Source organism: the organism of the source record quoted next, unplaced genomic scaffold (genome assembly GCF_019419815.1).
Source record: "Pyrus x bretschneideri cultivar Hongxiangsu unplaced genomic scaffold, Pyrus_bretschneideri_v1 Contig10, whole genome shotgun sequence".
In the NCBI taxonomy this organism is placed as follows: Eukaryota; Viridiplantae; Streptophyta; class Magnoliopsida; order Rosales; family Rosaceae; genus Pyrus; species Pyrus x bretschneideri.
Window position 1 is genome coordinate 8,903,528 of NW_025999391.1, and position 72,089 is coordinate 8,975,616.

The window sequence follows — 72,089 nt, forward strand, 5'->3', positions numbered from 1 at the left end:
GACACCAATGAATGGTGTTATAAAGGTTAAAGCCACCAATGATTGGTGTTACAAAAGTTTAAGACACTAAATTTTAACTATGGTGACAGTTCAATTTACAAAGCTACTGATGAAGAAGGGTGTCCTCAAAACGATGTCCTATAGCACATTGTCTAGTAGTGTAATTCTCATTGATTGAAAGCCCTTGACTAATATGGACACCCGGAGTAATACGGCAACAAAAAAACATATTACACTTGAGAAGAAAAAAAAATGGCTCAACAAGCACCCGAGATGGGCTCAGGTTGTTCTGCGGGACGAGTGAAAATTACGGATAGTTTGGTATTGTCGTACTTAGAAAAAAAAATGCTTCTGTTGTGTGTTGTAAAAATAAAAAGCTGTAAAATAATGCAATTGAGTGTTTGATAAACATCTATATAAAACTAAAGTGACTATGTCAAATGACTAAAAATAATGTGATTTTAGATGTAATATAGTAATTTATTGTGCGTTTTATTTGTGGTTTATTTTTTTATTTAATCTCTCTCTAGAACACTTCTCTCCCTCATCAATTAGATGCAAATGGATATAATTTATTCAATACTCAACGAAATTGGGTGATTCAAAAAGGAAAGTTGCAGTACTCAACGAGAAGAAGAGATTGATACCTTGCATGTTGGCCAACTCGCCGTGGTTTGGCCGAAAATTGCCTCGAAAAGGACGATGCTCGCTCGAAAATTTGGAAAAGCTACTCCGAGCTATTTTCTGCGATTCACACGTATACACCAATTAAAATAAGCTTCAATCTAATCCTAAAGCACAGCCCAAGGGTTTCTAGAAGCTTCCCAACGTTGGAAAAATACGAAACACGTCGGAGAAGACAATGAACAGTGATAACTTCACTGTGGGGCTTCCCATGCACGGCTTGGGGTTTTTGGGGCTCTTCCATCTAGGTGTGCAGGTGGTGGTGCATGTGTGTGATCACAGAGAGGAGGAAGGTGGGTTTGTAGAGTGGTGAAAGCTCAGAGAGAGGGAGTCCGAGAGTGAAGAGAGGGAGAGAAATGAAAGCACGGCATGAAAGGGAGAGAGAGAAGAAGAGGGAGGAGGATTCTCTACCCTCCTAATCTCTTTACCCTTCCATCTTTTCCTATTTGAACGGTCATGGTGATGCCACGTCAACATCTTATATTGATTGTTTTTATAGAGATAATAAGACAAAAAACAATGTGTGAAAGGAGGGGATGGAAGGGAATGAGAATAGGAGGGTAGAGAATCCTCCTTCTCCGAAGAGGGCTAGGGAACTGCCACGTGGCAGTCTAGAAAATGGGGCTGGGGATAGCCAAAATAGGGGTGGGCCCCTGGGCACACCATTTAACACCAAAAATCATTTTTTTTAAAAGAAAAATATCCACAAACTTAGTGAAAATACAAAATACCCTTTTTGCTCTGTAAACCCTCGGGACGAGTTGTTACAAAATTTTTATGTTCCAAAAAACTTAATCATTTGTGTCACATCCCGGCCCGGACGGCACCACTTCCTGGGCCCGCTCCACCACCGTAGCACGATATTGTCCGCTTTGGGCCCCGACCACGCCCTCACGGTTTTGTTTTTGGGAACTCACACGAGAACTTCCCGGTGAGTCACCCATCATGGGATTGCTCAAGCCCCCTTCTCGCTTAACTTCGGAGTTCCTACAGAACCCGAAGCCAGTGAGCTCCCAAAAGGCCTCGTGCTAGGTAGGGATGAGAATATACATATAAGGATCACACCCCTGGGCGATGTGGGATTTCACAATCCACCCCCCTTAGGGGCCCGACGTCCTCGTCGGCACACACGCTACCAGGGTTACGCTCTGATACCAAATAAATATTTGTCACATCTCAGCCCGGGGGAGACCACTTCCCGGGTCCGCTCCACCACCACAGCACGATATTATCCGCTTTAAGCTTACCATTCCCTCACGGTTTTGTTTTTGGGAACTCACGAGCAATTTCCCAATGGGTCACCCATCATGGGATTGCTCAAGCCCCCTTCTCGCTTAACTTCGGAGTTTCTACAGAACCCGAAGCCAGTGAACTCCCAAAAGGCCTCGTGCTAGGTAGGGATGGGAATATACATACAAGGATCACACCCCTGGGCGATGTGGGATGTCACAATCCACCCCCCTTAGGGGCCCGACGTCCTCGTCGGCACACATGCTACCAGGATTAGGCTCTGATACCAATCTGTCACATCCCGGCCCGGGGTGGATCACTTCCCGGGCCCGCTCCACCACCATAGCACGATATTGTCCGCTTTGGGCTTACCATTCCCTCACGGTTTTGTTTTTGGGAACTCACGAGCAACTTCCCAATGGGTCACCCATCATGGGATTGCTCAAGCCCCCTTCTCGCTTAACTTCGGAGTTCCTACAGAACCCGAAGCCAGTGAGCTCCCAAAAGGCCTCGTGCTAGGTAGGAATGGGAATATACATATAAGGATCACACCCCTAGGCGATGTGGGATGTCACAATTTGAATGTATTCAAACGTGTGAGATGCATGGATGCTTAGAACAATTAAAACTCTTGAGTCTTAAAATGTTGGACATTTGTTATTGATATATTGGAATAGGTTTAAATGTTCAAATGAGGTATTAGTCAAAACTGAACCGTTGAATGCTAGTTGGTTTAATATTTTATTTGTTTAACCGCATCATTGGATGAGAAATAAATAAAATGGGGAGATTTTTTTCAAATGGAAAATGATAAACTCACACCATTTTGCTTCACCTATTGTAGGTTAATACATCACTAATCATTTGATTGGACTAACTCCACTACTTCGTTTTATTATTTGAATAGTTCATTTTTCTAATCATCATTTGAATATTACTCTTGCAAATATTGGCTTAATTTTCATTCTTAAAAAAAAGAAAAAATGGTGTTCGTCTATTTGTTTGGTTATGGTTAGATAATTCAATATTATCAGATTTGGCTAATTTTTTCGTAAGACTGATCTTTGAATAATGATCTAAAAATTGTGCAATTTAAAACATGAGATTGTTGTAAATAGTGTGCTTATTTAGGAATGTGATTATGTAATTTTAAAGTAGAAAACCAACAGAATTTAGGATCAATCATCATAGGTTTTGTATTACTTGTAAGGTATGAAGGCCCATCACAATTAGTATAAATAAGGGTGCATTTGGTACGTGGGACAGGATGGAACGGAATGGGACGAGGCGTTCTGTCCCATTTGGTGTGCCTAAAACGGGTAGAACACGCTATTCCACGAGACAAGTTTTGGGTGATTTTCCATTCCACCTCCCCCTCTGAAACGACTTGTTCCACCTTTGTGGAACACAAATTTATAACATTTTAAGACAAAAATACCCCTTGTCTTTTTCAATATTTACACCATCTAAATCATACAACAAACCCTAAAACTAACATCTTCTCTTCTCTGCCGTTGTGAACTTCTTCACCTCTGCATCTCCCCTTCGCAACCTTCCTCCTCATCCTCTTCCATGTAGCCTCTCTGTGAACTTCAACTTTGCATCTCCGTTCCAGGTTCGATTTGATTGTGATTGTGTAGCCTCTTGGTCTCTCTTTCTTTGTAAAATAAAAAAATTGCTTCCAAGAGGTCCTTTAATTAATTTTTATGTAAATTGGAAGTGGCATTATTATTCTTTTCTGATTTGCTTGTTTCAAATTCATTTACACCCAGTTCCTAATTCTACTGAATTTCTTTGTATTTTGTAGTGCTTTGATTTCTTTGTATTCTTTTCCGATTTGCTTGTTTCGATTTCTTTCTATTTTGTAGTGCTTCGATCTGCCCAATACTGCATCTGCAACCAAAGATCAGCCTCTATTTATTTGCTTCCACTCCCCCTATTAAGCAGTACTACATTCAGAGGTATCTCTATCTGGATTCATTTTTTCAATGTTCAAGTTTCGATTTTTATGTGTTGAAATCAATAAATCTGATGTCTTGAGGTTTTGTTGGATTGGATTGGGTTACATGTTTTGGATTTTCCTCTGTTGGATTGTGTTCTATGTTATTTTAAAAAAAAACAAATTAAATTGCTTTTATGTTCAAGAACCACTCCTAGCATCCTTTTTATTTCCTCTTCCACTCCCAGCAATTCATTGCTTCTCTAGTCAAGAAATACCCAGATGTAAATTGTTCTCTGGAGATTGAACAGTTGTATGAAGAAACATCCAAATGGTTTCTATCAAATCGACCCAAAAATAACCAATTCTGAAATAGAGATAACCAGAAATATCATATTCTTTTCTAATTTACATGGCAGAAGAAAGCTCTTTCAAGCATGAATATCCTCATGGTTTATTTGTTTGCTAATTTGCTTTATATTTAGTTGTGTTACTCTTGCGTTTCAAATGAACTGGATTTCTAAAGTTCCTGTTGAGGAACAAGGAATCTCACCCTCCATGTGTTTCTTGGAAATTTCTTATAAGTCGTAAAGTATAGTTTTGAACTTCATTGCTACTTAAAATATAGTCATTTTATATCTAGTTTTCTATACATTGACCTTCTAAATGCTAAACAAAAAACACGGAGACACACAGAATCTTAGTGCTCCCCTCACCAATATATATGATTGTTGAGGATAATTGCTTGGCTTAGAAGTTTTTGATTTCTAGGAAGGGAGAAAAGGCTAGAGTTTCATGGGGTTGTTTGACGTTGGAAGTTTTTTTAAACATTTGGTTTGTCTGTAGAATAAGAATTTTGAGGATTATAAGGGAGTGAGAGTAGATGAACTATAGGGTAGAGTTAGATACTGGGCATCAGTTTCGAATGAGTTCAGGGATTATTCTCTTTCTTGTCTTAGAAATTTCATAGTTACACATTTATTATCATCTTAAATGTCTTCTTTGTCTTCTTATTCTATACAGTATTTAGTATATATGGTATGCTAGCTATAATACATGGATTTCCCGGGAAGGAAATGCCTCTCCCTTGCTCTATTTCATATCAGCATTTCAAATAATAATAATTTGACACTTTGAAATTAGAAGTTACTTATTTTAGAATTTTCAAGCACATAAATAATTTGACCGAGTCCCATTATTTGGTGTTTCAATATACAATATATAATTTTTCTTGTAAAAGGAACCGAGCACCATATCTTGAATATGGACACAGACAAATGCATCTTTCGAAATTTCACCTTTTCATTGCAACATCTCTTTGTTTGCATTAATTTTTAATGACCTTGGTTTTTGCAAGACTGAAGTGCATTTAGGTCATATAACATTAGTCGAATCCTCAGATGGTATCACTCTCAGATTTTCAGTGCATGCCAAAGTTGATGCTTCACTTTAAGAATTGCAATAAGGATATGATGCTCCACTTTGTTTTATCATTTAATCATACGCTTGTAATTGAATCATGTGTATGTTGATGCTTCATTCATTCATGTGTTGTTTTTTTTGCATGTGAAGGTATGGATGAATATGAGACTCAATTCTTTGTTCTTTTGAACGTTTGGATTATAATGGCACAATTCTTTACTATAAATGCACAATTGTTAAGGTATAGACAACAACAAAGGAGACAATGGGAAATAGCTAGCTTAGAGCAGAGGACATTTGTTAGACTTCATGTTAGGAGAAAGGAAATAAATCGTATCACGCGATTGAGTGATACTAACTGTTTGTGGGAGCTGCGAATGGATAGGAATGCATTTGCAATTTTATGTGATTTACTACAAACTCATGGTGGATTGGTAGATGATGGTCATGTTACAATAGAGGAGCAAGTAGCTAATTTTGTTAACATATTAGCCCACCACAATAAAAGTATGTTTATGACCTATCATTCCTACACTGTCTAACGTAACCTTGATGTGTGACAAATAGGAAAGGAAGCGTAATAAGATGAATCAAATAATGGGATGCAATGCACACCTTATGGTGCAAGACTTCTCTCAAACACCCTATGATTGATGCAGCATTGTAAGTGTAGTTGTATTGTTTCTCTATAGGGATCTTGATACGTAGATTTACATTAAGTTTCCTTAGAATAAGATGGATTGGTTCAAATAATTATAGACCACAAAATATTGTCTCAATTGAATGAGACATTCACTTTGCGAATTCAATCAATGTTGGTGAATGTGCCAATGTGGTATACCCGTCTAAGTGATTACTTGATCAATCATGGATATTTGAGTATAATATGCCATTTGCTTGTTCATTAAGAAGTATTCCGAACTTGCTAGAGTTTTAATCTATGTTGATGATATGAATCTTACTAAGATTTTAAAAGAGCATGAGCAAACTACCTCACATATGAAGTCGGAAATTTGAGATTAAGAATCTTAGGAAAACTTGTTCATATCTTGACCTGAAGTTCAAGCATTGTTCTGACGATATTCTGGTTTTTCTGTCAAACCACACCCAAAAAGTATTACTTTTGAGTACACCCATGATCATCCATTTGCTAGATGCAGATGAGACCCTTTAAGAGGTTGTGTAACTCGAAGTTCCATATCTAAGTTCAACTTGTACTTTATTGTACTTAACTAATTGTATTAGGAGGATATCACCTTTGTTGCTGATATGTTGACAACATACAACACCACAATTGCATGCTACCACTAAATTGGCATTAAAAATGTTTTTCCACTACCCTAGAGGTACTATGAATTTGGGCTTATCTTTTCGCATCTCAAGCATATCCAACTAAGGGTGGGCAAACGGGTAGAGGAACAACGGCTTGGGGCAGGTAGTCTAAGTTCGAGGCGGGTACGGGCCGGTTCCAAATATTTTAGAGAATAAACGGGGTAGGGCGGGGTGGGCTAATGTCATTTACGGGGTGGGCCAAGTCCATATACTTAGAAAAATGGGGTCTCAGACTGACCCATTTCTAATTATAATGAACGGTCGAGATTGAATGATAACCTATCATCCAATCTCAACCGTTAGCTTCTACCCTAGTCATCCCAAGTCCAAGTTTCCATAATCAGTCCCTCCACCATCCGTCCCTCCCTCGACTTCCTCGTCTCCAACTCTCAATCGTCTTCTTCTCCTCGACGATAGTGCTCACCAGCCTCACCTCACATAAATCAGCCAACCCATCACCTCCGTCATGACCAACACAACAGCACCACCTATCCAGCTATCCTCCTCGATGACATTCTAGAGAACCTAAGTTCCAAAACCACGACGGCTTGATTCTCCCCTCTTCGACAACACCACTGCCGTCGCAACTACCATCACCGTCGTCGAGGACACTGCTACCAACCATCATCCCTTTCAAATTTAGATAATTTTGAATTAGAGTTTTGTTATTAATGTGAATTTCTGGTATAGGGATTTTAGGGTTTTTAAATTAAAATTTGTATATTGATGATTGATCTATTACCACCGTTTAGGGTTTTTTTAAAATTTGAATTGCATTTCTGACTTATTGCAATATTCCTAGATATATATAGGTGTTATTGCAGTATTGCTATATTGGAACGTCAAAAGGTTGGATTGAGGGTTTTGAGATTGGGGGAGAATCCCCAATCTTTGTGTAGGGTTGAAAGGGTTAAATGGGAACAAGATACTTGAAGAAGAAGAGAATTAGAAGGCTTGCATTCTTGTTTCCATGATTCAACATCTCCTCGAACAATCGAGATTCAAGAGAGTTAAAGAAGAAGAGAATAAAAACAAAAAAAATGACCCTTGGACCCGGCACGTTTCAAACGGGCCGGGTTAGGTTCAGTTCATGTATTAGAATTTGTTGTACCCGCCCCAGCCCGGCCTGTTTCTTTTAAACCCGGGTCTAGTCTGGTCCCTTCAAAATTGGGCCCAGCCCTAGATCCAATTCCCTGATCCTCAAAATTATGTTTGCCTTATTAGTTTTGATGACGCTGGTTGCTTATCAAACTTGCACAAGGTGTTCCCAAATGGTTATGTCTTTACTATTATGAAGTACCGCAATATCTTCTAGGTCCACATAATTGAGCTTAGTTGCGACATTTTCAAATCATGTCAAGCTCCCATCAACTCACTATGCCACACATTAGTAGACATGCGTGGGAGCTCTTGTTGGGCAATTCGAAGCTCTATGTGACTTTAATAGATCAGATGATCCAAGAAGTCACCACCAAGAATATTGTGCCCCCGAATTTTTCTTCGCTCATCAACAAAATATTAGACGATTGAAGTCAAGCTGAGTCGATCCTAAGACATTCTCATTGATCTTCTAAGTCTGGAGAATCCTAAAGAATGTGACATCCCGTCCCGAAATTATCGAAATCGTACGTGTGAAATGACCACTTTGCCCCTAGTTCATTTTCGTTACATTATTGGTTGTTTTGTGTGGTGTGGCATGTGCTGGGCCACACACACACACTGTCACTCTCCTCTATCCCCTGTCCATTTCCCTATCTCTCTCTTCCGAGCTCCATTCCTTCCCTTCTCTTTGGAAACGTACGGACACACACACAACTACACCAAACCCTTACAGATCGAGGAAACCAAGTACACCTTCAAGCTCGTGAGGTTGAGAGGAGCACGATCGTACCATTTTCAGGTGAGAACTCTAACGTTTTCACGTCGTTTCAAGGTGGTCTGATTTGAGTACTATTCATGCGAACGTAAATACTAACGTTTTAGGAAATTTGAAGCTCATAGGTAGCTTGGTGGTGTCCCAAGGAGCCTCGGAGTGCTTCGTTTGAAGAGTTTTGACGTCGGGATCACCGTGGTCGGAGTTGGCCGATTTTGGATAGTTTGAACAGGTAAGTTCTGGTGGTTTTTGACCCTTAAAACTTGTATATCGTTGTTCTACTAGTTCTAGGCGTCGTTTTGGTGCAAGAATCATGAAAATTGGTTGAGAAACGAGTGAGAAAACACGGTTTTAAAATTTCCCAGTTTTCCGGCACCGGCGACGGCGCCGGAGGTTTATCGGAGAAGGAGACAAAATATTCCGTCAAATTCGACAGAATATTCCTGACGCCGTTGACGGAATCCGTTAGAACTAACGGAATATTCCTCACGGCGTCAGTTGACGCCGTCAGCGTGCCAGGCACGTGCCTGCGCGTGGCCGGCGCGTGGGGGCGCGTGCGGCGGAGAAAATTTTTTCTAAAAATATGGGTGTGATCCTGAGGTCGTGTAGAGCACGTTGGTATATTCATTTGTCCAATTTGAGCAATGTATGAGAAGTTATTACGAGAAGTTGGTTATGTGCTTTAAAATTGACGTTTTTATAGTTGTTTCGCATATAGGTGATATGTATCCCGAGGACGAGCGTGGTCACTCGAGGTTGGGGGGCTACGACCCTTCCACATACCAGTGAGTGGGCTTTTGGTTTTCCGTATATACCTATATACATTTATTTTCCCAGAAATTGTTTGAAAAGGGTTAATTGTTTTATGCCATGCACCATATTATTATCGTTTATGCATCATTGCATACATTAGTAGTGGTATACATATACATATGCATATTGGGTGCTGTGGACGCACAGGTAAGTGCCAGGTAAGTGTTATTCATATTTACATTCGGTAGTAGTTTGAGATGCTTAGAGAGCTCATAACCTGCACCCCCGGTGTTAGTGCTCCCGCCCAGAGTAGGGCATAGTCCTTCACGTGATGTTCACCTCCCGCACCACACGCTCAGCTTGGATCCAAGTTAGGTGCACAGTCCTGTCGTACAGACCACTTTAGGTGGTTCCGACTCGTAGGTGACCCGCGATTATTCGCACAGCCTTCACGTGATCGTAGCACTAGAGCGTATATATGTATTACTCCCAGGCCTGTCGTACAGACCACTTTAGGTGGTTCCGACTCGTGGGCAGGTTCAGTTATTGAGTATGAGATTTGAGCTCTATATGCAGCCGTACAGGTCACGTTAGGTGACTCCGGCTGCCAGATTATATGTTATGATTACGATCTATACCTGAGCACTTGCATTTCATTATGAGGTTCCGACATGGCATATTCTTGAGCATGATTGGCATACCCTTGAGCATGATTGGCATATCTATACATACGTATATATGTTATTTTCTGGGAAGTATACAGGTTTTACGGCGAGGGGTTAGAATGTATTTTACTAAATGGTTTTCGAAAAGCTTTGTTTTTGCCCACTCACGCTTTTGTTTTGCGCCCCTCCAGGTTCTAGTTGCTTAGCAGTTTCGGTGGTTTCCCAAAGGGCTTTTCTGGCATTTCTGACAGACACTCACCAACGTAGGGTCACCTTCGGGTGTACTGTTGTCGCATCTTTTCTTTTGGACTGCTGTAGACTTGCTCTGAATTTGTGTTTCACTTACGCTAGCACTTGTTTTAGTACTTTGTATGCTAGTTTTTAATTATTCGTACTTTTTATATTACTACTTTATTAGCTTTCGCACGTGCACATGGTTACGTCACCTTCGTGTGACGGCCAGCACGCCCTGATCTCGGTCGGGGTGTGTCAAAGAATATCGAGAAGTAGATGTCACGTCCTCTTAGGAGTGTGATTACTTGCAGCACATGCTAATTTCTACATTGTAGGAACCCTAAGATATGTAGAGGATCTAGCTTATTCCATGTTGGATCAGATCTTTTTATCTTGCGGAACAAGTATGGTCATTATTGACGAAGTCACTCTGACTTTGCCTATTGCCACGGAATGGAATGATGGTGGCACCACTACTCCGTCTGATCCAGCTCCACTCGAAACTGATGAGTCATGACCGAACTTCTAAGGTAACTGTATTCTGATTCACTTACCCCGATCTCGAAAAATCATTGTCCCACAATGTCTACTTGCCAGAAGCTTACCAAGGTATTGGATCGCACGACCAATCTCATTTACACCATTGTAAAATGTGGGTTTATTTGGGAATGTGATTGTGTACTAATTAACTGGAGCATTCCGTTCACAAAAAAGGAAACAAGGAAGTTTACCAAAAAAAAAAAAGGGAAACAAGGAAAAGCAAGAAAGTTGACGAGTTTATGATAGTTGGGTTAGACTCAATTTGCTGTGAGGAACCCGACCCGTACACAAAATGGATTGTGGCAGGCGAAGGACATGGACCCAGCTTGGACTCGTTCAACGTTTAGGTCAAGTAGCAGAGCAGAGTAGATTAGATACGTAATTGCACAGAGGCTTATTTGTTTTTATTTTTGTGTTTTTTTGTTGGTAAACGAGAGTTTGACTCCTAGGACCTGTTTTTGGAGAAGTGTTTTTGTGTAGGCCTGTAGGTTCTGTGGAGGGGTTAAAACTCAGATCTGAAAACAAAGGACACAGATTCACACAACAGCCTTCCCTCACTCCTCAGTCAGTCGCTCTCACCCTGCAAAATCTACACAATTTCAATGCTTTTCTCCTGACCAAAACCTGCAAAACCAACCCGCCCCCCGCCCCCCCCCCCAAAAAAAAAAAAAAAAAAAAAAAAAAAAAAAGCCTTCCTGCGACCAAAGCCCAAAAAAAAAAAATGAAAATGATGACCCCTTATTTTCACAAGCTGATTGTGTCCTCTACTCTCCAAGCCAAGCAGCTGGTACAATCTCTTACTCTCTTTATATTTAGCCTTTTAATTGTGGTTTTTTGTTCTTAATTCTGTGCTGAACTGCTGATTAGTGATTAATGTTTGGGTTATTTTAATCTTGCTTTGTTTGGTGTGCTGAGAAAACTGGGGGTGTGGAATCCAGATGCAAAATTGGGTTTTATTTCTTCTGTTTCTGGAGGATTTTGCAGACCCATTTAAGACAGGAAAAAACCCTTCAAATTCCCAGTTTGTGTGTGTTTTTTTTGGTGGGTGGGTAAAAACATAAAGGTTGAAACTTTGGTTTGGTTGTATGGTAATTCCAGGTTGTTTAGATATTTTCTTCAATTTTTCGTCAAAGGGTGTTCTAATAGAAATCCGATAGACTTGTTTGGTTACATTGTCAATGGTTAATAAGATTTTTCAAAACGAAATTTGACTTCTCTGATTTTTTATTTATTATTATTTTTTTTTAATTTTAAATTTCGTTCATGAGATTCCTAATGTTAGGAAGATAATCAAAAGCCAGCTCAGTATGGATGCTAACTTTATTTCTTACTGGAATGAAAACATGAGATTTGATATCGGTTTGGCTCCGTTTAGGGAGATGGAATGTTATTCTAAGTTTGAAAATCTTCTGGCACCAATGGATGATATATGATAGATTGTTTATTCCTGGTAGGAATTTTCGTCGAGGTAGAGGGAGTCTTGCACCGTTGCACGTATAATTGTTTAACTAGATAAAAGTTATTTGGACTATACTTTAGGTAGGACCAAAAATCGCTTGAGATTTCCACTATTTTTCTTAATCTCTGCTATTCGTTGAAGAAACAAAATTAGAGTTGTAGTGCTCTACTATCGGTAAAAGTTGCAACGGTGCATTAGCAACTTTGAATTTATGAATTCTCAGCAAATAAAGAAGTTTTTATCGGATTTTACAATTATAATTCATTTCCCGAATGGTGGTAATAGCGTTGTTCTTACTCCATTTCTAGTCTCTCCAGTCTGATTGTTTAGGCTCATATCAAAAATTGATATGCTTCTTAATAGTTGCCTCTGCTTTTATTTTCTGGTCACTTTTGTCTCCGAAAAAATTTGTGGTTTACTTGCTTCATTCCTTTGGGAGGCCTCTGAAACAACATGAGATTTGTTTCATACAAATAACGTAAGTTTTGTTCATATAATTATCTGATTGGTTTAAGAATCACCTTCATGGACCTGAAACTTTGCATGGTGGGTGTTTTATTCTAGCTAAAACCCTTGCTTGATTTTGTAATTGTAGAGGATCCCGGAAAGTTTTGTCCAGAAATTCAGAAATGAGCTATCTACCACTGCTAAGCTCACTGTTCCTGATGGTCGTGTTTGGCATGTGGGAGTAAAGAAGGTTGATAACAAGTTTTGGTTTCACGGTGGTTGGCAGGAGTTCATTGAACATTATTCAATCCGTGTTGGATACTTTTTAACATTCAGATATGAAGGGTGTTCGTCTTTCACTGTCCATATATTTAATTTGAAAACTGCTGAGATTAACTATCAACCTACTGCTCTCAGTAGTACTGGAGGTTCTGTTTACCGGTATCAAGTTTTTGAAGAAATGGAAGATGATGACTCGGTTGAAATCTTGGGTTCCTCCCCTACATCCATTGTTACCGATTCTTTGAGAGACAAGCGCTTTGGTGACTCTGCAAATCAACTGATGCCTGGGAAAAATTGTACTCCATCGCTGCAGAATTTGTTTAATGGTTCCAAACCTAAGAATTGCATGAGCAGGAGTGATGCTGGGAACCTGCATCTGTCGAAGGGTGATGATCTACAAGCAGGTAATGAATCTACTCGAGATAATGGTCTTCAATTTAATGTAACAGAGCTTAAAAAGACAGTGGATGAAGTCAAATTGCGTAGTCCAGGTGAAGATACACGAAGCATAAAGAAGACTATGAGAAAAAAGCGGAAGGTTAATCCTGGTAAGATCTCTGAACTCATACTGTTTGTCATATCGTTAATGGGAATTGCGAACCTCGTTTTTAATTCTATGAGAGTGCAGATGTGCAGGAGTCTTCTTCTAAACAAGAAAAAGAAGTGGAAATCCGCTTTCGGTTTTATGAAAGTGCATCTGCAAGGAAGAGAACCATGACAGCTGAAGAAAGAGAAAGGGCTATCAATGCAGCCAAAACATTTGAGCCAGATAATCCTTTCTGCAGGGTCGTCCTTCGACCATCCTACCTATATAGAGGTTGTATAATGGTGAGTCTTCAATAATGATGTGATACATTGGTTCTGCTTGTTGATTTCAGATTGTTACGTCTTGGCTTAACATTACTTTTTGCTCATGCAGTATTTGCCATCCTGCTTTGCCGAAAAGAATTTAAATGGGGTTTCAGGATTCATCAAACTTCAGTCCGCTGATGGTAGACAATGGTCAGTCCGATGCCTTTATAGAGGAGGTAGAGCAAAATTAAGCCAGGGATGGTATGAGTTTACGATGGATAACAATCTGGGAGAGGGGGATGTTTGTGTCTTTGAATTTCTCAAGATGAAGGACATTGTGCTGAAAGTTACTGTATTTCGCGTTCTTGAAGATGCAGGATTTGTGAACCAGCCTCAAAAGCGACATCTCACCCCCAGCTAAACCGATTAGAAATTACTGGGTACCTTTCTGGTAAATTTGAATGTCGAAACTGCATCAAAGAATCTCTGTTCTCTTTGTGTAGTGATCTGATTTGTTCATGTGGAAGTATTTAGATCTATTTAGTACCCAACTTTCAGGATGACTACGAACTTTTTTTTGTTGTTTAGGAGTTTTAATACAAATTTTCGAGTCTTGGCTAGCACTGTAAATAGATTGTTCAATGCTATGTTGTCAACTGCCGTTATTGCTTCATATTTCTATGCACTTATTAGTCATTGGTACTTCATCTGGCATTACGTTCTATGTACTTACGTCTTACGGGTAAAATGCATTGAATTCGGTTTCTGGCCAACTGGCTTAACTAACCTACGAGAAATTCTCTCCTGCAACCAATGCATAATTCCGATAATGTCTTCCATCTGCCAGATTTGTTTACTATTCCTATTGAATTATTTTACGAGGTTGATGTGCAAGTGCTCATGGCGTTGCCTTTATCCTCATTGAATTTTATATAACAATATTCTATTTGAACACCATCTTTTTGTCTATCATTTTAATTTTTTAATGGAAGCCAAGCCACATTGGGCTGGATTAGGCTGTATTTGTGTATCACTTTACAGTCTCACTATTCTCTGAGCGACCCAAAGACTTGAATGAAATAAGAAAAAGTAAAAAGAAGCCTCATTAAAAACCTCAACGTATTATTGCTTTCGGCGCAGTTTTATTTGGTGGCAACTTTTTCCAATGTCTCAGTAGAGGAATGAGGATCCTTTTCGGATTCTCTTTGTGAGAATTCTAAAGATACTTATATTCTAATTGTTTATCGAATATTGTATGGTCAGTTTTTATTAGGTACTATTTGTGTTTAATTTTAAATAAAAATTTCAAAATGATTTCTGATTGCACAATATATGATGAATGAATAAGATGTGACGATCTTTAGAATCCCTACAATTTGAATCTGGATGGGATCCAAATCCTCATTAGAGATCAAGGGAAGTAGTTGATGACTTTCCAAATTCATGGAATTTGGTAGTATTTGGGAAGTTGGGGACAATTGAAAATGATTTAAAAGAAAAAAGATGCACACCATCTTTGCCATTAAATGTGATTTTTTTTCTCAAGATGATCATTTTTTCTTTATACTAGCAAGGAAAATGCCAGGGAGATCCTATTTTTGTACTATTTTTATGCATATTGTGATAGTCATGTGTGCATGTCATGTTATGTCAATTATAGACTAAACTAGTTTAGTCTATGTGGAGTGATCCGACTCTGGTGCAAAGCGAAAATACGCTATATTGACTAATTGACCTAACACATATTTGTAGATGATATTTTAGACCAAATTGGTTTATCACATTTGGAAGTTTAAATGTTCTTTCACATTAACTATTTGAGTTGTGCAAGCAACTACTACCCACCAACGCAAAGTGGACGGCAAAACTACAAGATTTTTTGTTCAAGTAGGAAATTTTTTGTTTTTCTTGTGTTTGATAAGAATAGGGATTTGAAACAATACAAATTCGTCAGCATACTTTTTCATATCCAAACTTCTTTATTCTTTTTGCGTGGATGAACAAATATGTGGCAGAAACCAGAATTTTAGTAGTAGGATGCATCTTATGTGAATTTTGAGTAGGTGAAATCATTCAAAATTTATACGTTGATGGGCTGGGAGACCTGCTTCCGTCAATGGCTGACAATAGTAATTCTCTAATTATTCTTATAATCAATTGTTATTTAGCCAACTAAAAAATATAATCCTCTGACAACTCTAAAAATATAATATTGGGAGAGGGAAGGGAAACACATAAGACGTACGTATACAAATTGTTTCATACAGGCCGAAGGATAGATCCAATTCTCCACCCAAATATATCGTGTCCTGAACCACGACAATTTATTCGGTAGAAAAGTGCAAACAACAGCTTTCTAAAGAATAAACAAGAGATCTTCGGTTCGATATTTTGTAAGCTGTGAATCTGTTTGATTGTGGCAACTGATAAAGTGAAATTCTTAAATAGCCTTCTTCAAACCCGAACTAGCTGAATAACTATAACTTGCTACTAATTGTCTTCTCTTAATAAATAAAAAAAAAAAAATATCATGTCATGTGGTTGTTTATCTTTTAGTTAAATTCATTTTATATTTTTGCGTATTTTACTATTTATATCAAGGGCGGTCCACATTTCAGAACGGACTGGCGGAGTAAAAAACAAAATTGGGACAACTTGTTTGGATGGTGGGAAATATAGTTTTACAAAAACTTGAACGAATTATTCTTTCAATCTAACAATCTATCAATATAATACATCATGCAATCGAATAAGTGGAAATGCAAGATTATGGTCGTTTACTATAGTATAAATTAGGTCAATTTTATTAACATTTTTACATTCTTTACTTGAATAGGGCATACAACATTCCGCTTTGGAAAGTTGAGAAATAGAAAACTTCTAGTGTTGACCACGTCCTCACGGTTTTGTTTCTGGGAACTCACACAAGAACTTCTCAGTGGATCTTCCATCCTAGGATTATTCTCGCGCGAACTCGCTGAACTTCGAAGTTCTGATAAAACCCGAAGCCAGTGAGCTCCCAAAAGGCCTTGTACTAGGTAGAGATGAGAATATACATATAAGGCTTACAGGATCCTCACCCCTTGGTGATATGGGATCTTACAATCCACCCCCCTTAGGGGTCCGACGTCCTCGTCAGCACACATTCGGCCTTGGTGATATGGTGAGATCTTACAATCCACCCCTCTTAGGGGCCCGACGTTCTCATCAGCACACATCCGGCCAGAGAGTGGCTCTGATACCAAATTGTCACATCCCGGCCCGGGCCCCCACCACATCTCGGGTTCGACTCCACCGTAGCACGATATTGTCCACTTTGGGCCCCGACCACGCCTTCACGGTTTTGTTTTTGGGAACTCACACGAAAACTTCCAAGTGGGTCACCCATCCTGAGATTGCTCTTGCATGAACTTGCTTAACTTCGGAGTTCTGATGAAACCCAAAGCTAGTGAGCTCCCGAAATGCCTCATGCAAGGTAGAGATGGGCATATACATATAGGACTTACAGGATCCTCACCCTTGGACGATGTGGGATCTTACATCAAGCCTAGACATAAGATATTTCACATGCAGCCCTTTTTTAAACAAGCGACGTTGTTTTAAAAATGGGTGTGGTTTCATTCTACTAGTGTTCTTAGATGTTAAATTTGGTTTCTACAATTTGTACATTTTTCATTATCAATCTTTTTTTTCTCTCCAAATTTCATTATCAATCTCGTTCATTCATTTTTTTTTTTTATTTCTTTCAATGATACATAGTATTAAAGAAATTTCCTTCAAAAAGTGGTATTCATTCCAAGAAAAACTTTGGAAGGTGATATTTAGGATTTAGGGTTTAGGGCAAGAGGTGATCTAGATTTGAAGTGAATATTTTTGTGTGTTTTAAACTGATAGTAATTGAGGATACATACATAGACATATTAATTGTTCTGCAAGTTAATTACAATATGTCAAGTTGTTGAAATTTATCAACCTATAAACCAATCTTTAAAAGAATTTTGTTTTTTAAAAAAAAAAAAAATTGACAGTAGTTAAGGCCTATAGGGGCTGGTAGCGGAGCCACATTGGGGTCATTGAGTTCACATGATCCCGAACCCAATGTTTTTATTTTGTCTTGACCCTTACTATTTTGGAAAATAAATGGTTTGTAGGTGTTTTAGCTTTTTTTATTGGGAGTTTTAACGAAAAATCCACGGTACTGTTCAATTTTCATTAGTTTGGGAAATAAGTAATTGAGTAGGTATTTGGAGAAAATGCATATTTAGACAAGGTTGGTAAGAGTTTCAATCTGCTATTACCTTCTTAATAACATAAATAAACTTTCAAAACTCAAGTTTCAATTGGTTGTATTCTGATTTTCGCCGCCTGCCAAAAATTGCAAGAAACCTTTGTTAGGAAATCTTCCAGCAGCCAATATTTCTCGAAGATTGTGCGAATTCTACCTTTTGCTCTTTAAAAATAAGTAACTGGTAAAGTTCCATGCACTTCTTCGGGGGATTCATTAGATTTTTATGATTGGTTTGCTGAGAAATATAAAAGGAGAAAAACAGGAAAGCCATAGAGTTACAAAAAACTCCATTATGTTGTAATGTAATACGTAGATGGACCACATGAATAGTTCGTCACTAATCTCCATTATGTTGGAATATAATTATTCATACAAAGAAAGTTAGTAAAGCAAATAATGTTGCTACAGTGATTTTTTGACTAGAGAATGAGAGCATACGGAGGAAGGAAAAAAAAGAGAAAAAGAAAAGAAGACAGAGGAGAGGAAGAAGAGAAAGAAGAGAGATACAAAAGAAAATATCAGTGAGCTGGGATAGAGAAAAGAGAGAAAATAGTAAGAGTTATTTTTGTACTCCTATTATTTCACATAATGAAAGAAAGTACTACTGTTGCCCCGATGAAGTAGACACACTTACCGAACCTCATAATATTGTGTCTTATTTACTTTATGTTCCACTGCACACATACCGTCAATTTTACAACATGTTATCAGCACGAAAAGCTCTTGCCTAAGTGGAAAACGCTACATAGAATCCAGACCCAAAACAATGGTTCAAGATGACATCGTTCTTAGGTATGTCCATTTTTTTCATCTATTTTTCGTCTCTCCCACCGCCCCAAAAGCACCCCACCAAATTCCGATAAGAATTGAAATTTACAACGACCTGTAGTCGTCATGAGATAACTCATACCTGAAAATTGGTTTCTAGAGATCCAGAAGAATCTTATCGGATTTGGAAACCCATATCGCATCGTTCTTGACGGATCTTGAGGACCCACAGTAATTTTAGCTTTAAGTTTTATGCTGCTCAGCCTGGCGCCTAAGGCCACCGTCTTTTGATGGCATTGCAGCCCTCTGGTAGATGCCAACATCTTCGTCGTCCCCAAATTTGTGATTTCCCGTCTAATATACAACGTGGGAAGCGTTATCACCTCTTTTTTTTTTTTTTTTTTTTTTGTGTGAAGAGATCGACGAGGACAAAGATTTTTTCTAGTTTTGCTCTGCTGGAAAATTCCTGTATCCCACTAGCGACCCCCAATTTTGGGATTACCTTTTTTGACCAAAGGGCTTAAAGCCCATTATCATACCTAAATAAATAAATCTATTATATATAAAGCCAGCAGTGGGATGAACAGTAATTTGGTGTCATTGGCTTCGACAAAATTTTTAGACACAAATGCCCTCAAAACAAAAAAAAAAATCAAAAGAAGTTCAAAATAATACATCAAATAATCCAGGGACATTTTCATCATGTAAACAATATTTTTTAAATAATTATAATTTCAAGTTAATATCTGTTAAGGTCATTGGAATACCCTCGAGCTCAATTGGGTTACCCTCCTTTTCTTCGGCTTCATTTCCTTTGCTCTATTTGTATCAGCTTCCTCTGCCTCTGTTTCTTCTGGCTCTGCTGCGGATGTTGCTTCTTCTTCCTCTACTGTGTGCAAAATGCGAGCCAGTGGGAGAGAGGTGGTTCTAGTTGTGCACAGAAAAAGAAAGAAAAAAGTGAATGATCGATCATTCATGTGTGAAAGAATAAAAAAGGGGAAATGGGGCCAGACTTTTGGAATGGTGTGTTGCACCCAAGAAGAAAAACCAAAAGATGGAGACTTAATTATTGCCTTTTCTATTTTGACATATTTATGTGAATAGTGTTGGTTTAAAGTCAAATCACAACTTTTATTTATTTAAAGCAATTTATTTACAGTGGGTGGAGTTATTATCCTTTGCTTTAAGCTTTGATATTTATGTGAATTGTGACAACCCGCCCCAAATTTTATTATTTTAGAAATCTTAAGATGTGAAATTTATGAGAATACCCTAGAGGTGAGGGTATTGATTTCCGTTGATCGTTAGTTCATGACGCGTATGAACTATTATTACCTTACCGTATTCCAAAAGTGCGTTGGTAAGAATTATTATTTATTATCTTATTCATTTCTTATTATTATTATTTTTATGTAAAACGGTTGTGGGAGATTAATAAAAAAGAAAAAGAAGAAGAAAGAAAGGGAGGATGGTTGCCTGATACCAGCGAAAGAGAGGGAGAGGAAGGAGATGGGCACTACCTAATCAGAAATGAGGAGAGAGGGAGAGTGATGAATGGGAGAGAAGAACCAGGAGGGAAAGGAGAGAAGAACCAGGAGGGAACCCAAAATGGGTCTTCCTTAACCTGTGTGACCTAGCCAGCGGAAACCATAGAAACCAACGGATTCCCGGCCAAATTCCGGTGAATTAAGCCAAACCATCACCTAGAAAAATCTCCCTAGCCTTCTTTCTAACATTCCTACCCCTAAATTCATACAATTTGGCATTAGATTCAGGAGAAATGCATCGGTGGTGAGTGTGGGTGTTCAGCGGCAATCCACAAATCATGAAGCTAACTCAGCCAATTGTCACTACCAATAGGCTCCCCTCAACTTCAGGAAGAAAGCCCAAGTGATTGTAGGGGCGTCAGAGCATCCATGGAGTCGAATCGAATATACCCAAAAACTAGGGTTCAAGTGGGTTTTCGTGAAATTGGAGCCTTTCCAAGCCAAATTGGCCTTAGCCGCAGGCACCAATCGTTCGGACGCCTCGATGTGCATGCTAGAGAATCATAGCGTGGACTCCAGGTGAGTGGGTCTTTTCCCTTTTTATCATATGTATATAATTGATTGTTCCACAAACGCTTCTAAATTGATTTATGCATGTTACCTACAAATAATTATTGTGAACTACAATTGGTTTGATCCCCGTTTAGGGTATGTAGGAAGTCTAACGAGACGTTAGATGCAACCATATAATAAAGCAGATTAAATAATCAAGACAAAAGCCTTGTTTGGGGAATTAAGCAACGTGAAGGAAGTTGATGGAAAATGTGAGATTTAACCTTATTTATTGGTGGTTAAATGTTGGTTATAAATTAATGTGTGAAGAATTGTAATATTGAAGTGAAAAATAGTTAGGAATGATAGTTAATTTAACTAGTGTTTAGTTGGGCTTATCACCGATAATTATTTTCCGAAGGTAAATAGTTTGGGAGTGGGGTGGGGTGTTACAGCTTACGCATATTATGCCATTTGTATATATGTTTATATATTTGGAAATATGATGATATGGTTGAATTTTAGATTTACATTTTGGTATATCCATATGTATGTTACTTGCACATAATTAAAGGTGAACGCTCTGCAGTGTAAAGGTGAACGCAGGATGCACAGGTAAGTTCAGGTGAGTTTATGGTATTAGTTGAAATGATGGAGTTATGGCATGACTACATGTAAGTTTTAGGCAACTCCGACATTGTCGTACTGGTTGCCCATGAGTTGTACATGTTATATTAAGATGCATTGAGAGCTCATAAACCTGCACCTCGGTGTTAGTGATCCTGCCTGTGGCCAGGGCACAGTCCTTCACGTGATGTTCACTTCCCGCACCTTACGCTCACCTTGGATCTAAGGTAGGTGCACAGTCCTATCGTACAAACCACTATAGGTGGTTCCGACTCGTAGGTGACCCGTGATTATTCGCACAGTCTTCACGTGATCGTAGCACTTGAGCGTATTTATTTACACCCAGTCTTGTCATACATACTACTAGAGGTGGTTCCGACTCGTGTGCAGACATGTTTAATGAGCTATGGATAAGTCGTACAGGTCACTATAGGTGACTCCGACTTATATGCTAGCATTGATTGATGAGATATATGATGAGATATTGATTAAGTCGTACAGGTCATTATAGGTGACTTCAACTTATATGCTAGCATTGATTGATGAGATATGTGATGAGATATTGATTAAGTCATATAGGTCGTTATAGGTGACTCCGACTTATATGCTAACATTGATGGATGAGATATGTGATGAAATATTGATTATGTCGTACAGGTCACTATAGGTGACTCCGACTTATGTGCTAGCATTGATTAATGAGATATGGATAAGTTGTACAGGTCACGTGAGGTGACTCTAGCTAGTATGTTGATGAGCTATTAATTCAGCCGTACAGGCCACAATAGGTGGATTCGGCTGATATACTATTTCATATTGATTTATCTCATCTGGGTTACTTATTCTTGTTGAGATATATATGTTTATTGAGATCTATGGCATGATATTCATGTGGACTTTGTTATGCTGTGTTTGGGATTGAGATAGATATGTATTCTATTTTCTAAGAAATATACAGGTGTTACGGCGAGGGGCTACTGCCTTTTGTGATTGAAATTGGTTTGAAAAGTTTTGTTTCACTCACTCACACTTTCTATTTTTGCACCCCTCCAGGTTCTAGTAGCAGAGTTCCGTATCGATGAGGATTCGTGGCACTTTTCAATACATATGTCTTCTTATGATGGTATAATCATTATCTTACCTTACTGTACTATACCTATGCTCTATATCACGCGTGAAATGGGTCAGACCCACTCATCGTGCACTTGTGTACTTAGGCAATTTTAGATTTTTATTTATTCACATTTTATACATTATCACACTTTATGGCTTCGTCACCTTCCTGGTGTCGGCCAGCACGGCTCGATTCGGGGTCTTAGTGGACATTCTGGGTCGAGGTGTGTCAATTGGTATCAGAGCATATGTTGGGCAGTATTGTGTTCTTCACATGTGTGATGTGAGCATTCTTGGTTTTGTGTCTAATGTTCGAAAATCATTTTGGCGTTTGTCCTTAGAATTAAAACAAAGTTATTCCTTGTGGAAGAAATGTGTAGATTTGAGGCAAGTTGATGGCCTAAGTTAATGTATTGATAACTGTGTATCACCGGAGAGTTTACCAACCAAATTCCATCACCATTCTTCCACCGTTAGTGTTGATCCTTTTGAGATTGGAAGTCCCAGCTAGTTTTGATTCCTTGATAGTATTTGTTAGAATATCACTTATTTGAATTCTTGCGAAGTCTACTTTTGTTTAGACTCTAGAAATGTCTCATGTGGTAATGTGGTGTTAAAGTGGTAGCACTCGACAGAAGAACATGTTGGGAAATTACTTTTGGTCCTTGGTAGTTTTAATATCTTGTGTTGTTACTTTTCGATCATCAAGAATTCTTGTTAGCTCATTCTTAAATTCTACTTTTCTATTTTTGACTTGGGACAAATTGTCCAGGAGGACCACTTAAACATGGAAATTGTACATTTAGTCCAGATATCTTGTACTTTAGATTTCATGAACTTGTTTTGACCTTCAAATTCTCGAGTATTCTTTTAACCTTCTTGACATGGTTTCTCGCTCAGTTAGTGAGGAATTCATGATAGATCGACTTGGTAGGCGCTTGCGCCATTTTCATATTGACGCTAGCAAGAAGCCATTGAAATATAATCTTTTTGCGAGTTTACCAGACTTACCAAAAAGAATTCTAAACAACTTTGAGTTGTGGGAATGTGAACGCCGAAACACTTTTAGCAACCGAATTGGTGCACCTTGGGATAGTACGGTATCGTGATCGAGTTACGAATCAGACAATTTAGGCATATTCGCTCAAGAGGAACAAAATGATGTTTTGGTATCCTCAGGAACTTCTCACTAGTTGTTGAGATGACGATAAGTTATCGATGTTACGGGCTGCAGATTTAAATTTCAATGGTCTAATTGTTAGGTTCACTAACAAGTGGGCAAGACCGCTCATTTTTGGCAACAGTTACTAATTAGCTATGGTTCGGACTCATTAGCGGAATTTGTGACACGACGAATGTTTGGCGAGGTACATTTTCATTTTAGGCTTTGATTTGGTTTGTGCAAATATTTTTCTGACTACCTTCTTTAATTTATATGATGTGGTTATGGATGAACATGAATGAAAATATGGAATGAGATCTTGAGTTCACTTAATATAAACATTTTCCAATGAGTTTTTGCACTTAAAAAGGAGAATGGACGAGAAATTTTTTTTTAATTATAAAATTAATTGGTTTGGTTTGCCATCAATGAATTATGGCGTGAAATTCTAGTATTTTGTTAGCCACGATAGTTATGGCTTGAAATTTGATAATTGATTGTGCCAATATCGTTATGGCCATAATTTATGGTATTCATGTTGCCTAAAGTAATGGGAAGCAGGATTACCAATAACTACGATGTAAATTTTCCAAATAGCAGGAATAGAATTTTGTATGAAAATTCATCGAGTGAGAATGGAAATCATGAAATGAGGTTATGATTTGGTTATTATAATTTAAAATGGTGGGAAAACCATGAAGTTTTCTTCATTTATTTATTGGTGGATATGAGTAAAATTATGGAATGAAATTTTGAGTTTGTTTAATATGACAAATTTTCAGTTGTGTGAGAAGTGAAATTTTATGATTTATGGGAAGAAAAAAAAATTGATGGAGAAAGGGTATAATTATAAATGTGTTGTTTTGGTTGTCATGGGTCATAGGTGGTCATTGTTAGAAATTGATATTACGAACAAAACTGATGACGAGCATATTTTCTCTTGGCTATGTGATTAGTAAGGATTAATTCTGTTGACCGTTAGGGTTGTAAAATGTGAATTTCTCTTCCTTGGCTGGCGAAATGTCAATAGTACTCTGGAAGTGCAGCTCACTAATTTATCCAAGCCGGGATGACACATTATACCACTATATTATCGAGGAAGGAAGATAGTATGAGCTAGGGGGCATGAAAGAGGAATAATTACATTCTAACCGCGACGGAGTGTCATTTTTTCTTTAGCACAAATGTTCTGACTTGATTTTTGCTTTACATATATATATATATATATATATTATACTCCTATCTTCGAGTGCTATATAACAATGATTTTAAATTTTGGGGACGAAAATTTTTTAAGGTGGGTAGATTGTGACAACCTGTCCCAAATTTTATTATTTTAGAAATCTTAAAATGTGAAATTTACGAGAATACCCCAGAGGCGAGGGTATTGATTTTTGTTGATCGTTAGTTCATGACGTGTATGAACTATTACCGTACCGTATTCCAAAAGTGTGTTGATAAGAATTATTATTTATTATCTTATTCATTTCTTATTATTATTATTTTTAATGTAAAATGGTTGTGGGAGATTAATAAAAAGAAAAAGAAGAAGAAAGAAATGGAGGATGGCTGCCTGATGGCAATGAAAGAAAGGTAGAGGAAGGAGATGGGCACTGCCCAATAAGAAATGAGGAGAGAGGGAGAGTGATGAATGGGAGAGAAGAACCAGGAGGGAAATGAGAGAATAAGAAAATGAGGGAACCGAAAACGGGTCTTCCTTGACCTGTGTGACCCGGCCAGCGAAAACCATAGAAACCAATGGTTTCCCGGCCACATTCCAGTGAATTAAGCCAAACCATCACTTGGAAACACCTCCCTAGCATTCTCTCTACCATTCCTATCCCTAAATTCATACAATTTGGCCTTAGATTCGGGAGAAATGCACCTGTGGTGCGTGTGGGCGTTCGGCGGCAATTCACAAATTGTGAAGCTAACTCAGCCAATTCTCACTATCAATAAGCTCCCCTCAACCTCAGGAAGAAAGCCCAAGTAATGGTAGGGGCGTCGGAGCATCCATGGAGTCGAATCGAATATACCCAAAAACTAGGATTCCTGTGGGTTTTTGTGAAATTGAAGCCTTGCCAAGCCAAATTGGCCTTATCCGTAGGCACCAATCATTTGGACGCCTTGATATGCGTGCTAGAGAATCATAGCGTGGACTCTAGGTGAGTGGGTCTTTTCCCTTTTTATCATATGTATATAATTGATTGTTCCACAAACGCTTCTAAATTGATTTATGCATGTTACCTACAAATAATTATTGTGAACTACGGCTTGATCCATGTTTAGGGTATGTGGGTAGTCTAATGAGACGTTAGATGCAGCCATATAATAAAGCAGATTAAATAATCAAGACAAAAGCCTTGTTTGGGGAATTGAGCAATGTGAAGGAAGTTGATGGAAAATGTGAGATTTAACCTTATTTATTGGTGGTTAAATGTTGGTTATAAATTAATGTGTGAAGAATCATAATATTAAAGTGAAAAATAGTTAGGAATGATAGTTAATTTAACTAGTGTTTAGTTGGGCTTATCACCGATAATTATTTTCCGAAGGTAAATAGTTTGGGAGTGGGGTGTTATAGTTTACGCATATTATGCCATTTGTATATATGTTTATATATTTGGAAATATGATGATATGGTTGAATTTCAGGTTTACATTCTGGTATATCCATATGTATGTTACTTGCACATGATTAAAGGTGAACGCTCTGAAATGCAAACATGAACGCATGATGCACAGGTAAGTTCAGGTGAGTTTATGGTCTTAGTTGAAATGATGGAGTTATGGCATGACTATATGTAAGTTTTAGGCAACTCCGACACTGTCGTACTGGTTACCCATGAGTTGTACATGTTATATTGAGATGCATTGAAAGCTCATAAACCTACACCCCGGTGTTAGTGCTCCCGCCCGTGGCCAGGGCATATTTATTTTCTCATAGGTGACCCGCGATTATTCGCACAGTCTTCACGTGATCGTAGCACTTGGGCGTATTTATTTACACCCAGTCTTGTCGTACAGACCACTAGGGGTGGTTCCGACTCGTGTGCAGGCATGTTTGATGAGTTATGAATAAGTCGTACAAGTCACTATAGGTGACTTCGACTTATATGCTAGCATTGATTGATGAGATATGTGATGAGATATTGATTAAGTCGTACAGGTCACTATAGGTGACTTCGACTTATATGCTAGCATTGATTGATGAGATATGTGATGGGATATTGATTAAGTTTTACAGGTCACTATAGGTGACTCCGATTTATGTGCTAGCATTGATTACTGAGATATGGATAAGTCGTACAAGTCGCGTGAGGTGACTCCAACTAGTATGTTGATGAGCTATTGATTCAACCGTACTGGCCATAATAGGTGGATCCGGCTGATATACTATTTCATATTGATTTATTTCATCTGGGTTACTTATTCTTGTTGAGATATATATGTTTATTAAGATCTATGGCATGATATTCATGTGGACCTTGTTATGCCGTGTTTGGGATTGAGATAGATATGTATTCTATTTTTTGAGAAATACATAGGTGTTACAGCAAGAGGCTACTGCCTTTGGTGATTGAAATTGGTTTAAAAAGTTTTTTTTCACTCACTCACACTTTCTATTTCTGCACCCCTCTAGGTTCTAGTAGTAGAGTTCCGTATCGACGAGGATTCGTGGCACTTTTCAGTACAGATGTCTTTTTATGATGGTATAATCATTATCTTACCTTACTGTACTATACTATGCTCTATATCACGCGTGAAATGGGTCCAGACCCGCTCATTGCGCACTCGTGTACTTAGGCAATTTCATATTTTAATTTATTCACATTTATACATTATCAAACTTTATGGCTTCATCACCTTCCTGGTTTCGGCCAGCACAGCTTGATTTGGGGTCCTAGTGGACATTCCGAGTCGGGGTGTGTGTTGAATGGTCATGAATCAAAGCCTTTGTCACAAACTTTATTTACTTAACAGCAACTTATTTATCATGGCTGAAATTACCACTTATTGCTTTAATTTACTTATTGTGCTACATTTTGTTATGATGAGTATAATAATGACCCGAAGTTCCTTGATCAAAATTAAAACCTGAAGGTTTTGAATCAACTGAGAAAGTAGCAGTTCCTTAACTAAATTAAAATTACGGCCGTAAGCGTCTCATTTCGCAAACTATTAAATGGGGGCAAAAAGTTCCTTGATTCATGTAAATGAGGACTATAAGTTTTTTTTTTTTTAATCCATGTACAGATTCAATATGGGCATGAATTCCAAAAATATTAACTTAAAGGTTCTAACGATGTCGATATTGAGAATAAATTTCGAGTACATATGAATAAGGTTTTGACCTGAAGTTCAAAATATGAATAATGTTAAGAAAATGGTGAACTTAGCAAAACTCGATTTTGTGACCATTGACATCTTACACAAGAGATAGTTTCATGAATTCATAATGCCAGTACCCTAGATCACGTGAAACCTCAATACTTGACAATACCCTAGAAGGGGGAAGCACTAGAGATTAATCATGTGACACCCCAGTACTTGGCAAAACACCAAAAAGGCAAGGCACCAGTTGCCTTCAAAATCTAACCACGAATATTTGGTGATCACTTTGAATCCGACTTTCGAATTCCTACAGTTGGTCAAGCTTTTTTTTCATGCTTGTCGAGTAAATATTTGCAAGTTTGTGCAACTATTTATTCTCGTACTTGAGCCTTCTGATCTCTTGTCTAAGACTTACCATCTCATCCATTAATGTTTCGACTTGGCAAGTTCGAGCTAGTAGGCATTGGCCCATGTTGGATACAGAACCAGCACATTGAACACTGAAAGCCAAAGAGTCCTGAACAGCCAATTCATCAAACCTCTTTGAAAGTATTCTTTCATCTCTAGGAGTGAGAAGGTTCTTAGCTACTACTGTAACTATTATATCATTCTTCATCACAGAGTCTCCAACTGTAAAAAGGCCATTAGAAGATAAGAATGATGGGAGCCATATATTATCCTGAAGCAGGACGTGTGCATCTCCCTCAAGACTCAAATCTAAACAAAGTTTAGATGGGCAAGCCATTTTCAAAAATGATGAAAGAAAAGGATTAGATATAGTGAAATCTCAAAAATACAACAGAGACAATTTTCACAAGTGGGCAATCTTCAAAGTGTGCATTTTGGATACAATTGATACCTCTATAAAAGGAGAGGCAACACGGCCACTTGTTCAAAAATAAAAAAGACATTGTTCTCTAAATTTCAAAAGCTGAATTTTCCTGCATAAAGTTCATCAACATTTTCTCAGACGCAATCTCAGCTTTCTAGATATCAAGGACAACTTTATCAAAATGTCTCTGGCAAAGTTAAAATGCGTAAAGTTCACTATTCCAACTACACCACTATTGCCGACAAGCGTGGGTGACAAGGTCACAACCGCACCACTACCTGCTATTGGGAAATCCTTATATATGTCGACCTTCGTCCTCCATGGCAAAGCACAGCTCCAAAACGCCTAACTCATCTTTCTTGCCGAGAATGCATCTGCAACTAAACTTCTCAACAAATTCAGTCTTCTTTATCTCTGAGAATACCTTTTCAACCAAGTTCCTCAAAATGCCAAATTCATTTTCTCAATAAGAAAATATTTTTGATCGAGAAGTTCTACATCAATATTCAAGTCTTCTACTGTTTTTCTTCAAGAGCAAAAGTATCTCATATCATCAGGGTCGAGACTAAGAGTATATCATATCATGCTCTTTCTCTGTCTTTTTCTTTGCCTTTGCTCTTACCTGCAAGACAAGGAGAAAGAAAGCAATAAATCGGAACCTGAAATCAAACTTCTGGTCTAGAACTGATTGGCTGGAGCCTTTGCCTGGTTGTTTACCTTGCATTGCTCTCAAGTAGTCATCTTCAACTGTTGTTAAACCCAGAAAGTTACATCTGGACATTTGTAATACAATGAACTGCACTCACATGATATAACACAAGGTTCCTAGTTGAAACCTGAAATTGTGATATACTCCTAGAAACATGGTTTCTCATTGTGGAACTTGTTCATTTAAATGGAAAATTATCTATTACACGAAACTTTATGAGATGCCTAAAGTATATCTCCATAAGTATATCCCTTAAGTATACATGGAATGAAGTTGCTCTGTATAAATTGCAAAAGAGAATGTGTCATGAAGCGTAGAAAATCCTTGAAGGATTCAAATTGCTTGAAGTAAGCCCTAAAAGGGTAAAGCATAAATTAGGTACTCAATACCAATAGATAGTATAAATTGCCTTAGTGAGTACTATCATTATGATGATGTTGTTGCAAGATACTAAATTTCTTGCAAGAGATGATAATATTAGAATGGGACTCCTAAACCGTTTAGAAAGATTATAAAGTGTTGAAATGAATATTGTCTCAAGCTGCTGATTGAACAATATGCCAACACAAATCTTATCCACAATGTTTACGGTATTGAAGAACCATATGGATTGAAGATCAAGAGTTGAACACTTAAGTGGTTAATTAATATTTAGACACTAAGAAAAATCATTCACCCTCGTGAGGGAAATGATGAATTGATATTTGGTCTAGGAGTACCATATCTTAGTGAAGTATGTGCCTTACTGTATTCAAACAATACTTTGAATAAGATGTTACACTTCCTGTGGAGCATAATACCAACAAATAATTATTGCAATGAAATAAAGTTTATTTATTGATATCTCCAGGAAATTATAGACATGTGCTTGTTCTATTACAAAGAATTCACTAATAGCCATGGTCTTATTGGGCAAGCAAAACTTGAATAACTCTCTAGACTACATACAAATTGCTTTGAGAAAGGATTTGTATTTACATATGGAAATAAATTGACTCTGCAACAATCAAGGAAGTAAGGATTCATTGATGCATCTTTATATCACCCATGAATACATATCTCCATGAAGCTAGTCATGAATGTATTTGGCTAATACTTACGGCCCATTTAAATTTGGAGCACATGTGAATCACCTTTAGAAGCAAACACTCTAACTATCATGCACAGTATCAGATTACATCAATTTAGTAATCAGTCAAATTGAAGAATTTGAAATCAAGGGGAGATACTTATCAGAGGGAGCATCCAAAACAGATCAATGTTTTAATGAGGCAACCGAAATTGACTTATGGCCATTCAAGGGGGAGTGTTGTAATGTAATATGTGGTTGGGCCACATGAATAGTTTGTTACTATTCATCAAAAGAAAAATCAGATGGGTTATTATTCATACGAAAAAAGTTTGTAAAGCAAATAGTGTTGTTACAGTAATCTTTTGCCTATAGAATGAGAGCATATGGAGGAAGGAAAAAAGAGAGAAAAGAAAAGAAGAGAGAGGAAAGGAAGAAAAGAAAGAATAGCCATATAGAAGAAAATACCAGTGAGCTGGGCTAGAAAGAAGAGAGAAAATAGTGAGAGTTATCTTTGTACTCTTATTATTTCTCATAATGAAATAAAGTAGTACTGCTACCCCGAGAACATAGGCACACTTGCCAAACCTCGTAAATATTGTGTCTTATTTACTTTATGTTCCACTGCACACATGTAGTTGATTTTACAACACATTCAATTCTAAAAACGTCACCGTTGCCAAGGATCAAACCCAGGTCACCCACATGACAGGCAGGAATTTTGAACGTTTTATATATAAATTTTGTTGTTTGCTTTTATGGCCTGGTTAAATGAGTTTCTCATACTAGGCGTCCAATTTTGTAATTTCAATAGTAGCTTCTTTTACTTGAATGTCTCTGGTCTAAAAACTACAGTTTAGTGGTATTCCTCTTCACTTGTAAGTGATAGATCTTAGGTTCGATTATCGTCAAAAGCAAATTTGAATCATATTATTACTAGCCTATTGTGAGGCTTAGTCTATTCTCTTTTCCTATAATGTAGATAATATCGTTTGTTTAGAAAAAATATATATCTCTTGTATTGTAAAATAGGATATTTGTCTTTCAAACTAGTTACTTTTCCAATTTAATTTTGGTTTATTGAGGTTCGGTTGGGTTGACAAGCATTGGTATGTCAAGAATTGACCATTGCAGCCAATTCCCATCACCCGTGCATTCCATAATCATTAACCTTTTTACTCCCAAAAAACCCGTGCATCCATTCTCCATAATTCATGCAGCCGCATCACCCATTCACCTTTTCTCCATCACAGCCGCAACCAATCCAACCCTAATTCAATCATCCACATCCTTGCAGCCACCTTTACACCCAGATTCCATAATCATTCCAGCCGCACTTCCTCCCCACCAATTTCAGAAACCATCCAACACAGCCGCACCTTTCCTCCACCCTCGCAGCCACCTTACACACCCTCCACAACCATTGCCGCACCACCAAACCTCCATAAACCCATTCCCAAACCAGAAAAACATCCAAAACTCACCTAGACTATCATTGCCGCAGCGAGGAGAAGAAGAAGGAGGGCTTAGACGCGCAGAAATTCAAGTGGATTCGTTGTGCGGTCTAGGTGTAATCAATCCTTTGTTCTTTATGTTTAAATTCAATTTTATTTTTCTTGTTGTGAACATGAGAGGCTAAACCCCTATTTAGCTAGGGGGTGATTCGAAACCATGTTTATGCTTGCAATATGATTTGATTACTTTTGGTTGGAATTTCATGTATTTTGGATTCAATTTGTTTAACTGCTTGATTGATAACTTATTTGTGTATGTTTATTGAGAGTGCACGCTTAATTTTCATGCATGAATATGACGCTAGAATATAAGTGAATTTCACCTAATAGTTATGAACTTATATTCACAAGTAGTGGAGGTTGCTTATAAACAATCGCGTTAAATAAATTCTTGGCATAAGTTTCATGCAATCATAGTAACGAATGCCTCGTCAACACTTATAGTTTTCATGATGCTTAATGATTCTTGCTTGTATCTCTATTATGCAATTCATGTAGGGAACTTGTGGGGAATGCTTTGGGTTGTCGCATGCAATCATCCAATTCATTAACTTAAGGAAAACTTGACGGTTAATTTAAGCGGACCTAATTAACCCGGGGTGTTGAGTTTCATAATTCATCGAAAGACCAACTGAAAATCAAATTGTATGCAAGTGTGACATGTGTGGAGAAGAACCTTCTAGCTAGCATTCATCCATATTTTCATCACATTCATATTTACATTCTGCCTTTAAATTACAATCGTTGCATTTAGTTTAATTTCGTCAAAACCTCAATCCCCCTTTACTTTAGTGTCCAATTTAGTTAGAAAGTGTCTTAATTTGTGTTTACAAGTGTTTTGTATTCTTTGAGTCTTTTGATTTGTTTTAGTGTTTTATTGTTTAGTTTTGTATTCTTTGAGTCTAGTTTAGTGTTTTAACGTTTGTTTTACATTTTTGAGTCAGTTTCCAAGTGATTTAGTAATCCCTCCTAATCCCCGGTCTAGAACGATCCCTACTTGCATCTTTACTACAATTGTCACAAGAGGGTTTTAATTTATGTGCTTAATTAGTTCGCACCAAATTTTTGGCAATTCAAAACATTCTCCAAAAGTCCTTTACGTGAAAAGCACAATAAAGATACAATCAAAGATCATTAAGCATCATGAAAACTATAAGTGTTGACGAGGCATTCGTTACTATGATGAGCATGAAACTAGTGCCAAGAATTCATTTAATGCGATTGTTTATAAGCAACCTCCACTACTTGTGAATATAAGTTCATAACTATTAGGTGAAACTCACTTATATTCTAGCGTCATATTCATGCATGAAAATTAAGCGTGCACTCTCAATCAACATACATAAATAAGTTATCGATCAAGCAGTTAAACAAATTGAATTCACCATTCATGAAATTCCAACCAAATGTAATCAAATCATATTGCAAGCATAAACATGGTTTCGAATCACCCCCTAGCTAAATAGGGGTTTAGCCTCTCATGTTCACAACAAGAAAAATAAAATTGAATTTAAACATAAAGAACAAAGGATGGATTACACCTAGAACGCCCAACGAATCCACTTGAATTTATGCGCGTCTAAGTCCTCTTTCCTCTTCTCCTTGATGCGGCAGTGAGGTTAAATGGATGATTTGGATGTTATTTTGGGTTGGGGATGGATTTATGGAGGTTTAGTGGTGCGGCAATGGTGGGGAAGGTGTGGAAGAAGGCACGGCAATAATGGGAATTGGAGAAAATATGGAAGGGTGGCTGCGGCTAAAGGAAAAAATGGGATTTGCGGATGGAATGGAGAAAAAAAGGTGAATGGGATTTGCGGCCTCAGGTTGGATAAAAAAGGTCAATGGGAGTTTTTGCCCGTGATGGAGAAAAAAGGTGCTAATTAAATGGGGGGGCCACGGCTTATTGGGAAATTAAGGTGGAATGGAGGGAATGAATGGGGGTCACGGCTTAAGGTGGGAAATTAGGATGAAAAATCATGGAATGCACCGCCAAAAAGAAGAAAATAAATGGGATGGTGGCTGCCTCAATTAGGGTGAATGATAGAATAATTTATTATGGTGAATGGCTAATGGGATTTTTTTGGGTGAATATTAGGGTGAATGAATATGGAATGAAAGGTGAATCAATATGAATTAAGGTGCGGCTGCAAGGTTGTAAAACTAGGGTTATTAGGGTTTAGGGTTTAAATGCATAAATGAGACAAAACTACCCCCCCCTTGTACGGCAAGGGAAGGGAATTGGGCTAAAGGCACGGCATGGGTTGGAAATTGGGCTAGGGCCTTGGTCTTGTGTACTAAAGTGTATACAAGGCCTACAAAGTGGCTAGAAAATACGGACGTTTAAGTTTAGGAAAGGTTACCAAAACGGGAAACTTAAGGTTTACTTTCATACTTCAAGTAGGAATCCTTGTTTGAGTAAAAATCCTCGTTTTGGTAGGAATTCATCGTTTCTTCAAGTCTTCAACTCATTCATTCCTCTTTTGCTCCAAAAGGCTCCAATTTGCATCTTCTTGCGCACTTTGGCCTTATAATCTGAAAATACACAAAAGTAGCCTTAAACACTAAAATAGCTAAGTAAACACAACATAAATGCACGAGAACAAGCTAATTAAGTCGCATGAATATGCTCCTATCAAGAACATAGGCACACTTGCCAAACCTCGTAAATATTGTGTCTTATTTACTTTATGTTCCACTGCACACATGTCGTTGATTTTACAACACATTCAATTCTAAAAACGTCACCGTTGCCAAGGATCAAACCCAGGTCACCCACATGACAGGCAGGAATTTTGAACGTTTTATATATAAATTTTGTTGTTTGCTTTTATGGCCTGGTTAAATGAGTTTCTCATACTAGGCGTCCAATTTTGTAATTTCAATAGTAGCTTCTTTTACTTGAATGTCTCTGGTCTAAAAACTACAGTTTAGTGGTATTCCTCTTCACTTGTAAGTGATAGATCTTAGGTTCGATTATCGTCAAAAGCAAATTTGAATCATATTATTGCTAGCCTATTGTGAGGCTTAGTCTATTCTCTTTTCCTATAATGTAGATAATATCGTTTGTTTAGAAAAAATATATATCTCTTGTATTGTAAAATAGGATATTTGTCTTTCAAACTAGTTACTTTTCCAATTTAATTTTGGTTTATTGAGGTTCGGTTGGGTTGACAAGCATTGGTATGTCAAGAATTGACCATTGCAGCCAATTCCCATCACCCGTGCATTCCATAATCATTAACCTTTTTACTCCCAAAAAACCCGTGCATCCATTCTCCATAATTCATGCAGCCGCATCACCCATTCACCTTTTCTCCATCACAGCCGCAACCAATCCAACCCTAATTCAATCATCCACATCCTTGCAGCCACCTTTACACCCAGATTCCATAATCATTCCAGCCGCACTTCCTCCCCACCAATTTCAGAAACCATCCAACACAGCCGCACCTTTCCTCCACCCTCGCAGCCACCTTACACACCCTCCACAACCATTGCCGCACCACCAAACCTCCATAAACCCATTCCCAAACCAGAAAAACATCCAAAACTCACCTAGACTATCATTGCCGCAGCGAGGAGAAGAAGAAGGAGGGCTTAGACGCGCAGAAATTCAAGTGGATTCGTTGTGCGGTCTAGGTGTAATCAATCCTTTGTTCTTTATGTTTAAATTCAATTTTATTTTTCTTGTTGTGAACATGAGAGGCTAAACCCCTATTTAGCTAGGGGGTGATTCGAAACCATGTTTATGCTTGCAATATGATTTGATTACTTTTGGTTGGAATTTCATGTATTTTGGATTCAATTTGTTTAACTGCTTGATTGATAACTTATTTGTGTATGTTTATTGAGAGTGCACGCTTAATTTTCATGCATGAATATGACGCTAGAATATAAGTGAATTTCACCTAATAGTTATGAACTTATATTCACAAGTAGTGGAGGTTGCTTATAAACAATCGCGTTAAATAAATTCTTGGCATAAGTTTCATGCAATCATAGTAACGAATGCCTCGTCAACACTTATAGTTTTCATGATGCTTAATGATTCTTGCTTGTATCTCTATTATGCAATTCATGTAGGGAACTTGTGGGGAATGCTTTGGGTTGTCGCATGCAATCATCCAATTCATTAACTTAAGGAAAACTTGACGGTTAATTTAAGCGGACCTAATTAACCCGGGGTGTTGAGTTTCATAATTCATCGAAAGACCAACTGAAAATCAAATTGTATGCAAGTGTGACATGTGTGGAGAAGAACCTTCTAGCTAGCATTCATCCATATTTTCATCACATTCATATTTACATTCTGCCTTTAAATTACAATCGTTGCATTTAGTTTAATTTCGTCAAAACCTCAATCCCCCTTTACTTTAGTGTCCAATTTAGTTAGAAAGTGTCTTAATTTGTGTTTACAAGTGTTTTGTATTCTTTGAGTCTTTTGATTTGTTTTAGTGTTTTATTGTTTAGTTTTGTATTCTTTGAGTCTAGTTTAGTGTTTTAACGTTTGTTTTACATTTTTGAGTCAGTTTCCAAGTGATTTAGTAATCCCTCCTAATCCCCGGTCTAGAACGATCCCTACTTGCATCTTTACTACAATTGTCACAAGAGGGTTTTAATTTATGTGCTTAATTAGTTCGCACCAAATTTTTGGCAATTCAAAACATTCTCCAAAAGTCCTTTACGTGAAAAGCACAATAAAGATACAATCAAAGATCATTAAGCATCATGAAAACTATAAGTGTTGACGAGGCATTCGTTACTATGATGAGCATGAAACTAGTGCCAAGAATTCATTTAACGCGATTGTTTATAAGCAACCTCCACTACTTGTGAATATAAGTTCATAACTATTAGGTGAAACTCACTTATATTCTAGCGTCATATTCATGCATGAAAATTAAGCGTGCACTCTCAATCAACATACATAAATAAGTTATCGATCAAGCAGTTAAACAAATTGAATTCACCATTCATGAAATTCCAACCAAATGTAATCAAATCATATTGCAAGCATAAACATGGTTTCGAATCACCCCCTAGCTAAATAGGGGTTTAGCCTCTCATGTTCACAACAAGAAAAATAAAATTGAATTTAAACATAAAGAACAAAGGATGGATTACACCTAGAACGCCCAACGAATCCACTTGAATTTATGCGCGTCTAAGTCCTCTTTCCTCTTCTCCTTGATGCGGCAGTGAGGTTAAATGGATGATTTGGATGTTATTTTGGGTTGGGGATGGATTTATGGAGGTTTAGTGGTGCGGCAATGGTGGGGAAGGTGTGGAAGAAGGCACGGCAATAATGGGAATTGGAGAAAATATGGAAGGGTGGCTGCGGCTAAAGGAAAAAATGGGATTTGCGGATGGAATGGAGAAAAAAAGGTGAATGGGATTTGCGGCCTCAGGTTGGATAAAAAAGGTCAATGGGAGTTTTTGCCCGTGATGGAGAAAAAAGGTGCTAATTAAATGGGGGGGCCACGGCTTATTGGGAAATTAAGGTGGAATGGAGGGAATGAATGGGGGTCACGGCTTAAGGTGGGAAATTAGGATGAAAAATCATGGAATGCACCGCCAAAAAGAAGAAAATAAATGGGATGGTGGCTGCCTCAATTAGGGTGAATGATAGAATAATTTATTATGGTGAATGGCTAATGGGATTTTTTTGGGTGAATATTAGGGTGAATGAATATGGAATGAAAGGTGAATCAATATGAATTAAGGTGCGGCTGCAAGGTTGTAAAACTAGGGTTATTAGGGTTTAGGGTTTAAATGCATAAAATGAGACAAAACTACCCCCCCCTTGTACGGCAAGGGAAGGGAATTGGGCTAAAGGCACGGCATGGGTTGGAAATTGGGCTAGGGCCTTGGTCTTGTGTACTAAAGTGTATACAAGGCCTACAAAGTGGCTAGAAAATACGGACGTTTAAGTTTAGGAAAGGTTACCAAAACGGGAAACTTAAGGTTTACTTTCATACTTCAAGTAGGAATCCTTGTTTGAGTAAAAATCCTCGTTTTGGTAGGAATTCATCGTTTCTTCAAGTCTTCAACTCATTCATTCCTCTTTTGCTCCAAAAGGCTCCAATTTGCATCTTCTTGCGCACTTTGGCCTTATAATCTGAAAATACACAAAAGTAGCCTTAAACACTAAAATAGCTAAGTAAACACAACATAAATGCACGAGAACAAGCTAATTAAGTCGCATGAATATGCTCCTATCAAGAACATAGGCACACTTGCCAAACCTCGTAAATATTGTGTCTTATTTACTTTATGTTCCACTGCACACATGTCGTTGATTTTACAACACATTCAATTCTAAAAACGTCACCGTTGCCAAGGATCAAACCCAGGTCACCCACATGACAGGCAGGAATTTTGAACGTTTTATATATAAATTTTGTTGTTTGCTTTTATGGCCTGGTTAAATGAGTTTCTCATACTAGGCGTCCAATTTTGTAATTTCAATAGTAGCTTCTTTTACTTGAATGTCTCTGGTCTAAAAACTACAGTTTAGTGGTATTCCTCTTCACTTGTAAGTGATAGATCTTAGGTTCGATTATCGTCAAAAGCAAATTTGAATCATATTATTGCTAGCCTATTGTGAGGCTTAGTCTATTCTCTTTTCCTATAATGTAGATAATATCGTTTGTATAGAAAAAATATATATCTCTTGTATTGTAAAATAGGATATTTGTCTTTCAAACTAGTTACTTTTCCAATTTAATTTTGGTTTATTGAGGTTTGGTTGGGTTGACAAGGGAAGTTAGTCTTTTTTAATGTAGTGTTTATTGTGAATTTCATGGGAGATCATGGGAGATCATGGGAGATGGCCCATTGAGTAAAATGCTCTGCTTTGCATGTTATAGTTTTGGCCCATATTGCTCCAACATGATGGGAAGACACACACACTTTGCTCCACCACATCAAGGGAAAATAATATCGTAACTATACATCATTTCTTTTCACCCTACATACTCTATTTATTTCTAGTCATCAAATTAAATAAAGATAACATATAAGATTAAATAAGAGTCGGTAAGACATCAAGTTATTGTTGAAGAAATCAAGAGTTTGGTAGCCTCTTTTGATTCCATTTCCTGATCTCACATTTTTAGAGAAGCAAATTTTCTTGCAAATGCAATTACTAGTGCCAAGTTTCATTTTAATGATCTTCACATTTGGGATAAATCGTTACCCATTGTAGCTCACAAGGCCTATTTATTTGATTGTATGAGAACTGGCTGTAACCATCATCATTTTCTTTAACATATGCCTTTCTTTCATAACAAAAAAAAAAAAGTGTAAGAGAAAAAATAGTGTGTACTGCTTGATTATCATTCTCGTAATATATTGTAGGTGAGTATAATACAACAAACCACTTATAAAATTATAACTACTTATTCAACATATGCAACAAACACTAATTGATTCTTTATATGTTAAAAATAATTCTTTTTCACAGTCGTACAACATATACAACGTAATTTTGAAATTATTAAAACAAATATTTTTGCAAGACATGTTAAACTATAGTTTCACTTGAGTGACTTATCGTAAATAAAGAATCGAGAAATGATTTGCACACTTTTTTCCTTTACACATGTGTGCCAAGTATTTTCCATACCCAACTCCAATGAACCTTCCTACTAGACCTGACAATTTCTTACACGACCCGTTAACACGACACGTAAACGACACGAAAATAACGGGTTTCGGGTCAACACGATAACTAATCGGGTCATTATCGGGTCACACGATAATAACCCGTTAATAACGGGTCCTTAACAGGTTTACACGAAAGTGACACGTGAGTAACCTGTTTCGACACGATAAGAAAAATACTATTTTGATGATTTTAATTTTTTAAACTACTAAAAAAAAATTACTATAAAATGCAATAGATATAATGAATATGTATATATTGTTTATTAATTATTATTCTATATAAACTTTAAATTTTAAGTTTTATTTATTTATTTATTTTTACAGTATATTATAGGCAAAGATTGAGATTAAAAATCATAAAACACATTAAAAATAAAAATATCAAGTAATATAAAAATACCAAACACATAAAAAAATTATAATAATTAATTTCCCGCCTAATATTTCAAGAGTTTCATCCATTTCCCGCCTAATGTTTGGGAAATTTTGCAGCCTATATCCATCCATTTCCCGCCTAATATTTAACCCAAAGAAACTCTAAGTGTTAGCTGATGTATCGTTTTGATGGGATACGCATCCTATGAAACAAATTTCAATGATCCAACCAACAAACTTGTTTATATATGCTTCGAGATCGCATACGCCAAAATTTGCAAAAAAAAAAAATATTCAAAGATCAAGAAATGAGACAAAACTTTTCAACGGTTATAAACGAAAAATCACGATTTAACAGTTGTTCTAACTCTGATTTTGATGATTTTTTTACAGCTATACTCTTTGACCCTATATGAATATAATGAATCAATTCGATCTTCAATTTAAAATATTTACATTGGTGGATACCACAAAATCTTATGTTATACTTGATAAAAGTATAAATAAACTCTCAAGTGTTAGTGAATTTATCATTTTCAGGGGATACGCATCTTACAAAACTAATTTCAACAATCCAACCGTCAAACTTGTTTATATATGCTTCGATATCGCATACACCAAAAATTGCAAAAAAAAAAAAACATTCAGAGATCAAGTAACGAGACAAAAAATTTTGACGGTTATAAACGAAAAATCACGATTTAACGGTTATTTTAACTCCGATTTTGATGATTTTTTACAGCTACACTCCTTGACCCTGTATGAATACAATGAATGAATTCGATCTTCAATTTAAAATATTTATACTAGTGGACACCACAAAATCTTATGTTATACTTAATGAAAGTATAAATAAACTCTTAAGTGTTAGTGAATCTATCATTTTGATGGGATACGCATCCTACGAAACTAATTTCAACAATCTAACCGTCAAACTTGTTTATATATGCTTCGAGATCGCATACGCCAAAAATTGCAAAAAAGAAACATTTAGAGATCAAGTAACGAGACAAAACTTTTCAACGGTTATAAACGAAAAATCATGATTTAACGGTTATTTAAACTCTAATTTTGATGATTTTTTACAGCTATACTCCTTGACCCTATATGAATACAATGAATGAATTCAATCTTCAATTTAAAATATTTACACTAGTGGATACTACAAAATCTTATGTTATACTTGATGAAAATATAAATAAACTCTCAAGTGTTAGTGAATCTATCGTTTTGATGGGATACGCTTCCTACGAAACTAATGTCAACGATCCAACCGTCAAACTTGTTTATATATGCTTCAAGATCGCATACACCAAAAATTGAAAAAAACAAACATTCAGAGATCAAGTAATAAGACAAAACTTTTCGACGGTTATAAATGAAAAATCACGATTTAACGGTTATTTTAACTCCGATTTTGATGATTTTTTATAGCTACACTCCTTGACCCTATATGAATACAATGAATGAATTCGATCTTCAATTTAAAATATTTACACTAGTGGATACCACAAAATCTTATGTTATACTTGATGAAAGTATAAATAAACTCTTAAGTGTTAGTGAATCTATTGTTTTGATGGGATACGCATCATACGAAACTAATTTCAACGATCCAACCGTCAAACTTGTTTATATATGCTTCGAGATCGCATACGCCAAAAATTGCAAAAAACAAACATTCAGAGATCAAGTAAAGAGACAAAACTTTTCAACGGTTATAAACGAAAAATCACGATTTAACGGTTATTTTAACTTCGATTTTGATGATTTTTTACAGCTACACTTCTTGACCCTATATGAATACAATGAATGAATTCGATCTTCAATTTAAAATATTTACACTAGTGGATACCACAAAATCTTATGTTATACTTGATGAAAGTATAAATAAATTCTTAAATGTTAGTGAATTTATCGTTTTGATGGGATACGCATCCTACAAAACTAATTTCAACGATCCAACCGTCAAACTTATTTATATATGCTTCGAGATCGCATACGCCAAAAATTGCAAAAAACAAACATTCAGAGATCAAGTAATGAGACAAAATGTTTCAACGGTTATAAATGAAAAATCACGATTTAACGGTTATTTTAACTCCGATTTTGATGATTTTTTATAGCTACACTCCTTGACCCTATATGAATACAATGAATGAATTCGATCTTCAATTTAAAATATTTACATTAGTGGATACCACAAAATCTTATGTTATACTTAATGAAAATATAAATAAACTCTAAGTGTTAGTTAATGTATCGTTTTGATGGGATCCGCATCATATGAAACTAATTTCAATGATCCAACCATCAAACGTGTTTATATATGTTTCGAGATCGCATACGCTAGAAATTGCAAGAAACAAACATTTAGAGATCAAGTAACGAGACAAAATGTTTCGACGATTATAAACGAAAAATCACGATTTAATGGTTATTTTAACTCTGATTTTGATGATTTTTTACAGCTACACTCCTTGATCCTATATGAATACAATGAACTAATTTGATCGTCAATTTAAAATATTTACAGAAGTGGATATATACCACAAAATCTTATGTCATGATGATCTATGAAAATTGAGGATTTTGTAAAAGGAATAACATGTAAGCTTTGAGTTCCATTGGCAAGGTTACATGGTCGTTTAGATTTTTAAAACCCTCAAAATCTCATGAACAATGTTATTTATTTTAGTGAAAAATTAATAAAATTAATAATAATTATTGTAGAAGTGTGAAAAATGTAATCACTCGTAATAAAAAGCTTTACAACTTTCATTAAGGGGTCAACTCCGAAATTTAGTATGCATATATTGATTTAGTATTATGTTTTACATTCTTTTGGTTCAAATTATGTTTTTCATTTTCATTTTTATTGATTTAAAATATATTTTTCTTAACGGGTAACGGGGCAGGTCATATTAACTGAAAATATTAACGGGTTGATTTCGGGTCAGGTCATATTACCCGTTTACTTTAACGGATATTACACGACACGACCCGTTAAGTTATCGGGTATGACACGAAAACGACACGAACACGAGAAACACGACACGAATGTCAGGTCTACTTCCCACATCTATTTACCTAGAAGTCGTTTAAAAGTGTTTTTAAAATGATTAAAAACGTTTTTTGTGAAAATATTTTTGAAACCAATTCTTGGTAAAAATTCAAGTGGATCATAAAAAAACACTTTAAGTACTTCCTACAATAAGCACATATATGATGTTTCTTCCAAAAAACACTTAAAAGTGTTTGGAAACCCAAAATTTTATTTTCACAAAAAGTACTTTGAATCATTTTTAAAGCACTATCCATTACCTGATTAAACAAGACTATTCATACACAGAGAGTTAATCTTTCCAAGGAATTTTTTTTATTGTGACCGGAACATGAGTTAACATCACGTGTTTTTATGTAAGTGGTGGAAAATTTTATTTTTTAAGTTATAAATTTTTTAACACACATATCCCATAATTTATATAGTAACACGTGATGTACTACCTCGCGTGCCGATCTCACTGAAAAATCTCTCATTTCCATGGTCAGCCTTTAAAGTTGCACAATCTCTCTCTCCAGAAACTAAAAGGTCATCCAATCTGCTTGTCCACCAACCATCCCCCTTCTCACCTTATCCATTCATCATCTTTCATCCCCATTCATACAAACCTCCCCATTTGAGTTCCCTTCATCTTTCCACCTGCACAAACCACTAACCCCATCAGAAAATAAGGTAACAACGTATTCCTCAAAGGGTTCTTATATTTTCTCTTAATTTTGTCTAAATATTTGTGGGTTTTTCTTCAGAAAAATTGCAGCAATGGCAGCAGCCTCCGCCACTGTCTCCCCAGCAATGGTTGCTGCCACCACAGTGGCCAAATCAAGGAGGAGGATGTCATCAGCAAACAACGTGACTTACCTAACAGGACTCAATGCCTTCTCTGGACTCAAAGCTCAGAGCAGTGTGGCCTCCCTTGGCCTCCCACGGACCACTGAGCACTCCTTTGCTAGGGTTGTGAGCTCCTTGAGAGCCCCATCAAAGGGTAACGGCAGTGGTGGTGGTGGTGCACTGTCGTCCACCTGCAATGCTGTTGGTGAGATTTTCAAGATTGCTGCCATCCTCAATGGACTCACTCTTGTCGGAGTTGCGGTTGGATTCGTGCTTCTTCGGATCGAAGCCGCGGTTGAGGAGGCAGCTGAGGCTGAGTAACAAGAGTTTTCAGATGTCTTTTTGATTAGGTTGTTCTCTGTTTGCATTATATCATCTCTCTTTCAAAAATACTTCCATTTTATATAGCAATCGTTAATATTTTCATTTTCTTGTGCATTAAGCCAAACTAGGAATAGCCATCCAATCTATTTTTTGGTTTGCTCAACAACCACATCGTAATTTGAAGTGTCAATAACGTATTCCTTTGTTTAGTGTTTCAGCTTCCCTTTCAGTGTCTATATTTTTCTCTTTCAACCTCCAAGGTTAGGACAACCGACTTCTCCATGTCCAATTCTCTTACAAGAATCACATTTATTTCCATATCGACAAATTTTACAATTTTTCTAGATCAAAGATTAAGGGCCGGCCCTAAAATTTTTGAGACAAAAAAGCGAAAACAAGAAGCAAAGCTCTAAGGTTCATTAAGGAAGCAACAAAAAGAAATTGGCTAATCTCCACACAAGAAAGAAGAAGGACAAAGCATTAAGCAACACATACATGTGATTGGCGCATGCACTCTAGTGGAATTAGTTTGGCAGAATTAGGACAAACTCACTAATTGTTTAAGAAGGAGGACAAACTTACTGATTGTTTAAAAATGTTACCTTTTTGGTTTTCTCTGTCACCAACGAAAAATTATTTCTGCACACTATTTTTCTTATTTTGTAAACCTTTGTTTACTTTTGTTTCTTGATCCTACTTTGATTTATTCAATCTAAAGGGTGAAAAACACATGCGAGAAAATGAGTGCGGGAAAATTAATTCCCTAGAGAATTAAGAAAATGTTAGTTAAGCATTTGCTACAGTAAAAGCAATTATTGATCACAAAAACTAAACATCGTCATGGATCGAACCCATGACTTATCGTGTTCCTCGAAAGAAAGGCTTGCCCATAATAACTAGTAAGTTTACTAAGGATATGCTTCCTTGAAATCATTCATGGCTACAGGGATATCTGCTCCTCTACTCTGGAGTTGCTCATACTCTATTGACAGCTCCCTTGGAATGCATTTGCCCGCAAATTTCAGGCATGTGCATCCTGTGAATATCAAAATTCCAGAAAGTATCCAACTAAATTGCAAGTTCGCCAATGCTCGTGCCCTAAAATCAGCCTCACTTGTCTCACAAGTTACCGCTCCAAGCATGCTATCACCGGTACCCTCAACAAAGTGGACAATGCAACCCTTCGGAACAAACCTAGGAACCCAGAGCATGAATCCCATGTTCATAAACCAGCAACCCTGAAAAACAACTGAAATCGAAAGAACAAGTGCTGCAGGAAGACTGGTTCGGAAACAAGTTGCTGCCAGAGCTGCCATGACAGAAGCAAACACTATGAGCTGCAGCAACCAGTGGTAATGTCCTTCAAGCCCAACATGGTCGGCAGAGTGGAAATGAAGTAGGAAAAGCTCTTGGCAGAAAACAGAGGCTACTAGTATTCCAACAACCCCGGATAGGATGTGAAGTGAATGAATCAACTCAGCACAAAGCGTAAAGGCTGCAAATATGACGAGGTGGAGGAACATGGTTGCATGCTCCAAGTTGTGGAGCTTGAAAGAGAATTGAAATAAAGGGAAGTCTATAACTTGCATGAGAATTGCCCATACAGAGAAAGATAAGATGCAAATGAGCTCCAAGTGTTTGAGTTTCGAAACCGGGGAATTGAATGGGTACCAAAACCTTATTGTAAAGTTACTAGGACCTTTGAGAAAATAGGATATGATAGTGTTGACGGTGTGCCATAAACCAAGGAGGGTAAGAGCAAGGCCAGGTACTATGTGTCCGACAAAGGTCCCCATTGAAAGCTAATCTTCACGGATCAGAGTTTTCCGTGCACAATCTGCGGCAGATAGAGCTTAATTCACAATAATCTCCAAACAGACCTTAAATACATGAAGTCACAGCAGTGGCAGATGACACTAAAAGCATTTGGTGAATGATGCATGTGTGTCCACAAACAAAATAATTCACAAAACGACACTCGGCTTAGTGTGACACCAAAATGGATAACTGAAAAATGGAAGTGTAACCCATTAGAAGATTAACGGTGTTACTTCAAGCCCACGAAAATTACAATATACTGAGATTCCAAGCTGATTAATTTAAGTTGGTGCTTATTAGTCGATGTGCAAGTAGTGGAGAGTGAAGTGGTTTCAATTATAGAGAGTGTGGAAACTAAGATGTTCCCACTTGTTAAAGATATATCTTTATTCATGTGGTCCTTATGGAACTAAGGAAATTTGTAAGATTCCTGGAATATTACCTTGCCACTAAACGAGTGCATGGAAGATGGTCGTCTTCTGAGTTCCACTCGTACAACGGACAGTTGAACTTCTCAGAACCTGGAAAAAACAACGGTTTGAAGTAAACTTATCCGTTATGTTGCAGGTCTTCTTTTCTTTACCTTTTTATATTTAAACTTTCACCGTGATCAAATTTTCAGATTTGATTAACTAAGGCATAGAACGCATCTATATCAAGCAGCAGTACCTCAAACCGTTGATCATGTGAAATCTAAGCAAATACCAGCAAGAACCAAGAAGTTGGCTTCGGTTACGACTAAGATATAGCAGTGACCTTGCATTTCAATTTTCAATTTATCCCAGTAAACCGAAGAAAGCTAACAATTCACAATCTAACTAAACTAACATAGTGATTGCAATTTTATGCAGTTTTTAACCTACTGTTCCAGGTAGAATTGAAAAGGAAACAGGAATCAAGGATGTGGCTGCTCCAAAATATGTATGAAGATCATCAATGAAGACTATCTAAATACAATAAAATTCTAAAACACATTTATTAACCAAATATGACAGACGTAGCTGTAAATTAACTTGATGACAGTGCTCTCTTTATGGAGATGCATGACATAATTTACAATCAAACGAAATTCAAGTCTAATATATGTACATGGTATAGCTCACTAGTCATGACCAACAAGTAAATAAAGAACGACAAAGGAAAGGTTAAATAATCTTACAGCAGTGCGTCCTTTGTGAACCCATTCAGTTTATTTCGAATCAACTACAACATAACTATTGAATAAGATAGATATCTGAGCTGAGTATCTGACGGGCAGAATTTTGGTTTGAGACCACCCTTTTCTCCTTGAAAGTAGAGAATGTGGACGGAAAATTCATGGATCACCCTTCCTCAAAAATTCGTCAACATTCCCAATGCCCTCAATCAGAGAGTAATATGTGCTGTCATTAGGTCTGATGCCTCTGCTCACCATTTCTTTCAGGAGCTCTTCCGCAAGATCGCCTTCTTGGTTTTTGCATAGGCCTTGTATGAGGGCATTGTAAGTTAGAACAGTAGGATTGAAACCTATACTCAACATCTCATCCCGAACTTTAAAGGCATCCTTCAAATCACCTCTTTTACTGTAACCACTAATGAGGGTATTGAAACTAATGTGATCAGGTTTAATTCCCCTTCTCTTCATCTCCTCCATAAGTTGACGGGCTTCCTCAACTTTCCCCTCCCTGCAACGCCCTTGCATTAGGGTATTGTAAGTCACTTCATCTGGATGAACCTTCATCTTATCCATCTCCTCCAAAAGTGCAAATGCACGCTCCATGTTACCATTAGCACAGTGACCATCAATCAAGGCATTGAACATCACAAGATCCGGCAGTATACCCTTTCGCAGCAATTTCTTAAACAAGTCATCTGCCTCCTGCATTCTTTTCCTTCTACTCAGAACGTAAATAAGTGATGTATAAGTTACCTTGGTAGGCTCTACCCTTTTAATCAACATCTCATCACGGAGGCTAAAGGCTTTCTTTGCATCCCCACTTCTGCAATAGCCGTTAATAAGGATATTATATGTAATTGCATCAAGATCCAAGCCCTTATCCTTCATTTCTTTGACCATATCATCAGCTTCAGCCATCTTTCCTTCCATTAACAATGCATGAATCAACATATTGTAGGTTGACACAGTTGGCAGTATACCCTTCTTCACCATCTCGTCTCTATAACCGAAAGCCTTGTCCAGGTCACCTTTGTTGCAATAACCATCAATCAAGGTGTTATATGTCACAGCAGTTGGAACCAGCCCAAGTTCCAGCATTTTATCGAAAAGCCCAGATGCTTCCTCAAGTCTTCTTTCCTTGCACATGCCGCTAATAAGCGAACCATAAGTATAAGAATCCGGCTCAACGCCTTTACCTTTCATTGCACAAAAGATCATCTGAGCCCCTCCAACTCTCCCAATCGAACAATATCTGTGAATTATAGTATTATAAGTGACAACATTAGGCTGAATGCCTAAAGTCTCCATAAACCCAACAAACTCCTTTGCCTTTTTCAGCTTCCCTTCTTTACACAACACATTGATCATTATGTTAAAGGTAGAAACGCTGGACTTGATCTTCAACCTAAACATCTCGGCATACAAAACCCACGCCCTATCCGTTCGATTTATCTTCAAGAACATATTCAACATGTCATTGCACGTCAAATTATTAGGCAAAACACCTTTGCCTTTCATCAAGTAAAAGCACTCAAGAGCGTCATCAGCCCTATTCATTTCACAGCAAGCCTGCGCCAGCAAATCAAACCCGAGGCTACTTTTTGCACCCAAACGCTCTCTCGAAAGTGCCAAAGCCTCAAAAATCTCCCTAACACCAGCATTGCCACTACCAACCACTTGCTTCAGGAGCTCCAAAGTGCGTTTTGGGGAAGGTTGGGCGACAATGGCGATGGCGAGGCAGCGGGTGTCGACATCGAGGCGGTGAAACTCGAAGTGGGAGATGAACTCGAGGACAAGTTCAGGGCTTTTGCGGAGGTCGAAGAGGGCGTCGGAGATTAGAGACGGGGGAATGTTGGGCGGAAGGTGTTCGATGAAATGCCACTGAGAAGAATGGATGGAGGTGAGGAGAGTGTGGTGGGTGATTGGTGGAGGAGGGGTTGTCGGGGCGGTTGGATGAGCGACGGAAGAAAGAGGTGCGGCGGAGGGAGGGTGGTTTGTGGGGAAAGTGGGTCGGAGCTTGTAGGGTTTTAGGGTCTGAGGGTTTAGGAGTTTGTGGGGCTTCATTGTTGAGAAGAGAGTGGAGAGGAGAGGCGCGAGCAAGGGCTCTCGATTCTTAAACGAACGAAGGCCGAGGCCCCACGAGGGTTAAAAATAGCCGCCAGTTAATATTACAATTTATTGACATTTTTAAACGAAATGTTTCATATTGGATCCTCGTCAAAGATAAAGTTGAATTATATTATTATGACAACGTTATTGTAAAACTTCTCACTCCTTCACTCTTTAGTGTAGATACTATCGCTTTTTAAAAAATAATAATAATAATAATAAGAATAATTAAAAAAAAAAAAAAAACAAACAAACAAACAAATCACCCAACACTAATTTTGTGGCGGATGCCGTCACTTCTTGTGGGCATAATTTCAATAATTTTCATGTTTGGGATGGCTATGTACCTTTCGTAGATGTCAATGCGTTGTTGTTTGACTCCAGAGGCCTTGGGTGTTCTTGGAGTTTTCCCCTCTCCTAATTATTTCTTCTCTCAAAAGGAAAAATTAGTGACAAGAGAATAAGCCGTAATATCGAGTAGAGTACTCTCTCAAAGCCCTTAAAAGAAAGAAAAAAACAAAATAATATGTGCATGAGTGAATCCGTTATAAGCATACATAATGTGGTCCATTACCATAAATTTTAAGTCATTTTTTCACATCGTTAACACAATTTTTACCATTATATGTGAAACTCATTGCTGCAATGGCAACACATTCCTGAATCCTGATACACTTGCTGAGTAACATGGACTCGAGAAAGGTACTTGCCACGGATGGTTGCATTTTGGGTGCTACTGCTACTACAAACGCTGGAGCAATAGGAGAGCGGCATTCTCGTTGTTTTGACATGGCGTGTTTTGTTTTGAGTATCGTTTTGGGCTGGTCCGTGTAGATGACGAAAATGGTATGAACCGAGGGAGGAGTAAAATCCAGGGTCTGCGCGAACTTGGCCGACAGGTATTCCTGTACCATACATTCCATACGCTGCTTGATTGCATGAAACTCGCAGTTTGGAGTTTCATATCAGTGCGTAACGAATTGATATCAAATTGTTTTTTCTTTGACACGTCTCATGATGAGAGAGATACTGATAGGATAATATATACACGCTTACATGTTACAATCTCTCCCACACCAGCCACGACGGGGTATTTGACTCCCCATCAGAAGAGTAATAATACATTGAGATCCAAACACACATTCAGATTCTTTTAAATGACTAAGATGATTTCTCTTTTTATGTTTACTAGTGTTAGAATATCACATTCTACTTCTTCCTTTGCAGGTTGAATACAAAAATATTACTCACCCTCAATTGGACACTTCATATCTAGTTAAATATCGAACAAAACTCGGGAAGAATCCTTCCGCCCACTTTGCAATCTCAAGATAAGGTCATCTGCAAGACAGAAGCATTAGCAGAGGAGCATTATAAGGATTACAGACTAGACCAAACTGAAATTATTTCAAGTAACCGCGTTAAAAAACCATGAGCAGCACACAATGCAGCAATTCTATTTGAAAGTGAAGATTTCCAATTTGATTCTCATCGTGTCAAACTAAATGCTGCAACACAACCTAAAAGGAAACTGAAGTATCGGCTAGTTGCAGTGCCGCTGCAATTTGTGCTCAAAATGCATTACAAATTATAACAGCCCTTGTTTAGAATCGTACAAAACTACCCAATACATTAGGTTTTACTCTTCATTGCTATAAACGGAACTGCGTTAACCACCTCTTTGCTTTCGGACAATCAACTTACAGAATTGGAATAGTACAATGAAAGAAATCCCCTAAGTCCACTAACCAGCTCATTTGGGAAAAATATTTGAAATGAGTGAAACTGCTCAAAAGTCATAGTTTTTCTCAACAGAAGCGAAAGGCCATAGATTATACAAACTGCAAGCAAATCAATTAAAGCCCACTGACCCAAATCAGGTTAGAACAACCTTGACTTAAATGGGCAGAAAACAAAGTCCAGACTCTTTCCAGTGAGAGCCAAAGGCCACACTATTAACTACTGTTTTACTTTCCTACACGCATGAGAAAGTCGAGAGGACACTTTCCCATTAGAGTGTTACAACAAGTAACAAGGCTTTCCAACAGGCGATGATCTCCAATACTATGCCGCAGCAACACTGACTTTAGCAATGTAGTCCGCCCTGACATACTAACTACAGAACCATCCACTTTTGCGTTAAGTTTTCACAGTTGAAAGTGCCAACAACTTAGGCATCATGCTCTCTGAACAAATATACTGTCTAAAAGGGTAGATTTGAATTTCCATTCAAAGGCGAATAGACTCTAGAAATAACACTAATTTCCTTGCAAGCACTCATCCCAAATCACATTTTTTAAAGAAGAGATGAAACAAACAGAGAGCTTCTTGTGGAGGTTTTATAAGGGCATCGTTTGAGCCCCATTTAACATGCATCCGAAAACTGACGGAAACAAACGTCTGCAAACCCATCCATCCCAGCTTCAACATCATAATGGGTATTCCCAGAAAATGGGAAACAATCTCGAAACTGAACTGACTAATTGATAATAAACATTATGCCCCCCAAAAAACAAAACCAACTTTTTATCTCTAAAAATAGGCATCACCCACCTAATTTGATAAACGGAATAAACAGTAATTCACAATAATTATTAAAAATAAATAAAAAATCTCTGGAAAGGAACATTCAATTGCTGAGTGTGACAAACAAGTATGATAATTCAAATTAGAGAACAATTTAGGGCAAAATTAACCTGAAATTTTACGCGACAGTGATTGGTTGCTGCTTGGAGGGCTCGAGGGGCTTGTTGCTCTTCTTATCCAAGAAATCTTCGATGTTGTAAATGACGGTGATGTAGAGAGAGCAGCTAGGGCACCGAGCGATCTCTTCCCCCAATTTCAGGTCGTCCCTTGTGATCTGAAACAAGTCCCCGCACGGGCACGGGTACGTGTACGCCTGCAGCTCCTCGTTCCACTCCATGTCTTCGATCTCTACGTCGTCGTACGACATAGTTTCAGCTTCTGATTCAGCGAAGGCTCCCCTGGATTTTGGATTTAGGGTTTGGGCAAGTATGGTACCTTGCAAAAGCTTAATTGAAGAATGCCAAAATCCTAATTGGAAATTTGATGAAGTCGCCTGGAAGATCAGCCGTTGATATGCCTTCATACAATTTACTGTCGTATTTATATCCGTCAAAAAGAAAAGAAGGAATAAGGCGGTGATTTTCTTAGAGAAGAGGGAAAAATGAAATACGCGGTAATTAATTTCAGCTCTGTGCATTTTCGTCATTCCATGTTTTTAGTAAGTACAAACATTATAGAGTAAATATCAGTTTATCATTTTCAAGTTTTGTGGTTTTTAATATTTGGTACATGAAGTTTTTTTGGTTCCAGAGTCATACTTAAAGTGTTAATTTTGGGACAGTCTCATACATCAATTAGTCTGGTTGTTAAATCAGTCGTTAACTGATGACGTGGTGCCCATGTGAATAATGATTGGACGCCACATGTCAATATGAGCCCACGTGGATATTAAAAAAATAATACAAATTTATAAAAATAAAAATAAATAAAAAACCATTCTTGTTCAACCTCACACCCTGACCCCCCCCCCCCCCCCCCCCGGGATCCCACCCAACCCTCCATCCCTCCGATCCCACCCAACCCTCTATCCCTTCTCTTGCCCACCCAACCCTTCGTCCCTTCTCTCTCAACTGCCAGCACCGGCGTCCATCCCACTGCCTAACTCTCCATCCACATCTAACGGTGGGCGACACACTCCACATCTCCAGATCCGAAAACACACTGCAATCCGCAATCTGCAACACACTCTACATCTCCAGATTTGGAAACACATTGCAAATCCGCAATTCGGCCTTGAAGATGAGAGAGAAATTGAGATATAGGAGAGAGAAAGAGAGAAAGTTCAAATCTGGGGGAGCTAATAGGCTTGTTGGGGGTCGGTGGGAGGTGAACCGACATCAGCTGTGGAGATAGAAGGGACGAAGGGTTTGGTGGGTAAGAGAAAGGATGGAGGGTTGGGTGGGATCGAAGGGATGGAGGGTTGGGTGGGATTAGGGGAGGGGGGTTGGGGTGTGGGTAGAAGAAAGATGGTTTAGAGGGTCAAAGTGTGGGTAGAAGAAGGATGGAGGGTTGACAGACGATGACGATTCGTCTGGGAGCCTGGGCGCAATGGTTGACGAGCTGTGAAGGCTGAGGGTCGAGGAGGTCCGATGTGAGGTCCTCCGTCGCTTCCCACAGTAGGAAAGAAGGAAGGGACGGGGTGAGGGAGGTAGAAGATGGGGTTTTTTTTTTTTTTTAATTGTCCACGTGGGCGTCACGTCATCAATTCACAGAAGTTCTAACGAAAAACTTAACAGAAAATTAACACTTTAGATATGACTCTGGGACGAAAAAAACTTCATGTACTATATGTTGAAAACCCGAAACTTGAGAGTAGTAAACTGATAATTACCCAACATTATAATACTTTAGGTCAAAAATATGAGAAGGCAGAGAGTGTATGGAGAATTCCACTTCGAAAGAGACTCATTAGCATTTCTCAATTTTTATTAGGACTGCAATTTAGAAAGGTATTTTTGATTTTGACATTAAAATTTTAAATCTAAACCGAAAATTTTGAATTTGATATTTTCTAAAAATTTGAAATGAAAACGATATTTTCAATAGGTTCTAGTACTTTTTAATTTTTATGTAATTCTATTTTGCCATTTATTTCTAATCCAATTGCGTATGCTTTTTACGTATAAGTAGACAATTATTTGTATATTATATAATAAGTTTAATTAAAATAAATAAAAAAGGGGTCTAGGCCCCTACCTCGACCCCCGCCTATACCCTAGACGTCTAAATGCTAAATTCCTACCCACTACCCAATAAAGAAAGGGTCTAGACCCCCACCTATACACTAGACACCTAAGAGCTAGATACCTACCTGACTAGCATCTAACTCATTTTTAGAACCTTAGATGAAATAACAGATTACTGGTAGAGCTCCTAAAAAAAATTAATTACAATTTTTATAAGGTAAATTACATTTTAACCCCTCAAGTATGAGGTCAATTATAACCTCATATAACATCTTTAAAAGATTACAATTTCATACATCAAATATGATTTAATTGCAATTTCATACAATCCGTTACATAATCTATTAGATTAACTATTAAGTGATGATGTGGCAGATATTGAACCTAGTTTTTAATGAGGTAGATGTCAACTTTGGGCCACGTGGATAAATTTTTTTATAAAATATAAAAAATTATTATTATTTAAAATATTTAATAAAAAATCAATTTATATTATAATTAAAAACTTTAAAAAAATTGAAAAGGGATCTGGGCAAAGCTTAGCCCAGTAACCCCATCTCTTCCTTTACTCCATCCCATCTCTTCAGTGTTTGTCTGCAACCAATAATCCCATCTAGGTTTGGGAAATTTCAACCTCTTCTTCCTCGTGCAACCTTCTTCCTCCTGCAAATCTCACGCATTGCAAGAGACTCCCTAAACTTCCTCCCTCCTTCGCCATGCACTAACACACTGCAAATCCCTACAATTAAATAAAAACCAGCAAATCCAAATTGAAATCCCTCGCTGCAACATTTTCCCAAACTAACCCAAAACCCATCACTCTCTGCTCCATCCTATAAATTTTCATTTTTTTGGCTTATGAGATGGAGAGATCGACGAATTTGGAGTGGGATGTGTACATGTGGGGTTTCAAAGAAAAAAAAAAATCGACACCATCAGGTTTCAGATGGGTTCGAAATTGAAGGACAAGAAGAACACCATCTGATCCCTCTCTTAGAGATGTCGCCATGGCAGAGCCGCCATCTCTTCTGTCAATCTGCCACCACACCCACCGTTTTCTCTTCCATGTGACGACTTAGGTTCCCTATTTCAACCACGGAGGCTCTCGATTTCAACTAATTCACAAAATAGGTTCCCTATTTCACCCACCGTTCTCTCTCCCATGGGTTTTAATTGCTGCGATTTGATTGTGGGTGAGGGTGTGGTGTCGAGGGTTAATGGTGATGGAGAGGCGTGTTCTTGGTGGTTATGGAAGATGGGGTTGATTAGAGGGAGAAGAGGTGTGGGGATGGTAGAGGAGTGGTGGAGCGGAGGAGTTGATAAGAGAGAAGAGGGGTGGGGTGGGGTTGATTTATTTATTTGTTTTTTCTTTTTTGACATTTTAATTATTTATTAAATATTTAAATAATAATAATTATATTTTATAACATATTTTATAATTTTTTTATCCACATGCCCCAAAGTTGACATCCACCTCATTAAAAACTGGATCCCATATCTACCACATCATCACTGAACATAACAAACAATCATGATACATGAGCAAGCATGGCAAGGCACTTCGCTTCATTAGAATCCATAGGATGTGTGCCTTGTTTGGCACTCTCTTTGGTACCATCCTAGGATCATATCCAAGTTCAACACCGCATAGCGACCCATGCTAGGTCAAGGGGTATATTGGGCCAGCATGATGTATGCTTTAACGTTTGGACGCACACTGATGGTCATATAACATTTACCTTGTCTTACCAGCAGGCTCACAACAAGCTCCTTCTATTGAGGCCATTCATGAGTCAATTTCATATTATATATTTTAACCTATTCTTAGTATGTTTCGGTAATTATTTTGGTAGAATTTTGACACTTTGATTTATATTTTCAATATTGGACATCTGACTTCCTCTAAAGCAAAACATGATCAAACAGATGAATTTTGGAGTGATTCAAATTGGATGACGTTTGTGTGTCTCTTGGCGTGTTCATATCAAAATGTGCGATTTTTCTACCAAGTGGTTATTTTCTGGCAACGGAATAAAGGAGCAGTGTGCAGTGTTGGAAAATGACGTTTCTAGGCTTAAATTGCATTTTTGGAGCCCAAGATGACCTCTGATGGGTTTATGGTCTTCTGGGGAAGTGTTCAGAATATTCCAAACCTTAAATCCAGCTATACTAGGCCGGTTTTAGAGCAGTTCTAGGGTCCAAAACGTGGCTGTTCAGATTTTAGGCGAATTTTACCATTTACTTTAGGGTTATGTTTCCTATTTTATTTAGTTTCGTAGGTCGATTGGAAGATCTTTTATTAGGAGAATTTAATTTCTGCTAGGTTAAATAAGCTTGGCTGGCTTCATTCTTAAAAACTTCTTCTCTGTGCGTTCTTGAAGAGAGGAGATTGACCAAGCATAGAGATTTTCCAACTTTTTCCATTCTAGGTGTTTTCGATTTTTTATTATTTCAATAAAAAACTTTATGCTTTTTATTATGAATATGCGTAACTAATTTTCTTTTTGCTAGGGTGAGGCCATGTGCCTTAGTAAGAATATGTAGTTTCTCTTTGATTTACTAGGGTGATGCAGCAAGCTAGACTCCAATTCAAACTCATTGGTTTTGTCTTGAGCTGCCCTAGGATATTGAATGCATAGGGGTACATCATTGTCCAATCCCGAGGCTGAAAGTTCCTGGATTGTTCGATTATCCATGATTGGTTCTTGCTTTTCTTCTTCAGTCGTGGCCTTTTCTTCCTCTTCTACTTCAAATTCTAGGCTAGAACTAGGTAGATTAGGTTCTGGCTCTTACCTCTTCCTTCTCAAAGTTCTTTCAAAATCGTCGTCAAACTCCAAGATATGTGCATGAATAGGTTGAGAACTTCGAGTCATAAACCAGTACCTAAACAAAATAAAACAAAACAAAACAAAATAAAATCAATAGCCAAAATTAAAAGACACGAAAACAAAAGAAAATATAGGGTATTAGCAAAATTGCTAATCCCCGGCAACGGCGCCAAAAATTTGATGTGATATAAACTAGCACTCAGATTAAACCCTTTTGTTGACAATTGAAGTAAAGATGTAAGTAGGGATCATTCTAGGCCGGAGATTAGGAGGGATTGCTAATTTATTTAAAACAGACTCAAAAACACAAAACTAGGCTTAAAAACACTTAACTAGACTCAAAGAACTCAAAACAAACTAAAAAGATTCAAAACAACACAAAACAATCAAAAAGACTCAAAACAGACACTAGGACTTACTTTGGATGACAATTGAATTGATTTTGACTCAAAACACTCAAACACACAAATTGGACACAATAAAGTAAAGGAGATTGGGTTTTTGAAGAATTTAAAACTTAAATGAACAAATTTGTAGAAACTAAGTAAATTGATACAAATTTGGGTGAATTAATGGGTGATAAGCTAGCTAGAGGGTCCTTCTCCACACATGACACACTTGCATACAAATTGATTTCCAATTGCTTTTCCAATAAACCATGAACCTCAACGCCCCAAATTAACCGTGAATAGCACTAATTAACCCTCAGATTTTCCTTAAGTCATTGAATTGGATGGAATACGCATTGGTAACCAAATCATTCTTTAATAGTTCCCTACATGAACAACATAATAGAGATACAATCAAATATCATTAAGCTTTGTGAAAATCATAAGCATTAACAAGGCATTCATAACTATGAACAACATGATACTCCTGCCAGAAATTTACTTAACACGATTGTGACTAGCAACCTCCTCTAGCTGTGAATATAAGTTTATAACGATTATGTGAAACTCCCTTATATTCTAGCATCAAATTCATGCATGCAAACTAAGTGTGCACCCTTAGTCAACATACAAGAATAAGTTCTTAATCCAACAGTTAAGCAAATTACATTCATGATTTATGAAATCATAACTGGAAGTAATCAATTCATATTGCAAATATAATCATGGTTTCAAAGTCTCCTCTAGCCAAAACGAGTTTAACTCTTCATGTTCGCAATTAAACAAAGAAAACTTAAATTAAACATTGAAAACAAAAGATTGAATACACCTAGAAACGCTCCAACAATGCAATAATCTTTGAATGGCAGGCACGGCTCCAAGGGGTCTTCTCTCCTTCTTCTTTGCTGCGGCACAAGGTGGTTGTGTTGCAGAATTTGGTGATAGAGGATGGATGATTGAATGGTGAAGGGAGGTTGCAGAATTGTATGTAAAGGATGGATGATGGCTGAATGAATGTATCCTTATATTTTATGCGGTAGATTCTATATATTTTAGGGAAATGATCATGGGTTTAATTAAATGTTTTGGGAAAGATTTGGACCCCAAATCCTCAAGGAAAAAGGGTAATTAAAGTCAGAATCCAAGAGAGAAAAGGGAAGAAGGGTGCGGCAAAGAAAGAAAATAGGAAAGATGTTTGCCTTGCACAGCAAGGGAAAGGAAAAGGGTAAGGTGCTGCGGCATCCCTCTAGGAAAAGGATTAGGCCTTCTAGAACATATATTTACGTATCTTAATGTGATTTGGAAGCCTCTTTGCAGCTGGAACTTAAGTGGGAAAGGATTAGGAAAGTTTAAGGAAAGTTTGGATAACATTCCTTCTTTCTTGCTGAGCCTTCTTGTTTTCCTCTTCTTGAATTTATTTACTTCATCTCTTTGGCACATTCCCAGCCTCTTTTGGTCTTCAATTTCGTCCATCCACCTTGCTCCATGCATGTGATATCCATTCCAAGTCCAAAACTGCTTCAAAATGCTCCAAATTGCACTTTCTTGCTACTTTAGCCCTTTCAATCTACAAACACACGAAAATAGCTTAAAATACTAATATAACTAGGAACTAACAACATAAATGCAAAAAAACAAGCTAACTAAGTCGCATAAATATGCTCCTATCATTAAACTACTTCGATGTGATAGTGGGATCTACTTAAGGATTTAAGACTCGTGGTAGTTCTTAAACAATTTCCCTAGTCGTTTAGAATGATTTTGGAGTAGTTTGGATGTTGAGATACACATGTTTAGGAAGTTGCAGATTTGGCCAGACTGTCGAAGGATTTTTTGACCATATTCCATCGATTTTAGGCTTTTAAACAGGTAAGATCATGTTCTCCTACTTGAGAGCTTCAATTTGGTACCAATTTCATGAAATTTGGTGTTAAAATGACGAAGATATTAACATTTAAAGTTTTTCCGAAACGGCGAGTGCAGCGGCGACTGGCGTCGGAATCTAGCGAACCATTGAAGAAGAAGAGGAATATTCCGTCAACTTTGACGGGATATGCTAACAGCTTAAGTAACACTATTATTTTTTAGACGGAGTATGCTGTTATTTAACAGAATATTCCCTAACGCCGTTAGGGATTCCGTCCATCGTTCTGGGTGCGTGGCCACGCGTGTGACCGTGCCTTGGCCGACACGTGGGATGTTGAAATTTTTTTCTAAAAATATGGGGATGCTTGTGGTGTTGAGTAGGCCACGGTGGTATATTCAAACACCCCAATTGAGCAACGTATGAGAAGTTATTTCATAGTGATGGTTATGTGCTTAAAAGTAACGTTAAAATAGTTGTTTCACATATAAGTGAGACGTTTCCAAAGGACGAGCGTAGTCAGGCGAGACTTGGGGGTTACGACCTGACTACATACCAGTAAGTGGACTTTTTGGTTTTATATATATGCATATATATGCCTTATGTTTCCCATAAACTGTTTAAATGGTTTTACGTTTTAAATACCATGTCATATGCATTACATATTAGTATATGCTATAATATAGCTGTGCATATTACTGCTCGATGCTGTGGATGCTCAGGTAAGCTTCAGGTGAGTATATAGTGATGGTTGTGATGATAGTGTGTATGATTATGATGAGTTGCTTTTAGTGAATTATATCATGCACCCCAGTGTTAATGCTCCGCCCGAGGATAGGGCCTAGCCTTCACGTGATCATTCACCTCCCGCACCACACACTCATCTTGGATCCAAGGCAGGTGCCAGCCTGTCGTACAAACCACATTAAGTGGTTTCGACTCGTAGATGACTTGCGATACTTCACATAGCCTTCACGTGATCGTAGCACTTGAGCGTACTTATTTACACCTAGCCTGTCGTATAGACCACATAGGTGGTTCCGACTCAGGTGCAGGATTTGATTTGATTGTTGAGTTATTGATTCAACCGTACAAGTCACGTTAGGTGACTCCGGCTGATATGTCACTTTATATTAGTGCAATTCACCTGGCTTACTTATTTATGGTTAAGATGATTGTCATGGCATACACATGGTTTGGTTATTCTCGAGTATAGTTTTCATATATGTTTACAGTATTATTTTCTGGGAAACTTATACGGTTTTACAGCGAGGGGTTATTACATTTGAAAAGATAAAATGGTTTTGAAAGCTTTGTTTTTGCCCACTCACACTTTCTATTTTGCGCCATTCCAGGTTCTAGATAGAAGTTTGTATCGGTGGCTCACGAGGACTTCATGGCGGTTCTAACAGACATCCACCAGTGTAGGGTTTCTTTTATGATCTTTATCATTATTACTTAGTCTTCTGGATTGCACTTTGATACCTATGCTCTGTTTGGGTGTGTCTTTACTCTAATCACTTTCACTCGTACTTATAGGCTAGTCTAAGGTAAGATAACTAGTGGTTTTTATTTATTCGCATTTTCACATTGTTACCACTTCTGCACAGCGCACATGATTATGTCACCTTCACGTGACGACTTGCATGCCTCGATTGAGGTCGGGGTGTGTCAATGAATACCACGTCTTAAGGGTTGCACGGTTTTTCAAAAGGTTTCACAAAACTTAATGAGTCATGCATGTTTAGATTTGATTTGAATACCACAGACGGATTGCCTGTTTGATATACGCTCTATGTTGGGGGTCCAAGTAGGCATATATTAGGAAAACCTAACCTTCGAATATGCATGTATAAGTCATAAGTACTTGAGAGAACTATATAGGATTGTTATGGTGACGGCGGATCCCTAGTGCTTTCTTAATTTGATTTTTCCAAAACTGTTTTCTTTTCCCTTCAACTTTAATATTGCAGATTGTCTTATTTTTATTCGTTAAATTCGTTTTATTAAATTGGGTCATAAAAATCAAATCAATCACCTCAATTTTCTCCTTTACAACAATTAATTGGAATTTGATTTGCTTCGATTTATTTAATAATCCTTGTGGAAAACGTGTGACGACCAGTTCCAAACTAATATATACATTTTCTCCCTGAGTGTGTAAAGTGATGAATATGCCCTCGTTGGCTTAGTGACGTGGATGTACATATCTAGTTTTAAATTATTTTCTCGCTATCGTAATTAAATCGTACTCGGCGTCACGAGCGCATTAACGCCAATTAGGGTCGAATCAGTTTTCTAATGAAAATGTTACTACGATTAAAGAACAAGAATAGGTAGAATTATATTTTAGGGTGGAATATATATATTCTTGTCCACCAATCACCTTAATTCCTACTTTATTAGGCCCAATTAGATTTTGGGTTTGATTTCAATTTTCTTTGGGCCATTTAACATAACTTTTTCTCATCTCTCACTGCAGCCCAATCAGGGCCATGATATTTTTCTTTCTGGCCAATCTCATACGTGCGCATACACACACACACATACGCATACCCTTACCCTCTCACCTTTTCTCGATCCTTCTCCTTCGCCTGTACACCCGAGAGCACACCCACACTCAAACTATACCAAAACTTCACAGATCGACTTTACTGAGGCTATTATCACATTCTTCTCAACTTCACAAACCTAACCCTACCCTTAGTTTATAGAATGGACGTCGGAAACGTGAGAAACTATAGCTCTGACAAGGAGCTGATTTCCTTCGACACGATTGTGGGCATTTCACAGGGTTTTAGGGTTTAAGGAAGCCTCTAATCAACTCCATAGAGACCCTAGAGTAGGTTTAGGGTGGAATTGACGTCAGGATAAAAGGATTCATAGAGTTGCAAACTTAGCCGGAGGTTTTGAAGGTTTTTCCAACCACTTTCCATTGGTTTTTGGACCTCTAATAGGTATGGTTGTGTTATACTCTTCAAGAGCTTTAAATCCGTATAAATTTCATGGATTTTGGTTAAGAAATGAAGAAGATATTGAACTTTGAAAAATTTTCAGAAATCGGCGAACCAGACGGTGGCCGGCGGCGGACTTCGGCGAGTCACTGGAGAAGAAGGAACATATTCCGTTAACTTTAACAGAATATTCTAAAGGCGTTAAGTAATTTTAACAGAATATTCCCTAACGCCGTTAGGGGTTCTGTCAACGGCCGACGCGTGTGGCCGCGTCGGCCTCGGATGGCGCGTGAGGGCGCATGTGATGTCCAAAAATTATTCTAAAAATATGGAGGTGTTCGTAGTGTTGAGTAGATCATGTTGGTATATTCAAAAACCCCATTTGAGCAGCGTATGAGGAATTCAACCTAAGTTTTGTTTATGTGCTATTGAATTAACGTTAAATTAGTTATTTCGCATATAGCTGACACATATCCCGAAGACAAATGTGGACAAGCGAGGCTAGGGGGCTACGATCCTGCTACTTATCAGTGAGTGGCATTTGCTTTCTATATATACATATGTTATGATTTTCATAACGTTTTTCTTAAATGATTTATGCCTTGAATGCCATGTCGTAAATGAGTTGCATTTTGAGTATTGCATTGTTGTATCTGTGAATTATATTGTCTGATGCTGCAAAGACTCAGGTAAGCTTTAGGTGAGTATGATGTGATTGAATGGATTGTATTGCATTGGTATGCATATATTTATTTAGAGCTCATCATGACTGCACCCCGGTATTAGTGCTCCCACCTGGGGCTAGGGCCAGCCTTCACGTGATCGTTCACCTTTTGCACCGCACGCTCACCTTGGATCCAAGTTTGGTGAGCCTGTCGTACAGACCACAATAGGTGGTTCCGACTCATAGATGACCCGTGATTTATCGCACAGCCTTCACATGATCGTAGCACTTGAGTGTATATATTTATATCCAGCTTGTTGTACAGGTCACAGTAGGTGACTCCGACTTGTGTGCTAGCCTAGATTGATGAGCTATAGATCCAGTCGTACAGGTCACGTTAGGTGACTCCGACTGGCATAGTATTTTATATTAGTTTCACACCTGGTTTACATTTATTATTGCTGAGATATTATGATATGGCATACTTCAGTTTTTTGCTGATCTTGCGTATTGGTTTTCCATATCTATGTAGTATTATTTTCTGGAAACTATACGGGTTTTACAGAGAGGGGTTATTAATTTCAGAAAAGATAAATACGTTTTCAAATGCTTTGTTTTTGCCTACTCACCTTTCTGTTTTGTGCCCTTCCAGGTTTTAGGTAGTTGATCACCCTTGGTGGCTCACGAGGACTTTACGACGGTTTGGATGTCTCCATAAATAAGTAGGGATCTTCTCCCTGTTTGTATAATTAGTACTTAGTTGGTTCGACTGCACTTTCGTTTACCTATGCTCTGATATGTGTGTATCTTATACTTGATCACTTTCACACACTTATATTTTATCTCTAGCTTAAGTAGGTTTAGTTTTGGTTTTTATTTAGATGCATTTTTCTATTATTATCACTTTTGTTGCACACGTGGCTACGTCACCCTCACGTGACGGCCAGCATGCCTCGACTCTGATCAGGGTGTGTCAAAACGACCTTGCAAGATCTGTTTATAATACAATAACCTTGTCATTCTTACAAGTAATATAGGAGTTTTTAACCCTTTTGCGTGTGTGGTAAAATTCCTACCAGTCATCATCCTCGAGCCTGTTACGTTAGTATTTAAAATTCTCTATGCAACTCATTGATCCAATTAATGTTTTTTTATTGTTTGTTTCGCACTTTTTAGTGTTCATCATATTCATATTTTCAATATGTTCTAGCACTTTATAATTTTTTGTCGTTCTATTTTGCCATTTGCGTATCTCAATACAATTATGTATTTTTTTATAGTATAACTAGACATTTATTTATATGTTGTATAATAAGCTTAATTACAATAAATCAAAAAACGCTTAGGCCCCTACCTAGACACCCTCCTAAAGCCTGGACTCCTAAGTGCTATATCCCTACTCACTACCCGACTAACACCTAACTCCTTTTTAGAACCTTAGATAAAATAATAGATTACTTATAGAGCTCAAAAAAAAAAAAAAAAACTAATTACCATTTTTATATCAAAACCAAACACCAAACAAATTTGTATTAAACATTTAGGACACATCATTTGACATAAGAAACTGAAAACACATGTACCAAAATTTCAATCAAGATGATCATACTCACAATTTCATAAGAAACTAATTACCATCTTTTATTTTTTTATTATTTTTATTTTTAGTTTCATGATTTCACTCATTTTCTATGTCAATTTAAAATAGCTTCTTAAATAATTTAGATACATAATTTGACATAACAAATAATCATGACACATGAACGAGTGTGGCAAGTCACCTCGCTTCATCGGCATCTACAGGATGGGTGCCTTGTTTGACACTCTCTTCGGTACTATCCTAGGATCACATCCAAGTTCAACACCGCATAGCGACCCTTGCTAGCCAGAGGGATATTTTGGGCCAACATCATGTATGCTTTGATGTTTGGACACACATTGACGGTCGTATGACATCTGCTTTGTCCTACTAGAAGGCTCACCTCAGCGAGCCTATTGGGTTAGTATTTAAAAATCTATATGCAACTCGTGGATCCAATTAAAGCTTTTTATTTTATATAATGCTTAATTTTGTTTGCTTCATACGTTAAGTGACTTAGGGGATGAGGATGCATTGGTTAATGGCTGATTCAAGGACAACTTTATGACCCAGGGTGATTTCATGAGGTAAATATCATCTTAACAGTCAGATGATGATTGTAGTTATACTGTTAGTAACTTAGGGGTGAGGATGTATTGGTTAATGGCTGATTCAAGGACGACTTTATGACCCATGGTGATTTCATGGGGTAAATATAGTGTCAGATGACGATTATATTAAACACACATATTTACATCAATTATATGAAACCGTCACATAATGATTGTATTAAATATATGTAAGTATTATACCTAATTCTACAAATACCATCCAAATCCAATTTAGAAGTAGGTTTTTAAGTAGGGATTAAAAAACTAAATTTGCAAAACAGATGACATGATTATTGATAATTGAAATATTACTTAAATGTTGATTAACGTATTTATTTCTATCGATAACAAATGATTTAATTTGTAAATTTGATTTAAAATTTTTATCATCCTCGCCAGCAAAAATAAAAGAAAGCCTTGCGAAAACAAAAAAAGCAGAAGACGAATCACGTTGAGTCCAGAGACACACACAGAGCGCAGGGCAACAGCAGCTGCGGATAAACCAACCAGAAAACCCGAGTCAGAGTTCCTGAGCCGACTCAGTCGAGTGAGCGAATGAGAGATGCTTCTAGTGCAGAAGCGGCATCAGCAGCAAGATAACGATGCAAGGACTTCATCACCAACAGCAGCAACTCGCGGCGCTTCTCTCCGTCGCCATCCCCAAGGACGATTCCGCCTCCGCATCTGCCCCATTCTCTAACTCCGACGACGACGACTCCGCTCGACTCGCCGCCATCAATTCGCTCCACCGCGCCGTTCTCTACCAGCCCAACTCCGTCCTCGTTACTCACTCCGCCAATTTCCTCGCACAGGGCTTCTCTCAGCTCCTCTCCGATAAGTAAATTCCTCTTCCACTTCACTTTCGTTTTCTTTCTTTAAAATTACAACTTGGGTTTTTGTTTCCTTACTAGTTTTTTTTTGTTTAATTATATATTAAATTGGAATTTGCGCATGGACGACGTCCTACTGGTTTTGTTTGGCTGTAAAATTAAGGAATTAGAACCTCTGGAATTTTAGTTTCGATTTTATGTTGCTGCTTTGTTTTGGTTTAAATTTTAATTATCTACTAAACTGATTTTCGTGGTACTTCTCTTGTGAATGGTTTTAGTTTAAACAAGTTGCTGGTTGTGTTTGTTTGCTGAAAAAAGTGTAAAATAATTAAGGGATTTGAAGTATGAAGCTTGCGTTATTCAGTTTCGGGATGCATATATCACAGTAGATGTTCTAACTCACAATGCCGAAACCCAAAAAACTTACTATTCCTGATTAAGATTTATTGGATCACCACTTAAAGTGGCAATATTTTCGACTCAAAACATGAAAAAAAACTATTTTAGGCAAAAGGGTTTTGAATGGTAAAAAAGTGGGAAATTATCTATTGTGGTTGAAAGCATATGTGTTTATGTCATCTCTCTGGATTTTGCATTGTAGATCGTATGCAGTGAGGCAAGGGGCGGCTGTAGCATACGGGGCTCTTTGTGCTGTGTTTTGTTCGATCCCTATAACGTCAAATGGAAGACAAAACCATGTTATGCTCGGAAGCTTGGTTGACCAGTTCATTGGTTGGGCCTTGCCGTTGCTTAGTAATGGCGGCGCTGGAGATGGGACCATGGAACTATCATTGGATAGCCTACGGGAGTTTCTCAATGTTGGGGATGTTGGTGGGATCGAGAGATATGTTTTATCAATTCTCAAAGCATGCCAAGTACTTCTGGAGGATGAGAGAACCTCCTTGAGTTTGTTACACCGGCTTCTTGGCGTTTTGACTTTGATTTCCTTAAAGTTTTCTAGATGCTTCCAGCCTCATTTTCTTGACATTGTTGATCTACTTCTTGGCTGGGCATTGGTACCAGACCTTGCTGAATCGGATAGACGAATTATAATGGATAGTTTTGTGCAGTTTCAGAGTCATTGGGTGGGTAATTTGCAGTTTTCTCTTGGACTGCTGTCAAAGTTTCTAGGTGACATGGATGTTTTGCTTCAGGATGTAAGTCATGGAACCCCACAACAATTCCGAAGGTTGCTTGCATTGCTTTCTTGCTTTTCAACAATTTTGCAGTCCACTGCTTCTGGGTTGCTGGAAATGAATTTACTTGAACAAATCACTGAACCTCTTAACAGAATTGTTCCTAGGTTATTGGGATGTTTATCTATGGTCGGAAGGAAGTTTGGGTGGTTGGAATGGATTGGGAATTTATGGAAGTGTTTGACTCTTTTGGCAGAAATACTTTGTGAAAGGTTTTCCACCTTTTATGCTTATGCAGTTGATATTTTATTTCAAAGTTTGGAATTGGACAATACTAGCCAACCAATGGGAACTGGAAGAATTACATCTGTTCAAGTTCATGGAGTTTTGAAAACTAATCTCCAGTTATTATCTTTGCAAAAGTTTGGCCTTTTGCGGTTATCTGTGCAGAAAATACTGCAATTTGATGCTCCAATATCACAGCTGCGTTTGCATCCTAATCACCTTGTAACTGGCAGTTCTGCTGCCACTTATATTTTCTTGCTTCAACACGCGAATAATGAAGTTGTTGAACAGGCAGTTACATCGTTAATAGAGGAGCTAGAGTTGTTGAAGGGCATGCTAGAGAAAGCCATGGGCGATGGAGATGGGTTTGTTGCATGTTCTAAATTCTTTTCAAAACTTGAATTGTTTTCATTGATTAAGTTTGATTTGAAAGTTTTGTTGACATCTGTTTTCTTGGGCGGGGATAATAGTTTGAATAGTCAACCAGACATTGCAAGCCTATATCTTATGCGGTCAGAAAAGTTATTGAATTTTATTATGGAGAAATTTAATCCTTTTGACTTACCAATTCTGGCATATGTGGATTTGCAAGTCAATGTTATTAAGACATTGGACAGGCTAACAACAGTTAAGTTCTTAAGCAAGTGCGCTGTTACATACCATAGCAGTGGGAAATCATCTACAGTTGCTACTGCTGATAAATTTCTTAATAGTAAGTACTTGACTAATGAACAGTCAGTTGTGGTTGTTGAGAATCTGAGGAAGTCTAGTGCGTTCTTTGTGAAAGCTCTCCATGTTTCTTCTCCTCTTGCAGTTAAAACAGTTGCGCTTGATTGGGTTCAAAGAATCTGTGAGAATGTTATTGCTTATAACGAGAAATCAAACATAGAAGCTCATTTCTATGAAGTGTATGGCAATATTAAGATTATTGGGAATATGCTTTTCTCAATTTTGGATGCCGCATCTGACAGGGAACCAAAAGTGAGGTCACATGTTGCATTAGTATTGGAGTTATTAATGCAGGCAAGGATTGTACATCCTCTTTACTTTTCTTGCATGGCTGAAGTGGTCTTAGGAAAACTTGGTGATCCAGATAGTGAAATAAAAAATGCATTTGTTAGGCTGCTTTCTATTGTTGTGCCTACAACACTGTATGCATGTGGGATTCGTGATTATGGGACATCTACTTCATCTAGGGCTGTTGTTCTTTGGTTAGGCAACAGTTCTAACTTGCACTGGAAGCAAATATTTGCCTTGAAGCAGCTCCCCCAGCAACTTCACTCGCAACAACTTGTTACCATATTGAGTTACATATCCCAAAGGTGGAAGGTGCCTCTTTCTTCTTGGATTCAACGACTTATTCATAGTTGTCGAATTTCAAAAGATTTTGTTTCAAGTCAACTTGAGGAAACTGGAAAATCTGGTGCCACTGGTGTATGGTTGGACTTTAAAATGGATGAAGATTTTCTTGAAAAGCATTGCTCAGTTAATAATCTGGCTGGTGTTTGGTGGGCTGTACATGAAGCTGCTAGGTATTGTATTACCACGCGCCTTCGGACTAACCTTGGTGGGCCTACTCAGACCTTTGCAGCCTTGGAGCGAATGCTTTTGGATGTTGCACACCTGCTGCAGCTTGACAGTGAGCAAAATGATGGGAACTTAAGTATGATCGGGTCTTCTGGTGCTCATTTGTTACCAATGAGGTTACTATTTGATTTTGTTGAGGCGCTGAAGAAAAATGTATACAATGCATATGAGGGGTCTGCTGTTCTGCCGTCTGCTACTCGCTCGAGTTCCTTATTCTTTCGAGCCAACAAGAAAGTTTGTGAAGAGTGGTTTTCTCGTATATGTGAGCCAATGATGAATGCTGGATTAGCTCTACAATGCCATGATGCCACGTTTCAGTATTGTGCTCTGCGTTTACAGGAGCTCAGGAATCTTGTGGCTTCTGCTTTGAATGAAAAGTCTAGGGCACAGGTAACTGAGAACCTCCAGAATATCAGGGGCAGGTTTTCTGCAGACATCTTGAGGGTTTTACGGAACATGGCGTTGGCTTTGTGTAAGACTCACGAATCAGAGGCTTTAATTGGCCTTGAAAAATGGGTTTCAATGACACTCTCTCCCTTTCTTGTGGAGGAAAACCAGTCCCTCAGTAACAGTGGGATGCTGGGACCCTTTACATGGATCACTGGGCTTGTATATCAGGCAGAAGGTAAATATGAAAAGGCTGCTGCACACTTTATTCACTTGCTACAAAATGAGGAGTTGTTGAGTTCCTTGGGTTCGGATGGTGTACAGTTTGTCATTGCACGCATCATTGAGTGTTATACTTCTGTTTGTGATTGGAAATCTTTAGAGTCCTGGTTATTAGAGTTGCAAACACTTCGTGCTAAGCATGCTGGTAAGAGTTATTGTGGTGCTCTGACGACAACTGGGAATGAAATCAATGCAATTCATGCCTTGGCACGGTATGATGAGGGTGAATTTCAGGCAGCATGGACATGCCTTGGTTTGACACCTAAAAGTAGCAGTGAGCTCACACTTGATCCAAAATTGGCCTTGCAAAGAAGTGAGCAGATGCTTTTACAGGCAATGCTTCTTCAGAATGAGGGAAAGGAAGATAATATCCCCCATGAATTACAGAAGGCCAGGTTAATGCTGGAGGAAATGTTGTCTATTTTGCCGCTTGACGGGTTAGAAGAGGCAGCACCACATGCTATCCAGTTGCACTGCATATTTGCATTTGAGGAATTTTTCAAGATTAAAGGCAACCAAGACAAACCCAGGCAACTTCAGTCAATATTAAGTTCATATGTCCAACTTATGCAGCCACAAATAGGCAGGGTCCATCTGGACTGTAACCCTTGGTTAAAAGTTCTTCGAGTTTATCAAACCATTTCCCCAATTTCTCTAGCTACCTTAAAGCTCTCTATGAATTTGTTGAGCTTGGCCCGCAAACAAAAAAACCTACTGTTGGCAAACCGTCTAAACAACTTTCTCAAAGATCACATATTGCGTTGCTCCGGGGAAAGCAACCATGACTTTCTCATCTCATATTTGCGGTATGAGGGTATCCTGCTAATGCATGCTGAAAACAAGTTTGAAGATTCTTTAACGAACCTGTGGTCTTTTGTGCGTCCTTGCATGATTTCTTCGCCATCGCCATCTATAGGTTCTGATGCTGACAATGGTATTCTGAAGGCTAAGGCTTGCTTGAAACTCTCAAATTGGCTTAAACAGAACTATTCAGATTCAAGGGTAGATGACATTGTTCTTAATATGCGGTCAGACTTAGATATGACTGATTCCTCTTCTCCTGGCAGAGGTAGTGCCTCACTTGGCAATGAGATTCTAATCTCTAAAACACGTTTGGGTCCTATTATTGAGGAGATTGTGGGCACAGCTACAAAACTGTCTACTCAACTATGCCCCACCATGGGCAAATCCTGGATTTCTTATGCGTCATGGTGTTTTGGTCAGGCCAGAGACTCTCTCTTAACGCCAGATGAAAATACCCTTCACTCATGCTCATTTTCTCCCATCCTTGCTCATGAAGTTCTCCCTGAGAGATTCAAGCTAACTGAAAATGAGATCGTAAAAGTAGAATCTTTGCTTTTACAGCTCTTCCAGAATAAGGATGACAGTTTTAGAGCTGAAGATGGAGAGTGGAACTCTTCTCTTGATTCTTCTGAACTGAGAAACGACAACCCTGTGATGGCTTTGGTGCAGCAAGTAGTGAATATTATTGAAGCTGTTTCTGGGGCACCTGGTGCAGAAATTTCTAGTGATGATTGCCTTTCTGCTACTCTAGCTTCTCAGTTGAAGATCTTTCTTCGTGGAAACTTTGGCCTAAATGAAACTGCTTTAATTTCTGTAGTTGATGAGTTAGTTGTTGTTTGGTGGTCTTTAAGGAGGAGAAGAGTGTCACTCTTTGGGCATGCAGCTCATGGCTTTATAAAGTATCTTTCGAATTCATCTGCAAAAATTTGCAATAGTGGCTTGTCTGAATCTGATTCTGAGTCTCTGAGGCAAAAAACCGGCAGCTATACTTTGAGGGCTACATTGTATGTCCTACATATTCTTCTCAAATATGGAGCTGAGTTGAGAGATGTACTTGAACCTGCTCTTTCAACTGTTCCTTTGTCCCCATGGCAGGTAAGCGGCTCTTCCTTGGTTTATTTCGTTCATACTAATTTTCGGTGCAGGAAGATTTGATTGCACTCTCATTATGATCTCATTTCTAGGAAGTAACACCCCAATTGTTTGCGCGGTTAAGTTCTCATCCCGAGCAAGTGGTTCGGAAGCAGTTGGAAGGCTTACTGATGATGCTGGCCAAGCAATCTCCTTGGTCCATTGTCTACCCAACACTAGTCGATGTGGATGCTTATGAGGAGAAGCCTTCAGAGGAGCTTCTGCACATACTTGGTTGTCTGGTAAGGAAATTTCTTTCATTAATGTGCATTAGACTCAAACTTCGGGAATAACAATGAAGGGAACACTTCCATGATAACTTCGCAGTTTTTAATAATAACAAATTAGTAATTAGTTTATGCTAATGCTTCTTTATATTTAAAATGACGTATTATTTTTTATAAAGAAATTGCATTGGTTATATCACGCAAATGGTGTTACCTATCCCAAATTTTGTTCATTCAAGATTCTGTTTATTTTTACTTACCTTGTTTTACATGGAACATAATACACTTTACGCATACTCATGTTACATGC

At 37.9% G+C, this 72,089-nt stretch overlaps 6 protein-coding genes across 10 annotated transcripts in view; 3 read left to right on the forward strand and 3 right to left on the reverse strand.

The window, feature by feature from the left end:
- The first annotated feature begins 11,103 nt into the window (after positions 1-11,103).
- LOC103934397 (B3 domain-containing transcription factor VRN1) lies at positions 11,104-14,317 on the forward strand. Of its 2 annotated transcripts, XM_009344139.3 has the most exons (5): positions 11,104-11,459; positions 12,727-13,264; positions 13,352-13,408; positions 13,489-13,688; positions 13,780-14,317. In XM_009344139.3, exons 1-5 carry the CDS (start codon positions 11,394-11,396, stop codon positions 14,071-14,073), a joined length of 1,155 nt encoding a protein of 384 aa, XP_009342414.2. In that variant the 5' UTR covers positions 11,104-11,393; the 3' UTR covers positions 14,074-14,317. The 2 variants fall into 2 exon arrangements, with proteins under 2 accessions (XP_009342414.2, XP_018499806.2); XM_018644290.2 differs by having other exon boundaries at positions 11,105-11,459; positions 12,727-13,408.
- Positions 14,318-43,726: 29,409 nt separating this feature from the next.
- Positions 43,727-44,468, forward strand: LOC103934398 (cytochrome b6-f complex subunit 7, chloroplastic). The gene is made up of 2 exons (XM_009344141.3): positions 43,727-43,886; positions 43,961-44,468. The coding sequence occupies exon 2, from the start codon at positions 43,974-43,976 to the stop codon at positions 44,361-44,363; it is 390 nt and encodes a 129-aa protein (XP_009342416.2). The 5' UTR covers positions 43,727-43,886; positions 43,961-43,973; the 3' UTR covers positions 44,364-44,468.
- Positions 44,469-45,097: 629 nt separating this feature from the next.
- LOC103934399 (transmembrane protein 45B) lies at positions 45,098-47,479 on the reverse strand. The gene is made up of 3 exons (XM_009344142.3): positions 47,344-47,479; positions 46,627-46,705; positions 45,098-46,203 (listed from the first exon to the last, which is right to left on the reverse strand). Exon 3 carries the CDS (start codon positions 46,160-46,162, stop codon positions 45,275-45,277), a length of 888 nt encoding a protein of 295 aa, XP_009342417.2. The 5' UTR covers positions 46,163-46,203; positions 46,627-46,705; positions 47,344-47,479; the 3' UTR covers positions 45,098-45,274.
- LOC103934401 (pentatricopeptide repeat-containing protein At2g15630, mitochondrial) lies at positions 47,137-49,499 on the reverse strand. The gene has a single exon (XM_009344143.3). The coding sequence runs from the start codon at positions 49,402-49,404 to the stop codon at positions 47,500-47,502; it is 1,905 nt and encodes a 634-aa protein (XP_009342418.2). The 5' UTR covers positions 49,405-49,499; the 3' UTR covers positions 47,137-47,499.
- Positions 49,500-50,429: 930 nt separating this feature from the next.
- Positions 50,430-52,558, reverse strand: LOC103934402 (DPH3 homolog). The gene is made up of 2 exons (XM_048568622.1): positions 52,146-52,558; positions 50,430-50,790 (listed from the first exon to the last, which is right to left on the reverse strand). Exon 1 carries the CDS (start codon positions 52,556-52,558, stop codon positions 52,154-52,156), a length of 405 nt encoding a protein of 134 aa, XP_048424579.1. The 3' UTR covers positions 50,430-50,790; positions 52,146-52,153.
- Positions 52,559-65,603: 13,045 nt separating this feature from the next.
- The window catches only part of LOC103934403, a 17,713-nt gene continuing 11,227 nt past the window's right edge, over positions 65,604-72,089 (forward strand). For all 4 annotated transcript variants that reach the window (XR_007252361.1, XR_007252363.1, XR_007252362.1 and 1 more), the window contains exons 1-3: positions 65,604-65,948; positions 66,542-71,516; positions 71,606-71,794. Coding sequence is in view for 1 of the 4 variants with exons in the window: in XM_048568633.1 (XP_048424590.1) it covers positions 65,713-65,948; positions 66,542-71,516; positions 71,606-71,794 (5,400 nt within the window). In the remaining 3 variants the exon portion in view is untranslated. The remainder of the gene's footprint in view (positions 65,949-66,541; positions 71,517-71,605; positions 71,795-72,089) is intronic.

Bases quoted from the DNA above. Each gene is read 5' to 3' on its own strand.
- LOC103934397 (XM_018644290.2), top strand. From the start codon at position 11,394: ATGAAAATGATGACCCCTTATTTTCACAAGCTGATTGTGTCCTCTACT. The intron at 11,460-12,726 runs GTACAATCTCTT...TTGTAATTGTAG, and splicing joins CTCTCCAAGCCAAGCAGCTG to AGGATCCCGGAAAGTTTTGT. The intron at 13,409-13,488 runs GTAAGATCTCTG...ATGAGAGTGCAG, and splicing joins AAAGCGGAAGGTTAATCCTG to ATGTGCAGGAGTCTTCTTCT.
- LOC103934401 (XM_009344143.3), bottom strand. From the start codon at position 49,404: ATGAAGCCCCACAAACTCCTAAACCCTCAGACCCTAAAACCCTACAAG.
- LOC103934398 (XM_009344141.3), top strand. From the start codon at position 43,974: ATGGCAGCAGCCTCCGCCACTGTCTCCCCAGCAATGGTTGCTGCCACC.
- LOC103934399 (XM_009344142.3), bottom strand. From the start codon at position 46,162: ATGGGGACCTTTGTCGGACACATAGTACCTGGCCTTGCTCTTACCCTC.
- LOC103934402 (XM_048568622.1), bottom strand. From the start codon at position 52,558: ATGAAGGCATATCAACGGCTGATCTTCCAGGCGACTTCATCAAATTTC.